Source organism: Rhagoletis pomonella, unplaced genomic scaffold (assembly GCF_013731165.1).
Source record: "Rhagoletis pomonella isolate Grant_MI unplaced genomic scaffold, Rhpom_1.0 Rhpom_scaffold_00005, whole genome shotgun sequence".
NCBI classification, from domain to species: domain Eukaryota; kingdom Metazoa; phylum Arthropoda; class Insecta; order Diptera; family Tephritidae; genus Rhagoletis; species Rhagoletis pomonella.
The window spans coordinates 29,649,953-29,715,084 of record NW_023458559.1 but is presented as its reverse complement, the minus strand read 5'-3'; the positions used below and the strand labels follow the sequence as shown (position 1 = coordinate 29,715,084).

Genomic DNA, 65,132 nt, shown 5'->3' with positions numbered 1-65,132 from the left:
CTCAGACATGTTTTCCTGTTTACTCATTTTTGTATTTCTTAATTTCTGGTTTTCCCGCTTCTATGCCGTCTCTAGTTTCTTGCTCGTTCAATGCTGCTTCCTTATACGCCTGCATTTGTCGGCTGCGCTGTTTTTTCTGCCAGATAAAACACATTATCATAAATTATAATTAAAATTTATGCGCCGGCATCATAGTTGGGCGGCTAGTAGGTGTTTAGCGAGTGGCGTTTGTGGGACATACACTCACACTTACATATATCTTCATTTGCTTCTACCTTTGGCGGCCTGTTTGTTTTTCGCTTAAAAGAAAAATCAGGTTTCTGCAAAGTGTAGTTGAGCCTCATATGTATGTGGCAGACATTTTGAAAAATTATTATTGTGATATTTTTAATTGCGGTAGAAATAAATAGCTACAATTGCACATTAAGGACCCCCGTTTTTGAGATGTCATTTGGGTGAACTCCATACGTGCACTATAATGTAATTGCTCTTAAGACATTACGACATTGATATAAATATATATGTACATTGGACCAGCCCTGGACAGCGTCCGCCCGGCGGCCGTACTCGCGTCGTATTCGCTCATACACGCTCTGCGGCAAAAATACATCGATGTTTTTCTTTGATTCGATGCATCGAAATGCATAACGATACTTTTCGATGCATCGAATGGCATACATCGACAATCAATTTGCATAGGATTTTTTCAGATAATCTTTCACAACAAAATGGCTGCATTTCTTTATTCATTCTGAACGTTTGGAATAAACTTTTTTGTTTACTTATTCTGTAGAACGTTCCTGATGATATGTTAACGTATATTTCAAACGCATTCTGTTTATTCCGGCTGTGAAATGGGATTATCCGGAATGTATAAAGACACGCAGCCAATATGTTATTAGCAAAATTGCACAAAGTTAGAAATATATTACTGCTACTGAGCTAATTACACTGGTCGACGGCCAAAATTTACCAGAGACGCCCCCTGATTCCGAAAATCAAGGTTATTTTTAATTTTATGGTACCGTTTTTGAGATATTTGCAATTTACCGCTTTTGCAAAAAAATCAAAAATTGGGTCCACTTAATCATATATATCTCAAGAACGAATTAAGCAATTCCAAAACGGTTAGAAGCTTTTAAAAGGTAATAAAATTCTATAAGCTGTGCATACAACACTTTTTGCTAGGCCCGGTAGATTCAAAGATAACGAACAATCATTACCGATTTTTTCCATTTTTTTTGTAAAAATATAAAAAAAATTGTACTTTGCGGGGAAGGATCTCGAAAACCTTTTATTTTTTTGCAGATTTTTTTTTTCTCCCTAAGCTCTGTTATATTACAAAAAAAATAAGGTATCATCGAAGAAAATCGATGCAAAACTACGTAAGTTATAAGCGATCAAATAAAAATACCCAGGTTGCGCAATTTCAACGTATACCTCAAAACGTATGTATGGTATAAAGAAGAGTGAAATGTCTAGCTATGCTCTGTTTCTATTGAGTTAAAAGTTCAATTTATGAATGAAATTACCCATATTTTTAACTTTTTTTTTTTAATTTATTTATGTTTATACTATATTCAGCAACGGTAAACTCGACTCTTTCCGGCCAATCCTTTCTGACGTAGTGGTCCTTACGAGCTCGGCTATCCCACTTGCAGAGGAAGCAGCAGTGCTTGTTGTAGCCACTTTGTAGACCGCATAGCATTGCAACGACTTTGAGATCAGAACATATTTTCCAATCATGCTCTTCATATTTGATAAATTTGAGTATTTTTTGCATTTCCTCGTAGGTTTCCTTTGTATTTACTGCATGTGCAATCGGGATAGAAGGCTTTTTGTTACCAATATGCAATAATACAGCCTTCAAACTCAGTTTATTGCCGTTTATGAACAATCGCCACTCTTTTGAATCATATGTTTGACCAAACTCTTTGAATAAACCAGGGATGTCGTTGCAGTAGCATATACTGTCTTTCTTGGTATAGTGTTTGGAAAATGGTTCGTGACGAGTTCTACTATATGTCACATTAACATCGGATGACAGAAATTTAAATTGTTGCATACGAGAAGTGTGGATCTCGGCCTTTTCCTTGGATAGTTCCAAATCTCTTATCCAATCATTAAGTTGTGCTTGTGACAGAACGTTTCTTTCGTTTTCCATGCGAAATTCAGTACAACTTGATCCCCCGCACTCAGATGTTACTGTTGACAATGGAACTGGATCTGCAACTGCCGTTGAATGTAGTACTGGTAATGTCACTGTAGGTACGCTAGCATAGGTTACTCCTCTTGATCTTCCAACGCCAAGTACTTTTGTTTGACAAATATAACACTCTATTGAATGGCAAGTAGGTTCTCTCCATATCATTGGTGTATCAAATTTTGTTTGTTGTCCTGATTCCCACTGAATCAATTCTACTCGACACGATGTACGCAAAGTGTTCGGTGTCCATGGTTTTTCAGCATTTTTAGGCTCAATTCCAAAATACTTGGAGTATAAAGTTTTGATATGATCTGAGAACACTCGTCGTCGCCTTATGATAGTATATTGGCCACACATGAAACAGAACATATCTGGATCCTTATTACACTCAAATTCTCGCGTCCTTTTACTCATTTTATTTTTTTTAATAAATCACGGTTTTGAAATTAGACTTATGAACTGAACTATCTCCGGCGAGCCTTGAAGATGTTATGAAGTTTCAAAGCGCATTAACTCATATTTATACTCGGAACAAGAATAAAATTGAAAAAATCAAATCTTACCTAGACAGAAAGGTTCCTTTTTATAACAAGCCGGGAAAAGAAAATACTACCTGTTTTAGATGTAGGCTTTAGAAATTTTCTGTGTCTTATAATTTTGAAAATCTACCTGCATACTTACCCATAACTGACGGAAATACATGTTTATAACTACATGCCTACAGCAGGTTTCGAACCCAACCACACTTCCTTTCGATGCAACCACTCTACCTACTATAATACAATTCGAGTATTAAAAGTACTATTTGATTTATTTAAAGAAAAAGTGTTATCATTGTAATGGTGTTATTCGTTTATCCGGATAATATCTCACTTGCACTTTATACCTTTAATATATGTATGTATGTATAGGTACATACATTGAAGTTGCGCAACCTGGGTATTTTTATTTGATCGCTTATAACTTACGTAGTTTTGCATCGATTTTCTTCGATGATAGCTTATTTTTTTTGTAATACAACAGAGCTTAGGGAGAAAAAAAAAATCTGCAAAAAAATAAAAGGTTTTCGAGATCCTTCCCCGCAAAGTACAATTTTTTTTATATTTTTACAAAAAAAATTTAAAAAATCGATAATGATTGTTCGTTATCTTTGAATCTACAGGGCCTAGTAAAAAGTGTTGTATGCACAGTTTATAGAAAATTTTATTACCTTTTAAAAGCTTTAAACCGTTTTGGAATTGCTTAATTCGTTCTTGAGATATATATGATAAAGTGGACCCAATTTTTTTTTTTTTTTGCAAAAAACGGTAAATTGCAAATATCTCAAAAACGGTACCATAGAATTAAAAATAACCTTGATTTTCGGAATCAGGGGGTGATTTTACATAAGAATTTCATAACGGCGTTTCTGGTAAAGAGAAAAAGTTGAAATTTGTGGTCCAGTGTTATATGTATTTCTGACGGAACTTTTTGGAGCCATTTCCATGGTGGAATTATACAAGGTGTTGTACGTAGTGACAGCTCATGTCGACGGCTCCCTTACAAAAGGTTGTAATATGGAAGCACGAGAGAAACGGGAAGAAAAGAAGCCCGCTCTGCGAAGTAGTACGAAATTTGGTACTCTTTTTCATATCAAATTTTGCATATAAATAGTTACAAACGGTATATTATGATAAGCTAAATCGCGAAAGTAGTATATATTACGTAGTAATTATGCAATAAATGGTAATTTAGTTTATTAAACACAATGTCCTATAATTATAGTCAAACTTCCAAAACTAAAAAATTAGTGGTGACCCCGAGTCGTTACAACATGACGGAATCGACAAAAGGGCGCCTCGACGGATAGGGAGAATATTTCATCGAACAAAATGCCAACTAAAGATGTGAAGCTTGTATCGCAATGCAAGCTGCGACCGTTCTGAACTGAGATGCCAGACAAATGGTTTCTACAAATTGAGGCCACCTTTCAGTCGTACAAGACCACATCTTATGTCGGGAAATATAATCAGGTCCTCTCAGCAATTAGCAGCGATGCTTTAAAGGAAGCTGTGGATGTTTTAAAAACCGTACCAGCTCAAGACCGATATATTAACCTCAAAAGTCAACTACTGTCACGTTTTACTGATTCAGCCGACCCACATAGGGTATTTGGCTGATTTAGGCGGCCAAAATTATTTTTATGAATATTTCAACTCGAAATGTTCAGAAAAGACGTGTTTTGACATTTAGAATTGTAAATTATTAAAATCAAGTAAAAGAAGGGGAGGACGTCCCATTATTCCACCAAAACAAAGAAAATAAAGTCATTTAACGTTTGACATCGATAGACTCCATGTTGCCGTGGTCCGATTGTAGGAGCACGCATACTTACGTGTTCGTATCTAGGTTGGAAGATTAACAGAGTTGCCACCTATTAAAAAATTTAGTTCTATTAAGTTAAATGCATTGCTGCAATATGGGCATCGGAAATGGTTTTGAAAACACTTTATTTTTAGCGACCTCCCAGGGTGGCCACCGGTTTAAAAAATCAGATTCCACTTTAATTTAGGGAATTAGATAATTCAAATATGTATCACAGTAAAAGTAAGAAAATGTAATAAAACTACATTTTTGTAATAATTACAGTAATATAACAGTCTTATTTATTGTTAAATGAATGTTATAAGTATTAACTTGGAGTAAATTAGGGTCCACAATTACTGAAACATTGGAGTTTTCGTATTTTAAACGTGTTGCTTTTCCATGCCAAGGTAATTAAGTGCACCGAGTTTGGTATAAATTGATACAAATTGGCAGCATCGCGACAATTGTGCACCCTACGTCGAATTTGTCCAAAAGCAAGTCAGACGCATTCTAAGCTAACCTGTTGAAGAATTACATAGAGATCACACTACGTGATGCTGCACCAAATGTCGATAGTGAAACAACCGTACACCACATTGTCACCAATGGTCACCCAGTCCACGAGCGCCCTCGCAAACTCACTGGTGAGAAGTTAAACGCCGCAAAAGAAGATTTTAATCTGTTGCTGCATCATGGTGTCATAACACCTTCGAGAAATCAATGGACAAGTCCCATCCACATGATGCCCAAAGAGTCGGGTGGCTGGCGCACTGCAGGAGACTTTCGCTTAAAAATCAACATCAAAAAATTCCATATCGGTGGAAGTGAAGTAGTCTACTTAGGCTATTCTGTGAGCCAGCATTGTTACCAGCCTCCTGAGGAAAAAGTTATCCAAAGCCTCAAACAGTTGTTGACTCGCGCCGCTTCCTCGGCATTGTAAATTATTATAGGCGTATTTTGCCTCACGCAGCAGAAATTCAAGCTCCCCTCAGTGAGTGCCTGAAAAGAGCGCCCATCTCGCTATAAATCCTTTGGAGAATACACAAAGCCAATGTTTTTTGTCGAATTAATTTTTAAAATTTTTAATTTAATTTTCCGTTGTCAACGAATAAGAATAAAGTAAATGTCAAATATTTGTTCAGTGATTGCAAATCAGTTTTGGAATAGGGAATGAGGTAGTTTAGCACTTTTTTAAAGGCGGTAAAATGTAGTTTTTTCAAGAGGGAAACATCGATTTTGCTAAGGGAGTCAAGATGGCGGATTAGAGCGAGAACGCTGTCAATATCCAACACCTTGTATTATTCCACCATGAGCCATTTTTATTTGTTGGTCAAAGTCAAGGCGAATTAATATAAGGTGATAGCAGGAGTACAAAAACAAAAATTTACATGTATTTTGTTTTTACTTTGGCGGCATAAACTGTCAAAATTTGTAAGAGTGTGTGTAGAAATTCAAACAAAATTTTTCAATTTGATATCAGAAGCCGTGCGGCGAAACACATACACAAAATCAGCTGAGCTAGTAACACCACCTTATATAAATTCGCCTTGGTCAAAGTCATGATTCAATAATAAAAAGTTTGCTCAAAAAGCAGTTTTCTCGCTCCCTCTTGATAAAATCGGCTCCCTTAGCAAAGCATTGTGTGTGGGTTCGTGTGTGTGTGCAAAGCTTTTGTAAGGGAGCTAAGGGAGTGTCAAAACTCTAATGTCAATAATGAGCAAACCTTTAATTACACAGGTTTACAAAAAAAAAGCTTATGCATATTAAACCAAACCTATATATCTATATGTTATTCGATACGCTGAATGCGAATCCGAAGTCCGTTAGTCTCCACCACGTCAGGTTCGTGGTTAGTTGAAGGTCAAGTAGGGAAAAATTCATTGAATAAACCTGAAAATTCATATACATAAGGTTTTGCATTCGCTGAACCCGAATCCGAGGTCCGTTAACCTCCATAAAGTCAGCTTCGAGGTCATTTGAAGGTCAAATAGGACATAAAATTTATTCAATAAAAATTAAAAAAATAAAATTTGTTTTTGTTGTCACTGAAACCGAGTATGGAGGTCCCTTGATTCCTCAAGGTCTTCTGGAGGTCATGCCCAGGTCATCCCAAGGTCAAATTCCGATGAATTTTATTGAATTTTCAGGTTTATTCAATTAATTTTTCCCTACTTGACCTTCAAATGACCACGAACCTGACGTGATGGAGGCTAACGGACCTCGGATTCGCATTCAGCATGTCGAATAACATAGGGATATATAGGTTTGGTTTAATATGCATACACGTTTTTTTTTGTAAACCTGTGTTATTGAATCATGGGTCAAAGTCACTTCTCTTTTTTGTACAACTAAAAAACTGGAATGACAGTTCAAAGTACTACAGATGTCAGTTTTGAAAAAACATCGATGCATCGATACATCGACTATTTACACCGAGTGGAAGAATTTCGCTGCATCGAAGCAAAACATCGATAATTTAGGTGCGCGAACTGCGTTGAATACTTTCATAGCCAGCGTTGCCGCTGGATTTTAATTCGCTGCCCTATGTCACACCCGTAATACCTTACAAGCATAATAACAAGGAAACTCTAGGGAATTTATCCAGGGAAATTTCGAAAACTTAACTTTGTTTTGGCCGAACCTAGCGGTCGTCGTTTTACATTTTTCGGTGACACCTAAAGTAAGCAAAACAAAATATATATATTTTTTTAATTCTGATCGACTGGAATAATCAAAAAAATCCTTACGATTTTCGGAGAGCTTTAATTTAAAGATATTAGGATGGTACAGTAGGGCGGTAGGAACTGAGATCTGGTGCGTAAGGACTAGAACGGGGTACTTGAACGGGGTCAGTGAACTTTGGAGAAAACATTTCTTGAAGATCGATTTATCATACTTTAATATCCGACAGTAAACGCCGAAGAAATTACGAAATATTTAACAAGGAGAACCCTTACGTTTTTTCTAGATTGCCTTGCAAAAATACCTTAGACTGAGGGGTGTACGGTGATTTATTCCTCTGGTACGGTCTAACGCAGTGATTCCCAAAGTGGTCCAGGTGGACCCCCAGGGGTCCACGGAAGACTCGACGGGGATCCACGGTGACATGAAAAAATATGGGGGTCCATGAGTTGTAAATGGGGGTCCACGAATATTTATCTGGTTTCGATGTAAAGAACCAAAATGGTTGTTTGATAGCCTCTTTATTTAACTTTATTTTATTTTTTTGAGTAGTGTATAGTGTTCTTGACGACCTGCTGCACTTACCGTCGCTTTGTGTTTTCATACGTGGGGAAGCCTTAAAGGCCACCTGCAGATTAAAAAGAACCGGATGCTGGTATGACAATGAGTGGGGCGCGGCGAAAATTGCTAGCGACAGAGATTTAAGCACTTGTGTATTTTCAATGCTACAGGATAGTACGCCACCATTACCTTCGTTGAAGAGATTCTATAATCTTGAGTTCCCTGAGACTGAATGCTGGTTTAACTCCATCACTGAGACCGGGCACACACATTGTCGAATCTTCACTGATGACTCCAAAACTGACTTTGGATCATGATCTGGGGTCTTTTTCGAAGTTAATGGGCATAAGCTTCACTTTTATGTTGGGGAATATGCTTCGGTCTTCCAGGATGAAGTAATTGCAATCCTCAAAGCCATGGACTACGTAGTGGAACCAAGCTGTACTTAATTGGGCAGCCCTCTAACTATTTCCAAACTAGTTCGGCAATGCAAGTCTCGACTAAGTTATAGTGGTAAACATAACGAGGTTGCTCTATTCTGGGTGCCAGGTCACCTAGGAGTACCTGATTATGAGACATCTGACCATTTGGCCAGCATTGGCTCAGACCAGGTATTCCTCGGTCCGCAACCAGTTTTAGCACACCCACTTTCGGCCATCGAAGCGACCATCAGAAAATGGGTGAATACTTCGCTCAGAAATGACTGGGAGGCATCGAGCGGATGCTTGTGGGCAAAAATCATGTTGCCTTCAATATCAGAAGGTCCATCTAGTTTTTTGCTCTCACTGAGCGGACGACACTGCAGACAACTTGTTGGACCGCTGACTGGTCACTTCACGTGGCACAAACACATGACTGTGATAGGCATAAATGAAAAATTCATTTGCCCATTCTGCCTTGAAGAGGATTAGACGGTGGAACACTTTTTGCGCTTCTTGCTGGCTTGGTTGTTTGTCATCGAATTTTATAGACTCGTTCTTTTCTCAATTGTAGGTTTCTGAATTAATGTTTGGCGTAAAAAGCTTATATGTTTTGTTTTAAGTTTTGTGTCAAGGCGTATTTAACAGGTGATAGCAGCACCCTTTTATTTTCCTTCGCCTCACGGCTTCATATGTCATATGGCTGCTGTTGATTGGTTGGAACAGTTTATTGTTTTTTGTTCTCTTTCACTCCATTCCTATGAAATTTTTGACAGTCCTCGCCGCAAAAGCAAAAAAAAAAAATTGTTGTTGGCGTACCGATACCACCTTATTAAATACGCCTTGTTTTGTGTTTTAAAAATGTGAGTGATAAATATTTTTCGCCTTACTTTAAAACCCGGAGCGATAAAACTAAAAATGATGCCGTCAACACAAATAAACTATTTTACAAATACGCCTCGTACACGAGTGAGCCGAACATTTGATGAGTTTATGGTGAAGATAATGTATATAAATAACACTAGAGCTCGAAGCGCTCTTAAAATATGTAACTCCTGAGAGCGAGAGAGTATTTTGATGGATTTTTTTAAAACCTGCAAGTGTGTAATCACAATATTTTAATAAATAGAAATAAAAAATAATAGAAAGAAAATATTTTAATTTTATTTTGGCGACTCCGAGTTTAGTTTTTGAATTCACGCGCGATGCAAATTTACATAGTTAGATCTAATCTTCATATTTTATTTTTTACGACCTTTGGGAATATGTATTTAGAAATGTATCAGCAGGGGGTCCGCTGAAACCAGTAAATTTTTGAAAGGGGTCTACGAGAAAAAAAAAGTTTGGGAACCTTTGGTCTAATGTATGCACTTAGAACAAAGTCAACTAAATATAAAAATTTGTTTTCCGAGATATCGTTCGGGGAACCTTCCAAAAAATTTTCCTCTTGCCAGAAGAGATGCTGGCACCCAAATTTACGTTCCTAAATATATATTTAGAGGATGCTCACGAAATGGTTATTTTTTACTCAAGCAGTATCCTGTAACCAAACAATTGGTTAAGCAACCTAAGACTATTTCAAATTTAAATTAGCTGAAAAAACATTAGCAGTTGCAGTTGCAATGGCAACACTATCATTTTATAAAAATCATACAAATTTTTGTCAGTTTCAAAGGGACTTAGTATTCAAGTTAATTGAGCACCCTGTATTGGTTAGAGCAGAAAATTTAAAGTTGGTATAGATTTTACAAATACCAAAAGAAGAAAACCCAAGGGGTGTCCCGTTTTCTACGATGACATTTTTTTCTCCCATACAAAATTTGGACCACTCTAGTGTACATACATACATACATATTCACATCTATAAAAGTACTAATGCCGATAAAAACATTTAAATACATCGGTAACGATATCGAAAAATGTTTCGATAAATACTTTAAAAGTTGACTCCTACGATGTACATGTACATATATTTTTAAATATGTCGATAATTTGTTTCGATATCGATAAATTTGCCGATAATTATATCGATAACAACAAATTAAAACAACATTTTTATAACGAAATGAATAAAAATATCGATAACTGTGTGAAAATGTATCGACACCACAGTCCACACATACAGTGGACAAGTTTTAACATATCATTTTTTTTGTTATTTGATTTTGGTTATTTTTCTAATAAAGATATGGTTCATTCTTTAACAAAACTCGTGTAATTTCAAATAAATTTGTGCAATATTTAAAAAAATTTAACGAACTGTCCCGTACTATATTAAAAGAAATATCGATAATAATATCAAGGAATGAAACCGAAACCCAAACCGCAACGGTAACCGTTTAAAATCGTTTCGTTTTTCAAAACCGAAACCGAAACCGTAACCGTTATCTTGACCTGAAAAGAAACGATACCGAAACCGTTTCAATCACAGGTTTCAATCGGTTTCCAGAAATTTATAAAAATAAAAAATAAAAATTTATTTGAAATAAATGATTTATTTAACCAAAATCAGTAATATTTTGCTAAAATTCTTGTTAAGTAGTAAATAAGTATTGCAAGGTAACTTTTCGCAAAAAGCTACTAAAATGGTGCCTAGTAAATTAAATCTCCGATCTGGCATCGGTTATTTGGAAAAAGTCACTTTGATTTTCATTTTCACATGTATAGTTGTAAAGGGCACATAAATGAAGGGAATTCATAATTATGTAGTAAATATTTGACGAAAATAACAATTATACTTTAGTTTTCATACATCTTCAATTTTACAGCAAAAAGGACACATTTAAGTGAATCTGGTGCTGTGTATCTGCTGATGACTTTGTTGTTGTGAATCGATAATCGATTGATTATATTTAAGTAGTTTCTTTCCCGTATGGAATGCGGGAGCCCGCGTGTGCCCAAAATAGCCCAGAAATCATTCCTGTACTCAACAAAATGGGTAATAGCGAGCAAAAATTGGAACGTATTGGATCGTAAGTGTGTTCTTCTTCCTGCCCGAAAAAACCCGACTTTTTCTCCGGGTAAAAATGGATAAAGTGTCAAAGTGTATATCAGCTGTATTGTCTTTACATGTTGTCTGCATTTACTTGGTGCCTTTGAGGAATAGTCAATGGCCTGTTGATGTACTTTCAATCTTTATACTTAAAATCAAACCAAAATTCAATTTTCAAGTGTTTCCATTTAATACCATGTTCTGACCGACAACGAAAACACTTTGAAAACGAGTTTTGGGATTGTGGGCTGAAGGCTGTTCACACCGGTTGTTAGTGTTTTCGTTGACATTTCTTACATCTTTTGAATGCAGTTTTGCTACACAAAAACAAAACCAAAACACTTTTCCTTCATTTTCCTTTCATTTACAACCTTTAACTTTCATTCTTATTTTACTTTGGCCAGGCAATTAACAATAAATCGAAAAAAAAAACTAGTCAAGACACCGATTGGAATGAGTGGAACGTAAGTTTTCAAGTAGTTTTCAGCGAAAGCTGGTTTTCGTTTGACAGATATTACACAAGTTTTAGGTCAAAAACCAGTTTTATCAACGAAAACATGTTTTCGATGTCGGTCAGAACATGGTATAAGTGACAAAAACAAGAACAACGTGAATCAGCTGTTTCTCGAATTGCGGGCATGAAATGTGTTTTTTTGCGTTCCCGTACTTCTGGACTTTGTTCCATTTTTGAAAGAAAATCATCCTCTTATTCTCTAATTACCGGATCCGATTCGGATTGTTAGGGAAATAATCTAGTGTTAATATTATCAGTGAACTGTAATTTTTGATTTTCTTTCTTCAACGTTTAAGACATTGTGATTTAAATAGTATCAACACAATTTCTGTGAAAATCACACTTACTTATATGTATGTACATCAAATACCTATCAGCAAGAACACTCATTATATAATAAATATAAAAATAAATAATATAAAAAAAACTTTTTAATATACAACGCTTTTATAAATGGACTAAAAAGTAGAAAATAATATTTCTCAGTCCCATAGAATTTGTTTTTATAACTTTTGATTTTGAAATTTTAGCAAAAGTCATTATAAACAATCTATGAAATTGAAAATGAAAAACGTGGAGCGCATGCAATACAAAGCATTCGATTAAATTGACAATAGTCAAACTACATAACGTAGACCTAAAATTTCTACAGCGAAAGTAGAACATTGAAATCGATTTTAAGCGGTCGTTATTCATATACCCACATACATACATACATATATTACTTTTCATATCAATTCAAGTGTATTACATGCGCCCCACGCTTTTCATTTTCAATTTCATAGATTGTTTATAATGACTTTTGCTAAAATTTCAAAATCAAAAGTTATCAAAACAAATTCTATGGGACTGAGAAATATTATTTTCTACTTTTTAGTCCATTTATAAAAGCGTTGTATATTAAAAAGTTTTTTTATATTATTTATTTTCTACTTTTTAGTCCTGTCTGAATAAAATTTTGCAATAGGTATTAAAATAATTCAACGATATTAATAGAAAGGTGCACGCACATGCATTTACATATGTATGTACATACAAACGAGCACCAATTAATTTTATTTAAAGAAATGGCGTGTCGTCTATTTCCGCTGTAGCAAACGTAGTACATAGGGCGACATCTAGATGTCATCTACCTCGCCCTATTCACTACAGATGTCGCCCTATGCACTATGCTTTTTTATATGAACTTTTCAAAGCAAAGCTTTTATGGTGTCGGACACATAACATTGAAAGTTTCTGGATCCACAACATTGAAAGTTTCTGGACACACAACATTGCAAGTTGATAAAAGCGTTGTAATAAACCAATTTCTGCATTTAGATCTAAGCAAATATGGTGGAAGTGTTTTCTTTATTTAAATTTAAATTACTCACAATGCTTAATTTCGCCCAAAGCAAACTTTGGAAGGTAACATATTTATTTAATAAATATTTTTTTTTGTCAAACTTGTTTTCATGTTTTTATCCCAAAACCGAAACCGGAACGAAAGCGAAACTTAAACTGAAATAAATTTTGAAGAACGAAACCAAAGCTGAAACTGAAACACTTGGCAAAACCGAAATCCAAACCGGAACGTTATTTTGAATCGGTTTCATTCCTTGAATAATATCGATACATAGAAAAAAAGCTAACAAATATGTACTTATCAACACGAATGTAAGAACTCTCTGTTCTGTTTGGATTTTCTGTAAGTGCTGCAGTATGTTTCATTCTACTTTAATTCTGCTTTAATTTTAATGAAATATTACATTAGGGATGACACAACACCAACAACAAGTCAACAAATTTGACTCGGAATGACGGAGACTCCAACCAAAGTACAACAGAAGTCTTTATGTTATGTATTATATTATGTTATGTTTTATTTTATATATTCCGGGTTCATTTTCTTAGCATCGTGAAGCCTTAGCAGACTTAAGTTTTTGTTAATTTTTTTTTTTAAATTACCCAGACCTCATGACAAGTTAAGACATGCCCACCCAAGCCGAAAGTTTGTAGGTATGTAAAGCCGCTGTAGCACGCCTTTGTGCAGATAATCTGAAGTGCTCAGTTCTTTCAGCATTTGGAGGAACGATGAAATTGGCTACAAGCAGTTTTGCCTTAAACGGTAAGTGGCTAGGAAACAGTAACTGGATAGAAGGTTCGATGGAGGCACGTTATGTCGGGAATTCTGCATCAATCTCTCAATTATTAGCTGCCAGATCACAGCGACATTTTCACCTGGAGATAGTTGCCCTAAAACTAGGAGTCGTTTGATGGTGTAATTAATCAGCATCTACGCTGATATCTAAGTAAACGGCAATCAAGGACGTGTCCCCAGGCATGTTATGCTTAAAAATAATATTTATTAGTTAGTGTTATATGGGTATTAGGTCACATCGATATTGCAAGTAAATTCATGGCTGACGGGTTAGCTGGGATGGTTAGGATGGCCTTCAGGCGATTTTACGAGATGAGTCATTGCCTCGTTAATCGGACTGCGAACGGTCTCCATTTATTATTTTAGCAGCACACCCGTAAATATACTAAAAAAAAAACAAAACAGCAGTAGGAACAAAAGTGCCAAAAGAGTATCAGTTAGTGAATATTTTAGCAAGAGATATAAAACGCGCCTTACAAATAAAAGTTAAGGCTGATGATGAAGTTAAATGAACCTGATGTAGATGAATCATACAGCACTTAAAATGCTCTTTAAATATGAATAAACACATACGGCAAGTTAGATTTGAAATTGGCAATGCAAGAGTTGCTTACAAAAAAAAAAAAAAAAAAAAAAGACATGGCGGATACGTAACATGGAAAGATATGGCTGTGTATGTACATATGTTCGTACATATGTAAGTGCTGTGTGTATGTCACATGGCTGTGTATGTGTGTGCACACAGCAGGCTGTTGCAATGGCTCTATTAAGTTATGCATGCATGTAAATACTTGCCACTGAATGACTATTTGCTTAAGTGCATCATTTTCGAAAAATCAGCCCATTTAGCTAAAGCTCTCAGCTGTGCAAGCAGTGGTAGTAGAAGCAGGTTGAGTGGTCATTTTGGAGAAAATTCTATATTTACAAATTGTACATGCAGAAAATTGAGGAAATAAAGTATTAGCTACACGTGTCTTGCTGTATGTTGTCTGTATACTATGTATGTATATGTGTGCGACTGTGTGTCTTTATACATATATCATGTAGCAGGCGCCTAATGGACTTAAAACTAGCATTTACCGGTTGGAAAATAGCCATTACAACCGTATGTAGTACTTATGTACGTACAATAAGGTGGTAAAAAAAAAAGACTAAAATGTTAAGCTCTCACCCTCTAGGATTTATCTAAATGGAAAAAATAATACCCATATTTTTCGCTTAAAAAAATTATATTTGCATGGTAAAAACATAGAAACGGTATAGAATTCTTGAAAATCAATATAATTATACCCAATTTTTTATTTTCTCATTTTTAACACTAACGATTTTTTATGGGTCCCCATTGATTTATTTTGGGATTATTGGGGACCTATAAAAAAAAGTTAGTATAAGAAAATGGTTAAATAAACAATTGGGTATTGCCATTAGAAGTCTTCTAAAAAGAAACTCAGTCTTTCGTTAAAAAAATATTGAATTCTATACCATTTCTATGAAAACGTGTTTTTCCCCAATGCAAAATTTATGGAAAACTTCGTGGGATTATGAGCATATCATTTGTTTTAAAAACAAAAATATGCGGGTATTCTTTTTTCCATTTATGCGAATTCTAGGAGGTGAGAGCTTAACATTTTACACCTTTTTTTGGACCACCCTAATGTACACACATATTTATATCTTTACCGAAAATTACTATTTTGCTTTTATGTTCCTTACTTGCTGCCTTGCTGGTTGGTAATTTTTGTGCAAAAAGTTGAAAATTTCCGGTTATTTCTTTTTTATATGTTAGATTTTATTTTATGTAGATATTAGTGTCCGACCGAAGCTGGAATTTTGACCGAAGCCGAAGCCTAATATTAGGTTCCATACAATATTCGGCCGAACACCGAAGTTGAAGCTGAAACATTAAAATTAAGTTTCACGTTTCAAAAATAAACTCAAAAAAGTGCAGTCTTAGCGTTGAAAATATTTTAAGAACTTTCATAAAATCAATACTCAAAATTAAAAAGCTGCTAAATGTCAACAGCTACCATTTGTTGAATTGGTTTAGCACAAACAAATGTAAAATGAGTGGAAATCAAAATATTAATGATGTACTGGACTGTGGAAGTGCTTGCGTGTAAAGCAAAGAGTTTAAAACTGATTTATAAATAGTAAAATGTTTACAGCAGAATATCAAAACGGTGCGACAACTATTCACTTGCAAGTTTGTACTAGTTCTGTGATTAACAACATTTCTGCTAGTTTTCTCTTCTTCTCAAATTTAATGCTCTATTTTACTTTTACGCTCTCGCTGCAATGTTTTAATGGAGAAGTTACTATACAAACGTATATTATTCGTCAGTTTTTGCTCTAAGAGCCTTTTCTAAATAGCAAAGAAACTATTTCATCTAGTTGGAAGATCTTGTATTAATTTATGTGTTGGTAAATGTAATAATTGCTAATAGGATTTCAAATATCTGCTGACTGATTCACTGTTATGTATTTACACTATTTTACGACATTTCTGTAGCAATTCTAGAGACACGAAACAACAACGTGAAATAATGTCACTTTACGACAAATACAACACCTTGTGAATTGCCGAAGATACAAAATCAGCTGAATAAGTCGAATACCGAAGCCAGGCTGAACCTTCGGTCGGACACTAATAAATATGCATCTGAGACATAAATAAGTAAATAAATAAAAAATGGACTTCCTCAAAATATGAATTTTGCTTGATTTCAGTAGTTAGTAAGTGATTATGGCAGGAAGTTGAAGGTAAAGGAACTCGTGCAGCAAATAGTAAGTAGTAGGCTAACGACAAGTTCGCAAAGAAAAAGCATGAATTTTTGAAAGCTACATGAAAAGGTAGAGAACGCTACTCTGATGGCCTGATAAATGCAAAGGAGTGCAGGATTTAAAAAAAAAAAACAAATGCAATGACGGTAGCGCCAAGCCCATCATATCCCATTTTAAATTTTATTGCTCTGATAAATGTAATCTTTTGAGTGAATTCAATTAAAATTTGAACTACTAATATTTTTAATTTATACTACTTTAATTATTATACTACTAAAAGTAATTGCGAATGTACTTAGTTTTTTTCTCAGCGAAATTAAAATCCTATATTTTTCGCGCTAGTTAAAATGTCACTGATTAATACTAAGAAGCACATTTTTGCTGAAAATCAAACTCAAAGTTTAGTCGCTGCCTGCTGCTAATTTATTTGTTCCCCACAATTTTCTCATATACCATAGTGAGTTAACTTAACGGCATTCATTTTATGCCGCCAATCTGCTACCCACTACACAACGTTAGCCACTAAAGCATTCTCAAGTACTAGACATAATTTTTCGTAGCTTAAGTGAAGCTTGCGGCATCCAGAGAGCCATCAAGGGTTTGAGCAATTTTCAACTATTTACTTGAGCGGCTGGCTTTGCTATGAAAATTTCTGCGCAGCAGGCGGTGCAATAAAAAGAACTCATAAAATGGTAATATCGAACAACGGTAATAACAACTATGATGTTGAAAGCGAAAAAGCAACAACAAATATAAGTGGAAAATTTTGTTTGTAATGAAACCGGAAAGAAGTAAGAACGTTCCTGACTTCGGTTGAGATGAAATGTGGAAAAGGAACACGTTTCGATTGTATGACACATTGTCCCGTATTTTTGGTAAAAAAAGTCGACTCTAAAGTTAAAAGCAGCTTTTTGACATAACTTTCCATGAGATATCTGTCAAAAAGAACCAACCTTAGAGTCCACTTTATTTTGACTGTAACTACTTGCCATTGTTTTTCAAAAAGTTGATGAAATTCTTTTAAATATAACCAGCTACTTATTTTTGGGGATTGTTGGTACTCTTCTGTTAGAAGCTAAACATTTTTATAGAGACTTGCGCAAGAACTGAGACCACTGCTGTACATTTATGGGAGCAGAAGAGGCATCGAAATTCGATAATCTACCTCTCCCTTTAGAAAAGATATTTATTTGTATATAGTGATGGCACGATTAATCGAATAACCGATTATAATAGGTAATTTTCATTCGGTTAACGATTTAATTGTGTCGAAATTTTCCTTTCGATTAATCCAGCGATTAACAGATTAATTTTTCAAAATAATCGAAAAGAAACCATCAAAAATTTACTAATTTACGCACGCAGAGCTAACATTACTTCTAAATTGCCTACACTTATCTTAGATATGCATTATATAGATATACTAAAAAAGTAAAAATAACCACTCGTGCTCATATACATACCTACCCGTAGTTGTGTATGTAACGTGTACGCCTCGTGGCACCTACACAGTGAACTAACGAGTTTACTCGCACGCCTTAACTTTAAAGCCATATTATTTAAAAGTAATTAAATATTGGCATGGAACATTTTTACAAAGTATTCCTTATGAACATTTATTACTTTCTATGTTTATAACAATTTTGGAATGAAATTCGAGTGTGCGAATAAAATTTGTAAAAATGGAATTTTAGTTTCTCAAATCAGTGTCAACTTTTACTCAATGTCTTTTTTTTATTTAATTTGGAACAAATTTCATTTTCTTTTAATTTTTTTTTATTTGGTGGCACACTAGTTTTGAAGCTAAACTTGTTTTAATACTTTAATTATTTTTTATTGTACTTGTTTCTGGAACATCATTGAATTAAATTTTTATATGGAAGACGAATGCTTTAGTGCTTTTTCTGGCGAGAACAAGAAACGACACTAAAACTAACAACTCGTTAGATTTGCTCATATGCACGACTTCATTATTGAATGTCATCGTTCTTACCTTATTGGTTTAGGATAAAAAAATACTATAATGGCATTTTTAATACCTATTCGTCCATGTAAACCAATTTTTTTGACGTAGAATACGTCTTACGTTTCGATATGGAGGCTATGCTGAAATGTTGTAGCTGTAATTTTTAGAGCTTCACGAGAACTAATGAAGCGATTTCAAAGAAAAGTGTGGAGTTTCAAAGATAAAATTGCAAACCTATCGACAGATTCATTTTTGTGAGTAACCAATTCGGTTTTTGTCCTAAACAGTAAACATTGGTTTATTTTGGGGTAAATTTTGAGCCTTTAAAGTGATCCAGCAGCTTATGATTTGAAATATTATCGTGTACGGATTTTACATAAATTCAACCAATATTGAGCATTTTAAGGCAAAAAAAAGTTGAAAAAATTTGCAATTTTTTTTTTATTACCAAAATACTCGAAAACCGCACGAATGATTTTTTTCTGTTTCCTTTAATCAAAAATTCAAGAGTTCTCCTGTCGTTTGGTATATAGGAAGCATTGGTTGATATCCTTTAAGTATGTTTATTTGATTCAAATATGTCGGCATAAATGATTTCCCATACAAAATCTCTTCGTCATCGTTTTGTAAACACCTGCATGCGTTGGAAGTGAGGGAAGGAGACAAAAAGTATGTTTGTGTGCGTAAGTACATATTTCAGCTTTTGATAAACAGATGGCGCAATATTTATGACCTACATATGTACATATGTAAATACATACTGTACGTGCATATGTTGATTGCAGTTAATGTAGATCTGTTTCTATTTTTTAGTAATCTATGTATGCCTATATATATTATATATGTACATACATATATGTATGCATAAAGCAAAGATAAAAATAAAAATAAAAACAAAGTTGCGTAAAGATAAGGGCAAAAACGAAGACCAAGGTAAATTTAAACACCTTATTTATATAAGGGAAAGGTTAAGGGGAATATGAGTATGAAGAATATGATAAACATAAAAATAAAAACAAAGATAAATATGAAGAAAAAGATGAGGATGAGGATACCGATAAAAGTATAGCGGAATATAGAGGAAGAAAGATTAAAATAAAGGTAGTTTTAGAGGAAAGGATATTGATAGAGGCACAGAGACTCAATCTGGGAACTATTTCGGGATTTTAGAGATTTTCGGGATTCTCGGGACTTATCGATGTAATAATCGATATTTTGTCGGTTTTCTATCGATTTTGTTATGAAAATTTGTATCGATATTGTTATTGATTTTGCTATCGATATTTTCGGAACTTATCGAAATAATGATCGATATTTGTATCGATTTTGTTACTGATATTTTTTGTCGATTTTGTTAACGATATTTTTATTGATTTTGTTATCGATTTTGTAATCGATTTTGTTATCGACTTTGTTGTCGATTTTATTATCGATTATTGATCGATTTTGTTATCGATATTTTTATCGATTTTGTTATCGATATTTTTATCGGTTTTTAAAGATGAACCCAAAGGCGATATCTCCGAGCCAATTGAAATGTATTTTGTCAATTAATTTAGCCTTCGGTGCTAGTATTGCACCCTCATCAGAATTATAAAAAATATGTATTAATATATGTATGCGTGTTTAACGCAAATTAAACTGCGGCACCATGGATTGTGCATCTTATCATACACACATATATGTATAAGTAAATAAGTAAAATTGGTGGTATATATACCCAGTTTATTATGGGAGTAGCACGTAATAATAACAAAACTTTCAGCATAATAAATTAAAAAAATTGAAATTGGAAACCGCAAAGATAGACAAATTCTATTATAACGAAAAGCGAGCGAAGTGACCGATCTTATTATCGACTTTGTGATCGATTTTTGATAGATTTTGTAATCGATTTTGTTATCGAAATTTCTGTCGACTTCGTTATCGATTTTGCTATCTATTTTGCTATCGATATTATTATCGATTTTGATATTGATATTCTCATTGATGTTTTTACCGATTTTGCTATTGATAATTTTATCGCTTTTTTTATCGATATTTTTTCTTAGTGTGTGCTTTCGTTTTTGATTTGGATATGCTCTCAACCATACCACGTATTCTACGCTTAAATTTAGCGGCTGTATCTGCGATACAGCCTGCAGACCAAGACGAAGGCGCTGGACTGTTTCTTTTTTAATTCTGCACAATTTTCCCTTTCATTTCGTTTACGTATTGATATTCTACATTGCGCTGAATTTTTAAATAAGTATTTGTATGAATTGTATCTTTGGAATTTCAAAGTCCTTTAAAAAATCCTCACGTCAGAGAAAAAAACGAAAACACAGTTTTATTATATTTGGCCCCTAGTTTGGCAAGTACTATATTGATTGTTTTGTGTGTTTTGATTTTTTTTGTTGAGTGTCGCATTCTACTACTCATCAAAAACCACATAGGTTTTGCGCCTGGTTCATGCAGCATTAAAAATGACAAATATGTATATATATTTTTTAAATCGGTCGATAATTTATTTAAACGGAATCGTAATATGCCAATAAAGGCTACTAGAATGCCAAATTGTTCATTGTTAATGTGCGCTCTGTGAATAAGTGTCAGCCAAGAGGAGGCGAATTCTACTGACCGTGGTTGCTTTCCAAAGTAAAAGGAATAATTCTGAAGGCATTAAACAGCTGCTGCGACATTTGCTATTCTAAATAAAATCCAGGAGTTTTAAGAGTTACACCTCTGATTTCCCTAACAGATTCAGGTTTTAATCCACCTCGATTGCAGGCCCGGACATCGAGCCTCACATTTAATATCTCCTGATTCATGGCGCCAGCTTTTCCAGTGAGAACCCGTTGGTATGCGCTTCCTTCGGAGTATGGTCATAGCAGTAGAGTGCCCTGTGATGAAGCCTGCAAGAACCGAAGGTAAGAGTTATTTATTTCTTATCATCTGCAATTGAAAGGCCTATGTCCCATTCTTTTCTAGTCGGTAACCACATAGGTATTCTTGTAATCACAATCCGTAATGTAGTCCGTTTTGGTTTCAGAATCTGTATTGGTTACAATACTTGGGAATTTTTTTCATCTCTTCCCGAAACTCCTACAACTACATTTAGAGAAAGAGAGAACGATCTACCTTTTGGAATGCTGCCATAAGTTTTGTAAAACCTTAACTAATAAACACCTTTATAATTGCTTTCTAAAGCTATTTTCGTGAAACAAAATCGTAGTTATTCTTATTGGCCTATATTTCTCGTTATTTTTTATCGTCAGCACTAACAATCTTGTTGCTGGAGAATTTATGAAACCTATGAGCTCTGAGAGCTTTTTCTCATACCATATTAACAATTTTACATTATTTGATCTGGATTTATATATATATAGTACATAAGTATTATACAGAAATAATAAATTTTTTCCACAGGGGGTATAAACGTTCAAATCAAAAATAGAAAAGCAACCGATGGAGGCAGCAATTGAAAAGCATTTTGTAGTAACAACAGTTCAAATCAAGCACAACATGACGACCATTTGTTGCAGGAAACAGTAACAAAATAAAAGCAGTTAAAACAACAATTCATGCTATCGAAGAAACAGCAGTTCAATTTCAGCTTATTACACAAAAGTGTATTGAATTTTGTAGTCGAAAAAAAATTCCCTAAACGCAGACGTTGCAGCGCTGTTGTACGAACAATTTATACAAGCAGGCAGCAAACACTCATACCTGTGTGCCTAATATTTCTACTACGTCTTTGAGTGTGTATCACAGTGCGCGCTTATTGGTATGTAACAGCTTCTACATATGCACTCGAGCGCAAAAGCGTACAACTACATGCGGACGCGCTGCATAGCGAATACGAATTGCGCGCAACAACTAAAGAAGCAGCACACACGCATACATACCTATGTATGTACATACATACAGGCAATAATTTCACTCAATACGCTCGTAAGCGGAATTGAAAAGGATATGTGAAGAGTAAGGGCTGTAAAAAAGGGCTTACAAAACAAGGAAATAAATGTATGAACGAGTAGAATGAGTCTTAACTCCCACTGCAATTTGCTGACGGGGCGTATGAGCAACTGAAGTAGGAAAGGTCAACTCACACGCCACCTATGCATAGCAATGTACAAATGCATGCATGTTTGCTTGTAGCTTAAATGTAGTTGATTTTGAGTTATAAAGAAGTCGGTATGAAATTGCAGGTGCTGCGATTAGAACAAAAAAAAAACAGCTAGTCAAGCAGTTGTATCTCCCTGAAGACACTATTCGCTACGTGCATCCAATACTAAACACATGCTGCATAAACTATGAAATAACAGGAGCTTGTATATGCGTCATTGCATACATAGAGTGCGAGGTGGTAACAGCTGCGAGAGCATAGAAATGCAAGTCCATACAAGCGAAAGATTATATCAATACGAATTTATATATACATACATATGTATTTTTTGTGCATAAATAATAGAACTAGGGTAACCCTTAATGGGAGGCATATTCAAAATACTAATTTACTTGGTCTTATTTACTATGCCAATATCTCAGCAGTTGACAATTTACATTTTAGTTTAACATAGGGTTGCCACGGACAATTTAATAAAAAAAATATGGCAAAAATTGGAAAAAATGTTTACTTGAAATCTGATAAGTTTGATATTTTATTAAATCTTATTCATATAAGATCATATAATCGCTGAGTTATAGCAAAGTAAACTTTTGTAGTAAACATTTTGAGTTTTGAAAAAAAGGTAAATTTCTTTAGCGAATCCTAAAATTTTTTTGTGTCGTAAATTTGTCGTAGATGTCTTAATTTTTTATGTAGAACAATATAAAGGGGTGCCACATGATGAGGATGTTTCTTCATTGGCAAGTCTACATATTTGAGATGCTTGGATTTTTTTTAGATGCGAGGCAATTCTAAATAACAAAAATATGATAACAAATACCATTTGATTGATTGAAATATTTTAAAATTTTATCTAAGGGCCATTCCATTGGGACTGGTGGGACATTTTACTCCAGAATGTAATCAATTGTGAATTATAACTATGTCGTCGGAACTTATACAACAGCGAAAGATATTTTTAAACATAGAACGATAACTAGTGTAAAAAATTGCCTTAACAAAAATACCAAACGCTTTCTTAGTTATATGTAACTGTCATTTGAATGAGTGTGACTGGTGGGACAGTGAAAACAACTCTAGTTTACCCTTGTGCACGCAAAGATGAATTTTAGCCAAAATACTTAATTTATATAATTTATATAATCTTCACAGAAATATTAAAAAATATTTAAAATTGTAACTGATACGATCTTTGTGCCTGGTGTAAAGTAATTATGCATCAAATCAGAGTTTCCATAGACAAAATTACAACTAATTTTTATTTTTTTAATATTTTTCAATAATATTTTAGTAATATTTAATTTAAGAAGAGGTTACTACTGAAATAGAGAAAATTAGGGCATATTTAAATTTAAGTCGTTTTCCTCTTTTACATGGAATGACCGCTAACCTTAACACAATAATTTTAAATTCTTACATATCTGGCAACTCTATTAAATATTATTTCTGAAAACGTTCTCAAGACTTCCATCGACAGTTTTAATATTTTGCTTAAATTATAAAAGTAATAGTATAACTACTTATTTATTTGCAATATATGAATTAAAAGTAAAAAATACGGCAACCATAATGTAAATTTTTTATTTTAGAAAATTCTCAAAACTCGATTTTTGATACAATATTGCAATATTTTTTACTTAATAAATAAACTAAATTTATTTTTAATCAGATGGCAACTCTAACAAAGTTTTTTTGGTGAAAGTATATTTAAAAAGTTTCTATGGAGGCCAGTAATGCAATATTTTTTTTAAGCAATATTAATTAATTAATTTTTAAAACATCTGATATTTGGCGCCCTTTTAAGAAATATTTAGTATTTTCTCCAAAACCTTGTTATTCTTGAAAAGCTTTCACTAGAGGCTCGAAATACAATAACTTGTTTGATGATCACATTTAACAAGTTTTTAAAATTTAAGATATTTGGCAACCCTATTCGAAAGTATTTAGCATTTACTTTGAATCCTTTCGGTTAATACAAAAAAATATTATACACAAATTTCAATGAATTTTAACCAATTTTACTTTTTCTACGATGTTGTCGACTCTATTCAAAATATTTCATGACGAAATTATTATTCCATTTAACAACAAATCTGCAACAACTTATATAACGTATGCGCATATCTAACTCATTTACATATGTTCGGTATGGGACAACCCTATTCAGAAATATAACAGTATTAAAATCCTTTTAAAATCTTTCTACCTTTCCTACTGTTTGAAAGATGGAACGATTTGGTGGTCTTTGGATTTGTTATGTGTTTATTTCTCTACGATTGCTTAAACTGAGGACACCCCTAACATACATGCAAGCGCCTTAACAATTACATTCGAGCATTTTTAAATTCCTATTCACCAAAGTATCGTCAACAAGGCCACCTTTGCATGGCTGTTGCATTCAATTGGTTTACCATTCCGTGCATTTGAGCTCAATGTGAGTATGCTTGAACGTTTCTTTGTAAGTACGTATGTATGTAGACATGCTTGGCAAACATAATTCGCCTTCTGACATCTAACTACTTTTGTTAAATTCCTTTGGATTATTTTTATTTTTATTTTTGGTCTGAATTCCGAGCGGATATCAAATATTTTGCTGCGTCAGAAGATTGGTGTCAACACTATTTCCGTGCTTTTACACACTCACATAAAAAATAATATTTAGTTATTTCTGAAGGTAAATATTGCTAGGATGCTACTTCCGTTCGATTAAAAATGTAACGTTCATCAGAACGCTTGGGACCTGAAATATCTAAGCAATCTGAGCAATTTTAAGTGAGAAGGTGCGACCGATCTGTCGTGTTTGGCTTAAAATTCATTATGTGCTGAGCTATGAGCATAATTATAATAATAATAGATTGGCGCTTACACATATTTTAGTGTTTGGCCGAGCTTCTCCTCCGATTTGTGGCGTGCGCCTTGATGTTGTCACACAAAGCGGAGGGACCTACAGTTTTACGCCGACTCCGAACGGCGATTGTATTTTTATGAGAAGCTATTTTTCATGGCAGAAATACACTCGGAGGTTTGCCATTGCCTGCCGAGGGACGACCGCTGTTAAGAAAAAACCTTTTTCTATATTTTTTGCGATGTTGTTTTGACCAGGGTTTGAACCCAGGTGCTGCGGAGTGGAAGCGCGCACTGCTTACCACTACACCACAGCGGCCGACGAGCTATGAGCATGTCTACTTAAAATTCATTCTAATGAAAGCATTTCTACCCAAACTTTAAAAATCTTTGAATGAGACTGTAGCATTGTATTTCGCAACCAACCCTTAGCTCCGATTCCAGCAACTCCTCATCGGATATCAATGATCAACATGATTTTATTTCCCGAATCTCCTTGTAGTACTGTGGTAGGAGGTGGATAGTTACTACAGCGCATGCGTCGCTGCTGAAGAGAAATACGTAGATTACAAATCCGCCCTGGGGGAAATAGTTACGTCAGCAATAATTAGGCGATATTTATTCAAGAAGAAGAAGAGAATACATCCTTGCATTGGGAAGAAAATGCGAAGAGCTTAAAATATTGGCGGACAGGAATGCGGTCCGGTTTTTAAAACCGTTCATGGTGCCTATTGAGATGAGAATGAAAGTCTTGTGACAGAGTATGCTTAGGATAATAAACGCTAATGAAAACCACACAGAAATGTATAACGATAAATTGTATAACCTTTTGTTTGATCAAGATGAGCTGAGTACAAAAATAGAGCGTCGAAAAAAACAAAATAGTCTCATACCAGCTGAGCTGATCAATGATTTGAAAGAGCGCATGCACCAGTTGTTGCAAGTAATTGGAGAATACCGTGAAAAAATGGCAGCTATCTTCCATTCAAAATAATTCTTGGTATTAAATAATATTAATTATGTTTTTTTACACATCGTTACCTTAAAAGAGTAAAGCCCTAATTTTCATTCAAAATTCAGCTCTGCACAGAAGTCGGTAGTTTACTCACTAAAGACTTAATCGAATTCAAAATCAACTACTATATAAACAAGGATTAGTCCGGCGCAGCCAGAGCCGCTAAACTTAAACTTAGAATACGTGATAATATTAAGAGCACATTCAGGTTAAAAACTGCACATTCCTTTTGATTTTATTGGATTGAATTTTTAACCCTGTTGCTCTTTAGCAACGTAAAAGGGTGTGTTTGAGTATATTTAATTGAATAAGTAAAGCAAAATTTAAGGTAATACAAATTATTCCGAGTTTATTCAAAAATGGGAAAATATAGTGGACTGTAGGTTAAATTGAATTTAATAAACTGGTCTAGTCGACGATTCGATTGCGAGTGCTCCGTTGCCGGTGTACGGGTGCCGAGAGCTCACATTCGGAAAAAGTACATATTTGAATTCTAGTACAGTTTTAAACATATATATATATATAAGGATAGTGAGTATGTTCAGTTTCGAATTAAGTAATTCTATTACATTTCAAATATGTATATAAAGTAAAGGGTGACTAATTCTTCATGTAAATTCATTATAAGTAATTCTATTACATTTCAAATATATTTATAAGATAAAGGTTAGCTAATTATTCATCATCATCCATGTCTTCGACATCACGCCCGGCCGGCCGCGTAGAAGCGGATACTAGCTCCTTCAGCTGGTTGATGATGTCTTGCGCTTTCTTGAGCAGCTCACGCATTTTACGACTCCGGGCAGCGGTGGGACTTTGCAGACCTCGAGTACGCCGGATTGTCCGACGGCTAGCATAGCGAGTCCTCTCCCTACGTCGGATCGTTGACGACTTCGCCAGCGTTCGATGTAGCAGCGTGTGGTGCGCCCTACCACACTGATGACAGCTGGCTGGAGAGTCACAGGCACCGGTGACATGGGAGGTAGCCAGGCAGTTTACACAATATTTATGTACTCGGGCTGACTCATGCCTTTCAGCCGGCGTCATGGCGAGAAAAGCTTTACAGTAGCGCAATGAATGGGGGCGGCAACAAAGGCGACATTTGCTGAGCTCCATGGATGCTTCACTTGTCCTATGAAGAAATTAAATTTGAAACCAAACATTAGTTTTTTTTGCGTAAATACGGAGGGAATGGGAGTGAAAATGTTCTGTGGTTAACCACAGAGTCTGTATATTGAGGTATAAAGAAAAGAGAATTTTGAATAAAGTTTGATGCGTTAAGCATCCATTGTGCTGGGTGGAGGTGGTAACAAGCATAATTTTGCGATGTTGCGTGTTATAATTCCCTTTTGGGTACGGATGTCAGCCACGCGAACGTTTTGGTCGGGACCGGGATAGAGCTTAACAATACGTCCGAGGCGCCAATCATTTGGTGGGAGGTTGTCTTCTTTGATGACGACGAGGTCTTCCACTGCGATATTGGGTTCTTTGCCTTTCCACTTATGCCGTTTGTGTAGCTCTTGCAAATATTCAGTTTTCCATCGGGTGCTGAATTGATGGTGAAGTACCTTGAGCTTCTGCCACTTGTTTGGAAGAGACAGGTTTTCTGCGTTAGGTTCTGGCAGAGAGGCAAGTGGTGCTCCTCTTAAGAAGTGACCGGGAGTAAGAGGCTGTAAATCGCTAGGATCTTGAGACAAAGGCGACAGCGGTCTGGAATTGAGTACCGCTTCGATTCGTATGAGCAGTGTGGTGAATTCTTCAAACGTGAATTTGTGATTCCCCGCGACTTTGTTGAAGTGCGTCTTAAAACTTTTAACCGCTGCTTCCCACAGGCCTCCCATATGAGGAGCGTATGGTGGTATAAATTGCCAGGAGAGGCCATGAACGATATATTTTTCAGCGATATCTGAGGCGGCTTCCTTAAGAAAAGTGGAAAGTTCTCGGTGGATTGACCTTTGAGCGCCTACGAAAGTTTTCCCGTTGTCCGACATGATTTTATGGGGGAGACCACGTCGACCAACGAATCTGGCAAAGCAGGCCTTGAAGGCTTCTATTGTCAGGTCTGAGCAGAGTTCTAGATGTATGGCTTTGGTGGAGAAGCAGACAAACACGCATACATATGCTTTTGTGTGTGAGGCGCGACGCAGTAAAGAAGTTTTCACCAGGAATGGGCCCGCGAAGTCTATTCCCGTGGTGTGAAATGGTAGCGAGTAGGTTGCTCGTGCTGGAGGCAAGGCCGCCATTATCTGCGATCGCATTTCTCGCTTGTGTATGGTGCACACCTTGCAGTGGAAAATGCATTTTTTAACTTTCTGCTTAAGTCTTGGGACGTAATACTCTTGTTGTACCATCCGGACCATGAGCTGTTTTCCCGCGTGGAGTAGAGTTGTGTGGAGAAAATCTATGAAGAGAGAAAAGAACTTGGAGTTTTCGGGTATTATGATGGGGTGTCGTTCATTGTAGGTGAGAACGGCGTGCTTAAGGCGGCCGTTTACACGCATTACGCCACTTTTATCTAGCATGGGGTTCAACGATAGCAGCGAGCTTTTTTTATTTACCGGTTTCGCGGCTTCCAGTTGTGCGACCGCCTCTGCGTAATGATTGTGTTGGGCGCATATGATGAGCCGGGTTTTGACGTAACTGATTTCGTCCTGGGTGAGTGTGTGCGTCGTGGGTATTGGTTCCTTTCGTGCGCTGCGGATGAACCGATACACGTAAGCGATTACCCTAAGGGCGCGAGGAAATGACGAGAATCGAGTGAGAGGGTCTTCGTTCTCTATTGTGTGATAAGATTCCACAGATTTTTGTTCAGGGGGAAAGAGCGTTTGAGGCGCATTCTTTGGCCAGCTCGCTGAGGGTTTGGTGAGCCACTGAGGGCCATTCCACCATAGGGAACATGACGCTAGATCTTGTGGCTTGCATCCTCGAGTGCCTAAATCTGCGGGATTGTCTAAGCTCGATACGTGTCTCCATGTGGCGTTATTGACATTCTGCAAGATGAGGGAAGTTCGGTTCGCCACATATGTCTTCCATGTCCATGGTGGTTTTTCTAGCCAGGCCAGCACGATAGAGGAGTCTGACCAGAGTATGAGCTCTTGGGTCGGCAGATTAAGTTGGGATCGAATATGCTTCACAAGTTTGGAGAGAAGGACCGCTCCACACAGTTCCAAGCGAGGCAGACTCACTGTTTGGAGGGGTGCGACTTTACTTTTTGCTACGAGCAAATGAGATGATGCCGAGTTTTCACAGTGTTCCACTCGGAGATAAACGCATGCGCAGAATGCTTTTTCGGATGCGTCTGAGAATCCATGGAGCTGAATGGTTTTATTAGGGGAAAACTGAACCCATCGCGGTATCCGTATTTCGCTGATGGCTATGAGGTTTTCTCGAAATGAAGTCCACTTGCGAAGCGCTCCGGGTTTGACGTTCTCGTCCCAATCGGTACCTTCCATCCAGAGTTGTTGGAGTAAGATTTTCGCCTGGATCATCATTGGCGATAGCCACCCTGCCGGGTCGAAAAGTTTCGCCACGGAGGACAAAATCTGTCTTTTAGTGGCTGCTGTGGAGTCTGGCAGGGGGTCAATAGAGTATGAGAATTCATCGTTGCGTGCATTCCATGTTACGCCGAGAGTTTTTGTTGAACTGGAATCATGGAATTCAAGAAAGTTTGTTTCTAAGAGGTCTGGTTTAGGTATATTTTTGAGTAGATATTTGTGGTTCGCAGTCATTTTTTTTAATGGAAAACCTGCTGATTTTAACGCATCAGTTACCTGGGTCATTGACGTAAGTGCTGAGTCGAGGTCGTGACCCCCAGAGAGTATATCGTCAACGTATATTTCATTTAACAGTATTTCTGTGGCTTTTGGGTATTTGATGCTTGAGTCTTTAGCTAGTTGGTGAAGCGTTCTTATCGCGAGGTATGGCGCGCAATTGACACCAAAGGTAACAGTTTTTAATTTAAAATCTTGTACCGAACTTTGAGGGGTTCTGCGGAAAAGTATCCTTTGGAATTCTTGATCCTCTGGGTGAATGTATATCTGGCGGTACATTTTCTCAATGTCGCCATTGAAAACGTATTTGTACAAACGCCATTTGAGTAGAACGAGCATAAGATCATTTTGGAGTATTGGACCTGTGTGGAGGATGTCATTAAGAGAGATACCTGAATGCGAAAGTTTCGACGCGTTGAAAACTACTCGCACCTTGGTAGTTTTACTATGTGGCTTTATTACTGCGTGGTGGGGTAGGTAGAATGAAAAATATTTGCCTTCACGTATTATTTCTCGGGACGATGTGGGTTCCATGTGACCTAATGTGAGGTATTCTTCAAGGACCTTCGAGTATGTTTGTTGCAGTTCCGGCTTCCTTTCATGCGATCGCTCGATACTGAGATATTGTTGTTGTGCTGCAGGCTTGGAGTGTCCGAGTGCAATCGTGTCCGGGAAAGTAGTTTTAAACGGAAGTTTTACCACGTAACGACCGTCATCTCTGCGAGTTGTGGACTTTTGATAGAGATCTTCACAAAATACATCATCGTCAGTGAGGGATGGGGTTGCTGGTACTTCCTCCTGATCCCAGAACTTCTTGAGCAGATCATTGAGAGAGTTTGTTGTGCTTTCAACTACCTGGGTTGAGAATGATGATACTTGTTCCGTCAGTGGGCCGCTCAAAATCCACCCAAATATTGAGCTTTGGGCTATCAAACTTCCACCGACATTGGTTTTTAGGCCTGGGAGTAACACTTGGGGAATGACATCGCTTCCTAATACCATGTCTATTCGAGCTGGAGTAAAACAGTGGGGGTCTGCTAGGGGGAGGGATGAGTATTCTTGCAGTTCAATATATGTAACTTTGAACGATGGCAAGAAATGAGTAAGTTGCGGGAGTATTATCGCGTTTGTCGTTATTTTCATAGTTGAATCAGCAGAACAAATGGTAATCGGGCAGATTCTGTTCGCATTTTGCAGTACGCGGCCACCCATTCCCATAATTTCATAACTAGTCGCTTTTGTCGGCAGGCCAAGCAGTTTTTGTATGCGAGACGCTATGAATGTTTTCTGAGATCCTTGATCTACAAGAGCTCGAATTTTGAAAATTTCTCCATTATGCAGGATTGAGATTTTTGCGGTAGGAAGTAGGGTTTTTTCTCTACTACTCGCAAAATGTGAGAGAGTTTGTTGAGCTGCCTTTGAGGTTGATGCTTCGTTTGGGTTGCTATTCCCTGGAGATGGGACTCGTGCCTGATTTGTTTTAGACCTGGTGCCTGTATTTGCTGTTGGTGATCTAGCGGGGTAATGGAGAAGAGAGTGATGCCGTTTTTGGCAATAAACGCAGGTAAACTTGCTGTGGCACTCAGTTTCTGAGTGGGAACAGGCCAAACAGTTTTTACAATAGTTGTTGTCTCTTATGAACTTATTGCGTTCTAGAACTGAGAGCTCCTTGAATTTGACACAGGTCATCAGAGAGTGATTTGAGTTGCATAATTTGCAAGATACCTGTTTTTTTAACTCAGTGTTAAATGAGTGAGTTCTGTTTTTATAGCCGAAGGAATGAGTATGATTAGGGGTTGATGAGCGTGGGGTATAATTTGGTGTTGAGGCCTTGGGTTTATTTGGCCTGTACGTACTAAGTCTCTCTACGATTTCATAACGGGTTGTCAGAAATTTATTCATTTCTGACCAGAGGGGTAACTCTTTTCTAGAGTCGAGTGACTGTTCCCATAACGCTAGGGTTTCATCTGGGAGTTTTGAGGAGCAGAGATGTATTAATATGGGGTCCCAGTTTTCTGTGGGTACGCCATTTGATTTCAAAGTCGAGAGGCAATTGTTTATTGTTGTCTGAATTGCCTGAATTTTTTCCCCATTTTCGCTTTGAATGGGCTGAATATTAAAGAGGGTTTTGAGTTGGTTGTCCACAAGGAGTCTGCGATTTTCATAACGGGATTTTAATGCATCCCATGCGAGCTCAAAGTTTTGGTCATTCATCTCATAGTTTTTTATTAAAAGTGCTGCTTTACCTCGGGTTTTTAGCTTTAAGTAGTACAGTTTTTGGGCTTGAGAGAGTTGGGGGTGTTGTTTGTACACTGCTGTGAACATGTCCCTGAAGGACGGCCAATCTTCGTAGCCGCCATAAATGAAATCAGTGTCACAAGCAGGTACTTTTAAGTAGTTTTGAGTTAGGGGTGGGGCTGGGGCTGCTGAAATGGTGGTTGCGCTTGCGCCTATCGCGTTTTGTTGAAGTCTGGGGAGCAGTTGGTTTATTCGGGTCCTAGTATTGTGGCACATATCGATGGCTGCGTCATATTTCGTTTCGTATGCTTTCCTATACTTTTCGTCACTGCAACACATGTGTACAAGCTCGTATGCCTGTTCAACCCATGCTAGGTGTTTGGTGAGTTCCTCCACATAAAGCTTGAGACCGGCTTCCGAGTGATCCGTTTCGTTTATCTTCCACCATTTCGCACAATATTTTTCCAGCTTTGAGATTTCGAAGAGGAATTTTTTTTGAGTTTGGGTCAATTCCTCATCGTCCGTTTGAGATTTTGACCGTGTCTTTACTCCCTGAGGAGGTGCCTGGAGGGATGTGAGTTTTTCCTGTTTTTCTTCCGCCATTATTTAATTTTTTGGGGAAGGAAGTTTATAGGAGAAATTGAGGTAGCTTTGCTGCTATAAATCGATTGAGTGAGATTGAGTTTTCGAGATTTTTTTTCCTCAAGTTTATATTTATTGTGGCTTTTCGTAAAATTTATTGGGAGATGGAGGTTATTTAAGAGGATTAACTCAAATTTTGTACTTGGGATATGCTTAATAAATTTTATTTTGATTTAAAACACTTTAACTTGATTTTATTTGCTAAGTTTTTGGGAATCGGAATTTTACTGCACCACACTGTATTTGCGTTGGTGCGAAAAATTTATAGGGTCACTGTATTGTCGGAGTACAATAGCAATTGTGGACTGTTTTGTTTTGCGCAAAAGCAATAAAATCTATGCGTAAAGATTTGAACAGTCGAAAACAAGCTATGTATTTGCAATGAGTTGTTATGTATTTTCATACATATGTCAGCCACTGTAGTTTGGCGCTTAGATATTAAGGGCTAGGTATGTATGTGCGAGTATGTATACTTAGCGCCTAAATGCTAGTACATACGTACATACGCAAGATAATTTGAGTGACCCACGAAATATTATTTGGAAATAGAATCTAGAATGCTAAAAACAAAGAGCAAGGGAATATGTGTTTGGGGTTTCTCTACTGATTATTATTAGGTATGTACATACATATGTTTGGATGCATCAACATAGATTCGCTCTATGAGAACCGTTGTAGTTTGGCGCGAGTGCATACGTATGTATTAATGTATGTATTTATGTATACAGCGCAGTATTAGTACATATGTATATAGGTAAATGCCCTGACTGACGAAATATTATTCAAAACTGAGTTGGCGTTGCGAAACGGGAATTTTTCCTTTGGTACATGTACCCAGGCGGAAATTTGGGACGTTCACTTGAACAATAGTTTCGTTCACTGAATTTAATAATCATGCATGTATTGTGAGTTGGGGGTAAATTATTTGAATATGTGATGGAGTATATATGTTGTATATTACTGTGCCTTAAGTTTAGCGGATTTTTTCTTCGAGTTGGAGAAAACGGGATATATGTATTTGAATATATGTCTACATATATATGTAGATATACAATATATTTATAATATACTGTGTTTAAAGAGTGCACGGTATTTGTCTACGGTAAATGAAAAAGGGGTAATTCATTTCACCGTATTTTTTACGAAAATCCGCTAAACCTTGCAAAAATATGCGTATATGTAAGTATGTATGTTTGAGTAACTCACTTTGGCATTCCTATGTACAAACTCTTTTTTTTCGTGTGGTGGTCTACTGTACCGGTGACTGGCCTGCTGCTATGCGGTACCTTCCGTCGCTACTGCGCCCAAGTTTCCGTCTGCCTGTTGTTGTTGTTGTTTCGGTTGCTGGTGGTGCTCCGCTACAGCTGTCTCAACAGGTGCTTCGGTGGCTGGCTGCTGCGCTGGACGATGGTAGCTGATGCGGTGGAAGATGGTTGCTGTTATTTTGCACCACTATAACAATTTTTTTCTTTTTGTTTGCGAATTTATGTTCTTCTTAGCACTTTGTTTTTGTTCGCCACTACTTGTTTCACTGTTTTCTCTGTTTATGTGTTTTTCAATGTTCAATTTTTGATTTTGCAATTAATGTTTATTAAATGTTTTCAGTTTTCGGTTTTTTTATTTCACCTTTCACTGTTTATTGTTGTGGAATGATTTATTTAATTTGATTTAATTTTTTTTAACGCACCGCGCGCCGCTCGCAATCGAATAAACTTTTTCGTTTTTTTCGGGTAGAAAAAAATGTATGGCGATACTCCAGCTTTGTTTAGAGTGCTTTGCGCGTTAAGTGCTGCCAATTCTTTTTGATGGCGCGTAAGGACCATATGTTGCTCTTTAGCAACGTAAAAGGGTGTGTTTGAGTATATTTAATTGAATAAGTAAAGCAAAATTTAAGGTAATACAAATTATTCCGAGTTTATTCAAAAATGGGAAAATATAGTGGACTGTAGGTTAAATTGAATTTAATAAACTGGTCTAGTCGACGATTCGATTGCGAGTGCTCCGTTGCCGGTGTACGGGTGCCGAGAGCTCACATTCGGAAAAAGTACATATTTGAATTCTAGTACAGTTTTAAACATATATATATATATATAAGGATAGTGAGTATGTTCAGTTTCGAATTAAGTAATTCTATTACATTTCAAATATGTATATAAAGTAAAGGGTGACTAATTCTTCATGTAAATTCATTATAAGTAATTCTATTACATTTCAAATATATTTATAAGATAAAGGTTAGCTAATTATTCATCATCATCCATGTCTTCGACAAACCCATTTCAAGTGCTACCCATATTTTAATGATTTCTGTAACTTATTAAATAACTTGAATTTAACTTTTTAAACAGGTGGCAGCCCTCCTAAATATTCTTACTGCTCAAGCTAAATATTTCCCAATTATCTTTCGTTTGGCGCCCCTATTTTCATATTTCATACAGTAACTTATGCATAATTAAAATAATTAGAATTTTTAAACAGATGGCAACACTGTAAAAATATTTCCAAATCAAAACCTGGTTAAAACTTTTTCGTGCGACACCCAAATAAACATATTAAAATTATCTAGTTCCCTTAATTCAAGTTGCACTTAAATTTTAAAACGGGTGGCAACCCTGCTCATATGTTTTGGGAATAAAGTTCCTTCAAAGCCATTTGGTTAATATCCATATTGAAGTGATTAATTTAACCTATTGCATACATCGAAGGTGGCAACCTTCTTAAAATTATTTTTAAACTAAAACTTCTGACACCCGTAGTGTGTTTCATATTTAAATAATCCGACTCCCTTAATTCAAGTTGAAATTAAATTTAAAAACGTTGACACCCTCCAACATAAAATTTCGAATCAAAATATCTTCAAAATAGTTTTGATTGATATCCATTTAGAAGTAGTTATTTAAACTATGGCATCTGTAAACCGGTAGCAAACTTCTTTAAAATATTTTTGAACAGAACCCTTGTCTTATTCGTCTGACATACGCATTGTAATACATATTTAAATTATCTAATTCCCTTAATTCAAGTTGCATTTAAATTTTACTTTGGGTGGCATTCCTGCTACATGTGTTTTGGGCATAAAGCTTCTTGATTAATATTTTTATAGAAGTAAGTTATTTAACCTATTGCATACATTGAATTCAATTTTGTAAACAGGTGTCAACCCTCTTCAAAATATTTCGAAACCACATCCCATTTCGTGTAGGAACCATATCGGGATCCATATTTAAATTTTCTAATTGTCTTTATTCAAGTTAAGCTTGATTTTTTAAGTGGGTGGCAACGTTCCTAGCTGCAGTTAGAAACTACGGTTTTTGAATGCCTTTTTGATTGACATCCACAATGCAGTAATTCATTTAACCTCTGATCATGGTAACCCTGTTCAAATTATTTTAAATTTAAAACCTTTTTAAACCTTTTTCGTTCGACACCCGATTGTGATACTTATTTAAATAATCTCACTCTCTTAATTCAAGCTGAATTTAATTTTTAAATGAGGTGGCAACTCCCCTACATGTAGTTTGGAAATAAGTTTTTTCAAATCCATTTTAATTGATTTCTATCCATATTTTAGTATTTTATTTAACCTATTTTATTTATCGAATTTAACTTTGTAAACTGGTGGCAACCATCCTACATATAACTAAGAAATAAAGCCTTTCAAAACCATTTCGATCGATACCCATATTGCTATAATTGATTTTACTTATAAATAATTTGAAACAAATTTTTTTGTCAGGTGGCAACTCTTTTTGAAAAAATAAGACGTTATTGCACATCTACAGGCCAACCCCTCTAAATTGATACCTCATTTGGTAAAATCGAACGACCTGTTTCGTGTGTTATGCATTCATATGTACTTACATAGGTACATGTGTACATGGATTACTGAAGGAGAAATAGATTTACATTAAGTGCAATCAACTTATGCACGGTTGCATGTGCATACATATGCCGCGATTAGGTTATAAATATTTCCCCGGAGCGGCGACATCTGTTACTCAAAAGCCGAAATATAAACACATAATTTTTGTCTCCTTCTCTCACTTCCAGCGCAGGCACGTGTTTTCAAAATGATGAGAAGGTGATTTTGTATGGAAAATCATTTATGCCCATATATTTGAAACAAATAAACGTACTTATAAGATATCAACCAATACTTCCCATATACCCAACGAGAGGAAAAACTTGGGGTTTTTACCAGAGAAAACAAAAACAAAATCATTCGAGCGGTTTTCGAGCATTTTGCTAATATTTTCGAAATTTTTAGCCCTAAATTGCCAGATTTTGGTCGCATTTATATAAATTTTGTACCCAATAATATTTGTTTTGCTCTAAAGAATTTATATTCCGCAAATGAAAGTAATATCTGCAAAAAAGTTGCTAGAGTACTTTAAAGGCTCAAAAATTGTTGTTTCTACGAAAGAAACCGCCCTTATGACTCACAAAAATAAATCCGGTTTGGAATTTTATATTTAAAACGCCACATTATGCTTTCAAATCGGTTCATTAGTACTCGTGCAATAAGCGTTTTCGTGAAGCTCTAAAAGCTACACCTACAAAATTTAAGCATGATGGATGCCATGCTCGAAACGTAAGACGTATTCTACATCAATAAAGGGCCATTCACATACAACTTTCCTCGCTTTGCTTGACAGTTCAAACTTTGACAACAAAGCGTGAAACGCAGAAGGTATGCTACAATAACGCTTTGACAGCTTTTGCGTTCTCCTTTTCCTCCATATATTTTCTCTGTAAAATAGATAACAATATAATAATATGCATTAAAAATAGCAATAAAAATTCCTATTTACTCTATTTTTGTCATTAAATGCAAATGCAAGCGCATGAGAAAAGATACATAGAGACAGCTGATTGCCAAAGCGGGCAAAAGTTGAGAGTTGCCCAAGATTTTGCTTCGCTTTGCTTTGCTTTGCTTCAAACGTTTTTTATATGAGCATACTCATGCATATGCCTACATCGATCTTATATGTCAAAGCAAAGAACTATCAAGTAAAGCGAAGAAAGTTGTATATGAATCAGCCTTAAGCGTCTGTGTTTATTAAAAACCAGTGTAATAGAAAAATCAGCACCATAAGAACTTTATATTTATTAGTATCTGTAAGGTTTTATAACTATTCTGTAAAGCAACAAAAATGTTAGGTAGCGATATCAATTAAATTCGCATTTTTCGTTGAGATTTTGCTTCCTCGCCTTTTGAAGTGAAAAAGTTCACGATTTTTCAGCAGTTAGTGAGTTCAAGGCTCTAAATTGCATAAATAATGAACCACTTTAGTGTTGATTAGCTTCCCTTGTGCGCTTAAAATAGCAAATACAAATGCATTTATAATTAAGCTTTACTACAAAAAAATATTTGTTTGATTTGGAGGTATTAAATCTACATAAAGCTGTGCCACTGGGAATTCGAGTTAACCAAAACCATACATACATGTGTACATAAATAAATTGTAAATTTTGTGGCTTATTTTAATTGCACGTTGTTTGCATGATAGTTTAGTTGATTTTGGCAATAAAAGCATTTAATTAATAATACAAATTTTCAGCAGCCAAAATTGAAAGTAAACACATAGATTTGCGTGTATCAGTTTACATAAATCATGAATGATTGATGTGAATTTGCGAGAATTTCGGGCAAAGTAGTAGTTAATTTTTTTGCAATTGACTCGATAACAAAAGCACCGATAACTAAAGCGCCAGCGGGCAACTAAACACTTGTATCGCATTGTTTTAGCAATAAATTTTGCAGTTATTTAAATGTCAGCGGATAACAAATGATTGCAAATGTAATGCGTTAATAAAAGCGATTAAGGGGTGAAGAACTTAATTGCGGGAGAATAATTAGGGAAGGGGTAATTTTGAAGAATTGTGCTGAGATTAGGCCAATGAATGAAATTTTTTGAAATTTCAGAAAAATGCCTTAGATTGTGGTTTGCTGAGTTGGAGGGTGGTCATGAAAGCGGTCACAAAATTAGTTAAGGAAGTGAATAGAAAAAGGTTTCAGTAGTTATTTTTTCATAATTTTGTATAAAACCTCTTTAAAACGTCACTTGCAGCCATTAGAGGAAGCCTTTAACGGCGATTTGGTGCATGGCGGAATGCAAGCACAAGCACTCAGCGTGTGAGCAAATTTTAATTAAAGTTAATATTAGTTGTGTATAAGTACTCGCGCATAGTAAGGCTTGTATTTATCCACTCAGTCACACTCATAAGCAGCTTTTCAGTGACGCTTACATGAAGTGTGCTGTGTGGATAAATGCATTGACGTTTGTAGAAATTTTTGATACTTTTGCAATTGCGACGGCTGACGACGACTGGTGTTACTTAGACAAACACAAATACAAAAATACATATTAGTGTGTTCCATTCGATTTCTAGACAGACTAGGAAATTTATATATTTTCTAAGAATTCATCCAATTAAGCATACGTAATTCGCCTCACAATAGGTCGTTCCTTAAAAAAACTTCGCAATCAACGTCCACTGATAGTAAAAGAGTTATTTTTATTAACTTACCCCTTATCTTAAGGAAAAAAACCGCATTTTTACCATAGCTTCTCAGATGTTGCTCAGGAACCCAATGTACTGTTGGACCGAGAAATATATGGAAAATTCCGAACAGATCCGAATAAAATTTGAAGAGTTAGGAAAAATCCTACAACAATTCAAAAACGCGCTCAAACAGTCCCTAAAAATTTATACAATTTTTTTTTATTAAAACGTACCTCGAAACTCTCATTAAATTCAGAAAATTTCCGAATAAATTGGAAGGTTATGAAGATTCCTGAACGCACCCGAAAAAATCCGATAATTCCAAAAATATGCCCAGAAAAAGAGGAATATTATCAAAAAAAGTTAAAAGGTCAAGGATCTCGTCCAGAGAAGCGTCCATTTTTGGCTGAATGTTGAATTTGATTAATACACCGCCCGAACAAAGTATTGGCACAGCAAATTTTTCATAATATATGCAACAATTTTTATTCTAATATTTTTTTGCCAATTTCGTATAAAAATATGGTTTATTCAACAACAAAAAACACAAAAATATAATTCCTAAGCTTTGTGCGATACTCGCGAAAATTCAGCAAATTTTCATCAAAATTTTCAACTTTTTAATCAGATTTTTGACAATTTTTTTGAGTATGCAGTTTTGCAGCCCATTAAGTTCTAGTAAGTTAGGAGTTAGTCAAAAATCGTGTTGATTTTTGAGAACTTTTTTTGTCGAAGGTGTTTTGCATTTTTTCCATATAAAGTATTTTCGAAAAAAATTTCTTGTATGGAAGAGACTGCGTGGAAAAAAAATACCAAAAATCAACAATAATTCCTAGCTACTTAAATCTTGCACATTATTATAATAAAATTGATTGGGCTACAAATCTGCATACTCATTTTCATGAAAATTTGCTGAATTCTCGCGAGTTTTGCAAATAGTTTAGGAATTATATTTTTATGTTTTTTGTTGTAGAATGAAATATATTTTTATATGAAATCAGTGCAAAAATATTAGAATGAAAATTGTTGCATATATTGTGAAAAATTTGCTGTGCCAATACTTTGTTCGGGTGGTGTATATTGGCGAGTCATCAATATCTAAATTTTTTTCAATTCTAATTTTATATTGTACATTATTTATTCTATGTGCACACCAGAGTCTTTTCTTTCAGCTCTACAATAAAATTCCATCAATTTTACAGGAGGTGGGTCTATAAAAGAAAGAATAGAAGCTGAACTCGCAGTTCCTTACAGCTGGAACTATTTGAGATATGACACGCATATTTAATGTTCACTTGTTCTAAGTATAACTTAGATCGTTTTCTTGGTTCTTTTTAAATATCCCTTTTTAAAGTAAACACTTAAAAAATTGTATACTCACAAAATTATGTAGAATTTCAAAGTAAACTATTTTATACATTTCAAAAGATTTATAAAAATTTAAAGCAATGCTTGATCACAGATATATTCAAAAAGCGCTCATCGATCAGATAGGCTTTTTTATATGTGCACAAGTGGAAAAATTAATTCAAATTAATTGCGACAAAATCAAAATTTTTCTTAAAATTATATTTATTCGCACTGCTCCTACTTTAAGCTCGTATCACGGATATTTGGCTATGTATCTGCGTAATTACTTTTTCAGAATTCGCTAACCCGTTTTTGAAACTTTGGGCCGCTGTAGTCCCATTGTGCGGCGTGAAAATTTCCAAAAAACCGTCGTTCAAAACATTTAAAAAAATCCCAAAATTTTCAAAGAAAGTAATTAAGGAAAAATTGAGAAAGTTGGAAGTCCCCACAAAAACTTCGAGTCATTTTAAAATCAAAAATAAGAACGAAAATTAATTTATGAATTCATGTTCTACAAATCGAAAGAAGGTAAGGCACTTTTTTATTGTTTGGTTTACAAAAGAAAATAACTTTTATTATACTTATCAGGATAGATATGCTACCATATATTTAGTTAATTAGTTAAAGTTAAAGTTAATTTTTTAACACGTCCCTATTATTCTGCAATTTCCAATTCAAATATCCTACTTTTGGACTCAAGTTTTTACTTGGGTGACAGCGAATATGTTTAATGCAAATAAAAGAAAAAAAAACGCAATTTTTACAGGTACTTGAATAAGGTCCACTCACGAATAACTCTGTTTATAGTCAAAATATTCTGGTGTAAGTTACAAATTTGTTTCTATTTTTGAATTTGTCTGGGGAAAACATACATTTTTATGCAGAGATGCGCCCTAATTTGCATACATACGTACATACAAGTACCCATATGTGCCGCCGAACGTTCCTTTATTATTGCAAGCGCGTCGAAAATTCAATTTTGCCACATGCAACGCGGCGCCACTCAGTCACTCAAATACACTCTAATTCGGATGCTCAGCTTTTCAGCTGCTAAGTTATTCCATTTGTTCGCCCATGCACTCATATACACATTTTTAGTACACAAACAAATGCATTCGACATTTGCACATTTCAAAAATATTGTAGAGAAAATACCTTTAAGCGCCCGTTAAGCCTCTTGTTGTTATTGTTGCTTGCGCGTTGACCTTTGCACTTCATTTTCTACTTTATTTGTTCGTTGTGGTGGTGGCTTTTTATATTTTTTGTTAACCATTTTGCAATGAAACTCTGTGGAAGCTGTGAATGACGGCAGCTGTTGCCAGCGCCAACTCGATGGCCACAAACAGCTGCTGTTAGAGAAAAGTCAATTCGAGTGCAAAGTGTTTGTTGCTGTTTTTGACATATTTATTTATTTGATAAATAAAGTTTATAGCACAAATATTTTTAAAAAAATTTTGGCGAACTATAGGCAAGCGAAAAAACGACTTCGAAAAACCAAAAAAAAAAGAAAAACTAAATATTTTCCGTGATTTTTTTGTGGCAGCAGCGAGCAAATTTAATTTAATGCAAACGCAAATAGTTTTGCAAGAAAAATTAATGCAAGTCAGCTCAGTGACTTTCTAGCATACTACATACATTTGTCCATATGCAAGTTCAACATGATGCGCGCGCCAAGCATACATATCTATAAAAAATCTGTCCTATGAAATTTTCATCACATTTGCCTAACCATTGCGGCTGCTGCATAAATATGCAATATTTGCTTTGGGAAAATTAATTTTGAAGTGCTAAACAAATGCAAACAAGCAGCGACATTGAGTTAATTTATGCAAAAGCGTGCATACATGCATACATGCACACAGCCATATGCATAGTTGAGCTGTGTTCGGTTGAAAGAAATACTAAAAGTGGTTTACTTTTATTTTTTGGCGCTTGAATGTCGGTACGAGTATGCGTAGTTTATATGTGAAAAATTATAAATTCATAATTCATTAGCTCAATTAAATTGATTGTTTTTAAGGAAATCAAAATGCGGTAACTAGTATCAAGAGTGACGTTAAAGTCAAACGGGGCGTATACGTAATTATTTAGCAGTTAGGTGCACTAATTCTGTCAAATGCATCGACTATTTCAAACAGGGGTGAGGAAATCTACATATGTTAAGCTACATATTTTTTCTTTAATTATTAAGTTGAAGGTTGCTTACAATTTACCAAATTGCTTGTCATACATGGCGTATGAGCAATATTATGAAATTTTAATTGGTGACTGATGCACATGGCCTTTGTGGAGAAAACAAGAGTATTAAAGTTAACTTAGGCATTTAATTATATTTAATAAATAGCATAGGAATATCAGTGTTTGCATGAAATAAAAGTCGTTTGAGTGATGCTTTAAAAAAAAAACAAGCAACTAATTAAATGGTATTTGTTGCTAAGCTAACCAAAAAGTAAGCGCTCAAAAATTGTTCTGATATATCTATATAGAAAGATAGAATGCATTCGGACTCTATAGTCGATTAAGTTTTTTGCCTAGATTGGCCAAACCAAATGTCAAATTAACCACTTCATAACTTTTCGCCATTGTCAATACACTGGATTTCTAATCTTGGAAATTGGAAAAATAATTTAAAAGTTTTTGTTTTATTTTAATCTCCAATCGTAACCATTTTTTAGGCTTGCACAAGATTATTTGTAGAATAGGAAAACTCCTTGTCAACGTGAAAAATTAAAACAATGCGTATGTAGATACTATGAAGGTATGAATGCATGCATGTATGTATGTCAAATCGAACTTTCTGATACTACTTTTTGGCTATCTCCGCGGTGCACGTATGTAGGAAATTTCACTTTCAGCTGTGTAGCCAGACATTTGTATGCGCATAAAAATATTAATGATTTGAAAAATATAATAAAAATTAAAAATTTAAATTAAAAAATTAAAAGTTTACTTCTCCAAGCGCCCTCGTTTGACCAAAAACCATTCTCTATAAGTCACTTATCACGACGGTGCTGGTATAGGGCGCAGAAGCATAGACAATGAAAACATCGGATGAGGCGACTCTTGGAGTTTTCGAAAGATTCGAGTAGCGCAGGCGATGGAACGATGAGCTTTACTCCGATACGTACATAGTGCAGCGTATTAAAATACATCGGCTCCGCTGGCTTGCCTATGTCGTTCGTTTGGACACCGACGCTCCAGCTCTGAAAGTATTCAACTCGGAACCCGCTGATGGTAGCAGAGTAAGATGGAGACCCCCACAGCGATGGTAAGACTAAGTGCTTTGTTGAACTCGGCGCCTAATAAGAGCAAGAAGTTACCAACCACGCGTCGTTTGCTCATGTACATATCATCTGGCAACGTTCGTACTGTGCGGTCACTTAAACTTTCGCTTGAAAGAATTTCCAAAGTTTAACTCGTTTACAAAGTGCTAAGCAGTTCTAATTTGTGTTATTCACACCGTAAAAAGTTTACTGAAGCCAAATTCCAATAAATTGACTTGATTTAGTCATAAAGTGCGTTGATTGAAAAGTTTTATTTAGTCGGCCTTCGTGCATATTTGCCTGTTTTGGTGCATTATTGTTGCTTTTGCGTGAGAGTGTAAGGAATATCGCATTTGTTTGTTCATTTTGCTTTCTTTCGCGCTTTACACACACCTTTGTTTATCATCGACAGTCGCTTTCTTGGTGACAGCTGATTTTGTTAACTCAGTGGCTTTAAAACTGTTAAGTTCAGCACGGTTTCTAACCATTGAACTTCACTAAATAAGACCACTAGCTATTAAACTGCCAATTACTGTGAGCTTGAAACGTTTTCGTACAATACATTCCTAATTTCGCTATTTTTATTCTTTTTTAATAAAATTCGCTAAAAATGTCCTGTCTGTTCGAAAAATGTAATGTAAAAGCCGGTTCGGACCGTTTTGTGGCGTGCTGGCTTTGCGATGAACTGTCTCATTTAAAGTGTGCTGGTATTAATGGGAGAGTTCTGGATATGATTATTGGAGACAATGGACTTCGCTGGTCATGTCCAAAGTGTAAAAAAACTGTTGTGGATCTCTGTAAACTATTTAGAACCGCTAGAAATGGATTTTCGGAGATAAGCAAAGAGCTAAAACTGCTCAACGAGAAGTTCAAGAAGTATGAGGATGAATTCAAAGAATTTAAATTATTAGATACTTCCTCCTCCTCTCCTTCTCCTGGAAAAGGTCTTAAGAGACGTAGGAGAGGCGTGGAAAATATTGTGTTGAATCCCATCACTGTGGACCTGGATCTTCCGCAGAACCGCCCACTTTTGACTCCAGCTATGAACAAAGAACTCATAAGCTTTAACACACCGATGCCTCGGCGGACTGAATCTCCCCAACTACGTCCTTCTTCTACTGGAGCCTCACTAAATTCCTGTTCAACAGCTTCATCTCAACCCTCCACCACATCTGAAGCCATCTCCGATTGCGTCAACACCGTTCCAATGCAAGTAGTCGTTGCTCCTTCCAAAAACTCCACAACTACATCTCAACCCCCTACCACATCCGAAGCCATCGTTGCTCCTTCCAAAAAGTTGACAGCTGTTCCGCAACCCCCTGTTCCGCAACCCCCTACCACATCTGAAACCGTTTCCGATTGCGTTAACCCCGTCCCGAGGGATTTAATCGTTGTCCCTTCCAAAAAATCGGTCTTTATATCTAGGTTTTCAAAAGATACCACTGTCGATGATGTGAAGGGGTATTTAACTTCCAGGCTGATAGCAAATGAGTTGCATGTACGCAAGTTCAGATTCTCGTATGAAAGAAGCATTTCTTCTTTTAAAATAGACATATCCGAAGACTGCTTTGATAGAGTAATGAGCCCATCTTTTTGGCCAAGCGGTGCCTTCATTCGCGAATTCGAATTTAGATCTAGACCGCAAGGGCAAAATTTGGCTCAACTTCCGCTTTCCACCTCGGCATCAAAAAACTAATAAGTAACCTCACCATTAGCATTTACTACCAAAATGTGAGAGGTTTGAACACAAAGCTATCAAGGTTACACTTGCAGTCCTATGATTTTGACTTCAAAGTACTGGTGTTTACTGAAACCTGGCTCAAGCCGAATGTGTTCAACTCGGAAATTTTGTGTCCTAAGTATGAAGTGTTTCGAAACGACCGTTTAAATAAAAAAGGTGGAGGCGTCTTAATCGCTGTCCAGACTGACCTTTCTTCTGAAGAAATTGAGTTCACTGACACCGATGAAGTTGAATTCCTCTGCGTTCGAATAAGATATCATTCTATTAGCGTTTATCTTGTTGCTGCTTATATATACCACCTAACTCGAGCCTTTCTGTTTATTTAAAACACTCCTCCTTACTGCTCTCTCTACATGCCATGGTGAAGCCCTCCGATACTGTTATTGTCCTGGGTGACTTCAATCTTGCGGGTGTTTCTTGGGATCTAATAGATGGTATTCTAGTACCAAATTCCTCTCGTGATCTCTTCAATCAATTTTTGAACGATCTGTCAGATCTTAGTCTTTACCAGATCAACTCTGTTAGTAATAACTTAGGTAAATGTCTGGATTTAGTTTTTGTGGACGATGTTTCCAACGTCACAATAGCCCCTAGCTATGCTTTGATTACCCCTGTTGATTCTCACCACCCACCACTAGAATTGTCCTTGATAAATTCACGCAACTCATGTTGCTTTATCAGTAAAAAATCAAGAGCGGAGCGTTACTCATTTAAAACAGCAGATTATAATAAACTTAGGTTAGAGATATCGAAGATAACTTGGCCCCAGTATGATGGGAATGCTGAAGATAGTGCCTTACATTTTAGCAATTCCTTACGCCACATTTTCAGTAAAATCATTCCTCTTGTTAAGGAAGCTAACGTAACGTCTAACGCTCAGTGGTTTACTGGCGAATTGAAACGCTTAAAAAATCAAAAATCCAAAGCATTTAAGCTTTTTAAAAAATCTGGCTTGTCTTCTCACTACTCCGCGTACTCCATTCTTAGGCATAAATACAATGTATTGAACAAAAAGTGTTACAATAATTATATTAACAGGGTTCGACTTAATATAGTTTCTAATCCCAAATCGTTTTACGCATTTGTGAACACTAAGCGTAAGACTAACGGTTATCCCTCAACATTGAAGTTAAATGACTTAGTTTCCAGTGACGAAAATATTATTGCCGATATGTTTGCTGGTTTCTTCGAGTCAAACTACTCTGCCAGTTCTACATCTTCCCAACTGATTTCGAATCTATCTAGCTACCCATTCGATCTGCCATCATTTGATTGTATCCGAATTCCATCGATATCTGCTGCGGACGTCCTCATTCATTTGAATTGTTTGAAAATTTCATATACAGCTGGCCCAGACGGTATACCCACAAGTGTTCTTAAAAGTTGTGCAGAGTATTTGTATAAGCCTCTGGCAAATATTTTTAATGCTTCCCTAAAACAGGGTGTCTTCCCATCTTCCTGGAAGGATTCGTTTATCTTGCCACTTTATAAAAATGGAAGTAGGACTAACATCGTAAACTATAGAGGAATTGCGAAGCTTTGTGCTATTGCTAAAGTTTTTGAGGCAATCGTTACGGAAGAACTATCTCACTCTATTACTTCTGCTATTGATCTATCGCAACACGGTTTTTGCAAAGGTAAATCAACTGTATCCAATCTTCTTGAATTCACTACTTATGTGTCTAATGGGTTTAAAAACAATCTTCGAACGGACGTGATTTACACTGATTTCAGCAAGGCATTTGACAAGGTATCTCATTCAACCCTTATATATAAACTTGATCGAATTGGCTTCCCTCCTATTCTTCTCAGCTGGCTTTCTTCTTACTTAGTGGATAGGAAACAAAGAGTAATTTTTAAAAATTGTACCTCCCGGCCAATACATGTCACATCCGGCGTACCTCAGGGCAGCCATATTGGTCCCGTCTTTTTTATTTTATTTATAAATGACCTTCCTAAGGTGTTGAATTACTCGAAATGCTTAATGTACGCTGATGATGTTAAGCTCTTTAAGTACATTAGTACTGCAGAAGATAGGGAGCATTTGCAAGCTGACCTAACCTGCATTTTCGAATGGTGTGAAGCAAATTCCATGTCACTAAATTTGAAAAAGTGTAAATTCATGACCTTCTCTAGAAAATCGTTCTATCCAAATTCGTATATGATATCTGACCACAATGTTGAGCAAGTGACCAATTTCATTGACCTAGGTGTAACTATGGATCCGAAACTAGAATTCAAGTCTCACATAAACTCCTGCGTGATTAGGGCTAGAGGATTGTTGGCTTTTCTTAAGCGCTGGGCCAAGGAGTTCAACGATCCTTACGTCACTAAAGTTCTCTTTACCTCTCTAGTTAGACCGATTTTGGAGTATGCATCTATAGTATGGAATCCTAGCTATCAAATTCATAGTGACAGGCTCGAATCAGTGCAGAAACAGTTCCTGTTATTTGCCCTCAAAAATTTATGTTGGGACTCGTCTAAAAATCTCCCACCCTACAAGGATCGCCTGAAGCTTATAGATTTGCCGACGCTTCAGAGTCGTAGAGAGATGCTTGGTGTTCTTTTTTTAATTAAATTAATGAACGGGATGGTCAGTAGTCCCTTTTTACTGAGTGAGATAAATTTTTGTATTCCTACAAGACCCACGAGACATTTTAAACCTATTGTGTTGAGTATTTGTAAATCAAACTTTGAAATGCATGATGCTTTTCGGTGCTTATGCCAAGATTTTAACAAGCATTATGATTGCATCGACATATCTGAATCGCTTTTTGTAATAAAGAAAACATTGCTCAACAAGTTAACTAAATAAACTAATATCTGCAACCGTGAACGAAAAAATTACACAATATCTATGACTGCTTAGTACAATTGTAACGGCTTCGTATATTTCCGCGACCGCGTAGGACAATAGGAGCAGGGATCGGAAACTCGGCCTTTCCGACCTCGCCCAACAGTTCGTCTATAGCGTGGAGCGGAAACTAGGACTTTCCGCCTGCCTCACTTACAAAGTAACGACTACGGGAACATGGATCGGAAGCTCGGCCTTTCCGACCATGATCAACGGCCTGTAAACAGGGCGGAGCGGAAACTAGGTCTTTCCGCCCGCCGCACACAAAAGTAGACTGGAGACAAGGCCTCGCCAGCTACCCAAATTGCTATTGAATATCATTGTTATCTTTACAAGTTAATATTTATAATTATTTCACTCTGTAATGTATCACACATACTTAAATATTCTAAATCTTTTTATCTCAACTGTCTGTAAGAAAACATTTTTCTGTAGACTAAATAAATAAATAAATAAATAAATAAATAAATAAATAAATAAATAAATAAATAAATAATAGGGATATTAATCCTAATTCTGTTGACTATATTTTAGCCATGTTTCAAAGATACTTATCAACGTTTCTTTTTTTTCATCTTAATGGAATAAAAGTCCAAAAAATTACTGTGAAAACCGACCTTCATTTAATTAAATTTTTGAGAGAACATGTGCCAAAAATCTCCCCTAAAGAGATTAACTTAGCAAAATAAAAATATATTAAAATTAGATAGCCGGGTACTTCGGAACTCGTAAAATTTTATAATAAAAAAGTGCATGTTTTGTGAAAAGGCAAACAACGGGAGGATCGAAAAGAAATTTGAAAGGTTACGTAATCGTGGCAGAAATCAATTTGCAATTGATTTAAATTTATATTCAGCATAAAGCCATATAAATATACATATTTATGTGCTGAAACTTTTGTGGTGCTGTTCAAATACAAATATTTCATAGCCAAAGCAGGCAATGTCAATGCGAAAGGCATTAAAATTACACAATTGCAATAAGGCGAGGCAGCGACAAGCTAACAGTGTGTAAATTGTTTTAAATTTGCCACAAAATACACATGAATATACAAGTGGGCGAAAAAAGCGACAAATTCACATATAAACACATCCGCATATATACACATTAACGTGCACATGAGCTTGCTCCTGACCAGTGTTACCAGTTTAGCCTTTTGAGGCTAGATCTAGCTTTTTGCTTTGTCGTTTAGCTTCGAAATTTAGGATTTAGGATTAAGTTTGCATATACTTAGTACTGTCAAATTGCATACACTTAAAATAGACGTCTTCTTTTACATCTCCTTCGCAGTTGTCGCATATGGGTTCCGCTTCGTGGTTGAATCGGTGAAGGTATGCTTTGAAGCACTCGTGTCGGGTTAAACAGTTTGTCAAATAGAAATCGACTTGGCCGTTTAGTCTGCTTCAATTGCGTGTATAAATGGTTTGCTCTTCACATGCGCGCTCCAGTTGAAACATTCGCGATTGTAATCGTATTGTTATGTATGAAGATATTTGGTGGTACAAATGTAGCACTATTTTCTCTATAAGTACTATGGGTTTTCAGACCCTAAAAATGTGTCCGCTTTATTATTCAAATGGTTTTATTAAACAAACTTCATTAAATTTCATGATCGTAAGTACATTGTTTGTCGAGATATTTACATTTTTATTGCTCGGTGGTACATTTGTACCACCTCTTTGTACATAAGAGGTAATGAAATGTTTAAAATGCTGGCCTTGTTTCAACCTTTTTTTGGCCATTTAGTTTTTTTTTAAGCTTTTTTTTCTTTGGCCGATCTAGCGTTTATATTTTTGAAGTCCTGGCAACACTGCTTCTGACCAATGCCAAAATCAACAGTCCGCTGCTGGTTTGCGTTTATCGCACATTAAGCGGGAATTTGCCAATTCACAAATACATGCATGCATATGTGTTATGTTAGTTTTGCGGCTACCGCTTTGTTGTTTTTTTTGCTTTTCGCTGTTTTTAGTTTACTTGCTTGCTTGCATAAATATACGAAGTTTTTGTACGTTTTATCTGGCGTACGGCGGTAGCGGGAAAGTGGCTGTGAGGTGTTTATCATGTTGCCACACATATCACTTCATGTTTGCTTGTTTCGTGTTGTTTTTTTTCGTGTTTTTCGTGGCTGCCTTGCAGCTAGAAAAATTATTATTACGCTTGTTGTGGCGTTAAAGTACCAGTTGACACTCAAACATGCATACGACCATGCAATACAGCATTTTGTTGCAAATATCTACATACATACATACTTTAGTATAGTTTAACACTCTTGCAACATTTGCGTGTCGTGTATGTAATCGCTTGCGGATGTTTTGTTAGCTCGTTGTCGCTTGCATTGTTATCATTGTTTTTGTAATAGTCTCTTAAGCAGTAATTAAAAGAAAAACATGTAATCAACTTTCGAAATTTGTGTTTTCTAAGCGATACACTGTGTTTCGACCGTAAGGAGGTAGGTGGGTGGAAAAAAGTCATGGTAACAGTTGTTAGATAAATACAAAATTGTACATAATTCATTCACCTCCACTCTCTACGAACGGTACATTTCTCCTAATTGGTTTAGTTGAGTTTAGCTGTGAATCGTTCACTAGCAACTGCTCAAATGTTTGTTCAAAATTTTCGAGTTTTTGAACAATTTCATAAACAAAAGAAAATTTGTAAATTGTATTTGTCAGCAGCTGCTTTCTAATTCATGTTAAATAAATTATATTATTAAATACCAATGTAACAATCTTTGCATTATATATCAATAATTTGAAAAATTTAAAAAGTTGCTACCAAAAATGTCAATATAATAAAAAAAACATTGCTCAAATTACTCGAAAAAACTCGAATTGATCGAGCTCATGCTCAAAAATTTTCGAGTAATGAGCATTGAACAAGTGTGCGAGTACTCGCTGCTCATATACCCGGGCTGTTTGAAAATGTGCGAACAAAATCGAGAGCTCTAAAATCAAAAAATTGGTTTGGAAATATACATGCCTTAGATTACACCGTGCGACAGTCAATTTTACACACGAAAAAATCAACATATTAACAAAACTGGGGGCCAAATATAGTATAACTGCGTTTTTAGTTTTTCCCTGACGTCAGGATTTTTTTTAAAGAACTTTGAAATTTCCAGTATATGATTGTATAAAAAAATGATTCAACACATTCGGTGCATTGTATAATAACAATATGGGTATCAATTAAAAGGAAAAATTCTGTAGAATAGGAAAAAAAATTAGTTTTGGGTGCACCAGGATGAACAAGTATTGAAAATGTCCTTTTAAAGTTATATCCTTGAACATCCTTGCAAATTTCCAATATCTATTTTTGAAAAAATATATGTCAAGGACTAATATGGTAACTACCACATCCTCGAATTTCGTCCTTCTTACTTTATTAGTTTTAGATAAAAACAATTTCACACTCTCTTTATAAGATATTCATAGTTACAAAAAAAAAGACAACAAAAACTAATTTTTTTTGTGTATATAAATATATAGAAGTTCTTGGATTTAAGAAAGTATAAGTTTTCTGGTATCCTTTACAACGATACCAATTTTTAAAATATCGGATCGTAATTTTTTTGTTTAAAATATTTTTTTTATAACAAAAAAGTGTGGTATGGCGATATTTTTATGGCTCACAGTCTTAATTTGGAAAACATACCGCTATTATTATTATATTAAATTGCATTTTTTTTGTACTCAAACTAATTTTTGTGAGACTCTCCTAAGCATTGGAAATTTATTATTTTGATTGAACAGATACGCGTAACTAAATATTTTTCTTTGTTTCAAAGTAAAAACCTAAAGAAATTTCCTACTCATTGCAATTAAATTTTTCCCCGAATTCTACAAGGGAATATATTCTTACAGTCCGCTCTTCTTTAGTACACCACTGTTGCCTGCTGCTGGCGTCATAATTTCTAGTTTACATATGTTTTGCTCAGTTGATTTCACTGAGTTTTTATAGCTTTATCGTTTACTGTTGCATAGTCATTTTACTGTTGTTAAATTTGCACTCGAAATAGCTGGTGCACATGCCTTGGCCCTTAGTTTTTTGTTATTACTTTTGTTACGTTCCACTTTTTTCGTTTTTGCCTTAGGCTTTGTCTTACTTTTGGATGAAAAATTTGGCACAGAAATCGTAAATGCTTTTTACAATAACTACGTACATACATACATGTAGAATAATATACGGCACTGCAAAAATGTGTTGAAAGGTATTAAAAAGCATTTTAGCAAAATTTAACAAACATTAAATCTTTTTGTTTGGCTGCGAGATATTTAGTTTCAGGAATGGTGTAACGCTGCGTATGAGTAACAGTGTGGTTTACGGATGGTTAAGACTGGTATTTACCGTGTTTTTTTTTTTTAATATATGTACATATAAGTTTCCATTTTTACCCATTTGCCGACCTAAAATCTATTAGAAACTGCTAGCCTTATATCGGAGCAAATTTTCATGTCGGACTGTGTTAAGTATATAAACTTCAAAGAACTTTCTCTAATCCGAAAAGTCTGAAAATACTGGGCCGATTTTAATGATTTGTATTTTATGTGAATATACAGCGACCCAAATATGAACTGGGATGCGACATTTTAGCTTATTATTTTTTTATGAAAGTATAGCCGATTACTTAAAAACCTCATTTAAATACAAATTTCATATTTTATGCAAAAAAATTAAAATTCTGCATTTTTATTAATTTGAAATTTTAGTTGATTTTTTTTGACGGTGTTCCGCATATAAAAAAAAATTTAGAACTTACTTTGTATGGAAAAAAATTGTAACACCGTTACAAAAAATTTACAAAAATCAACGGCAAGTCTTAGCTGCTTAAAATTTTCACCATAATATACTAAATTTCAATGCACTACAAAACTGCGTACATACCATTTTGTAAATATGCTGTTTCAAAAGTTAAAAGTTGGTTAAAGTTTTGCACAAGGTCTGAAATTGATACTTAGATGGTGTTTGTTGAGTAATCAACTATATTTTCACAAAAAATAATAAACATAAAAAAAAACTAAATAAAAACGGCGAACACTTGCTAAAATCTCGCGTGCCACTATATATTTGGATCACTGAGTTTTTTCCAAAGAACGATGTAGCGGGGATATTCTTTATACAATTTTTGTTATGAATGGCTTAAATTTAAGTACGAAGTTTTATTCGCAACACTTAGAAACTAACGAATGAGAATAAAAGAGCACGAATATCAATGTGAAGCAAAACTGTATGGGAAGACGATAACTGTAAATAATTGTTTCATGGTGCTAACATATTTTATTGTTGCTTATCATTGCTTTGAGATAGCATGTGAGATAGTGAGTAGGACATTAAAAACAGGGGTTTGGAATATATAGACATCAAAATACAATTCTACTATTTCAATTGTTAAAAACTTAAAAAGCGACCGGCTTGTTCCGATATAAATTAATGACGTTTTCATTTTTCGAAATAATGTTGGCCTGTTTTCTTCAGCCCTTTCACAGCTTCATTTCTCAAAACATTGCCCTCCGACTAAGCAAAATACTTTATACTAATATAGCCATTTTTAAGGACGAAAAGCAACATAGTTCAAATATTACAATGTAAGGAAAAATTTTTAAATGAAAAAGGAAACGCCATAAGAGTGTAATTGATCTCATTTTTATATTTAAGTAATACGAACATGACTTCTGATGTACGTATAACGACAGTTTCTTTTGTTAAACAAAAATAATTTGTAATCATTTACCAGTCTCTGTTTATATTTATTTAACGAGTGGTGAAAAGCTTTGCTACGTATAATCTTTATTAACTAAACAAATAATGATTTTACTAGTCTTCCTACTTACGGTTTCTTTGAAAAAAACATGTGAACTTTAGTTGAAACATTTTAGCCGTTTTTAGCCACTTTTATTGCCAATATAGACGGTCGGCCCAAAAAGTTCCGGCAACACTGCCTGTAATTTTAACTCTCAGGGTAATTTACTGCTAACTTTAGCCTCTACCTAAAATCTTAAAAAAAAGTGTCAGAAAACTTAAGATCTTTATCTGGAGAACCTAAATGATAATGTCTATGGCGATATTAAATTCAAGAATCGTACGCTACAGTAGAGATACGGTTAAAGAAGATGGTAACAGAGAACATTTTGCGGGTTCATTTTATAATAATAAAGCAAAGCTAAGATTTTAATATATCTATGAAACTAAAGGTCTTCCAAAAATCCCAAGAAGTTCTAAAAATCCTTCAAAGCTCCTAAATAGTTTCGAAAACTCTAAAAAAACTCCAAAAAATCAAGAACAATTTAGTTCTTCGGCATTGCATTAAAAATGTATTATGAAAAATTCCGAAAATTATTGTAAGATTCCGAAAATTACCAAAACGCATCAAAATTTTGAAAATAATCAGAAATAAAGAAAAAAATCCCGAAGAAATCCACAAATATTAATTTATTTATGCTCCGATATCATCCATAATTAAAACGTGCTTGAAAAGGAATAACTCCACAAACATTTTGTCTGATAGGTGGCGCAGTAGTCGGGATACTAGGAAAAATCGTGTTTATGGTCCGATATGTTTTAAATTTAGAACGTATATTACTTAAATGGAAAGAAATAACTCCAAAAAAAGTTTACCGTTAGGTGGTGCGGAGGTCGTTCTTTTTCCTACCCACTAATAAAGCTTGTTTTCAGAATTTTTTTTTAATCACTTTTTATATAAAAAATATAGTAGTTTGATTGACAAAAACGGTAGAATTTTTTCAAAACATTAAAAAATTTTAAATCAAGGGAAACCATATTTTACTATGCAAATTAATGGAGTATTTGAAGAATTTTAGCGTACAATTTTTTGTGTTTAAGCTGAAAAAGTACTAAAATTACTAATTCATTAACTGTTACTCGAAACAATTTTTATGTTTTTTTTTAAAAATAACTTTTGGAAGTTTTCAAATAGAATGTTCATATTAGACACAATGAAATTTGCCATCAAAACCGCATATCTACGAAGTTTCAAGGGGGTGCCACCGAATTGAAAAAAATGGCAGCGTGCAGAGTATCTGTCGCAGGTATTTTATAATATGTGAAATTTAACGATTTTTTCCTCTAAAAAGTTTAAGATACTTCAAAATGTCAACACCAAATGGTGAGAATTTTCTTCTTGATAAAACGAGCCAATCTAGATTATAAGGAAACAGCAAGTCCGAGATAACAAAGGCGACAAGAGTTTTATGGAGGTATTTCTGCGAAAACCTTGAAGGGTGTCGTGAATCCTCTAGATTTAGGCATATTCTCGCTAGGAATCCCGCTCTGCTAGGTTACTTGAGGAATGAGGCAGGGCACTGGAATATGAGTAGCGAGGAGTCACCCAGCTTGCTCCTGGACTCTCACTTACCTTTCAATCCTTCCCCGGTGGAAATTTCTTCAAGAAAAGTGGGTGGAGATGGCGTTGCTTTTTCTGATCTTCTGGATGACCGCCGCCTGACGTGGACGATAAATTCGTTCAAACCCAATAAATCCCCAGGACTTGACGGCATCATACCTGGGCAAGCTGCAAAAAGCTGCGGAGGTGTCGTGCCGTTGGCTGGCCCCAATTTACGCGAACTGATTTAGGTACGGGTATATTCCTAAAGTTTGGAGGGTCGCGAAGGTGGTGTTCACCCCGAAGACCGGAAGGGGTTGATGTCAGTCTCATTCGGCTCATCCAGAACTTGCTGCGTGGCAGAATTGTCATGGCCATATGGAGCAGCGCATGCTTGCATATAACGGTGAATAGGGGCACCCCGCAGGGAGGTGTTCGCTCACCTTTGCTCTAGGTCTTCGTGGTGAATGATCCACTTGAGAAGCTGTTGAAATACGTCTTTCGGGTAATTGCCTATGCAGATGATGTTGCACTTATAGTTAAAGGTAAATACCTGAACACACTGTATGAACTGACCCAACGGTATCTTAACATAGTTACTAACTGGGCGGCCAAAAATTACCTCCCTGTCCATACCAGAAGGACAGAATTGGTTTTCAATAGAAAGTACAAAATCAGCGCCGCTGTTCTTCCCTCAGTTGGAGGTCTGCGCTTACAGCTATCTGACAGGTTTAAGCACCTGGGCTTGATCCTAGACAGGAAGTTGTTGTGGTGGCCTAATCTCGAGGAAAGGGCAAGAAAGGCATCAGTTGCCTTATGTTACAGTAGGGGAGCTATTGGTAAGAGATGGGGTATTTCGCAAAAAGTTGTCTGTCGGCTCTACGAGACCGTAGTCAAGCCAATTATGTTTTAACAGTTATGAGACTCAGGGAAACCGATTGATGGATGGATTGAAGGACTGAACATTCTGGAGTTCTAGGGGCTTAGATTTCATCCCTGATTGGACAGATTACAGCGCCACCGAAATGGCTCCTAGGAGCTTCTTCTCTGCCCACACCCGACGACAGGGTTGGGGGTGGGGTCTTCTGTCGAGAGCTAACCGTCCGAACTAAGTTCAGACTTCCGGACTTCTACAGTGTATTCCAGGCGGACGTAACTGCTTGATGGTGGATTCACTGCTCTGGGGTGCTATAACAGTCAGGGAAGTGAGCATATATTCTGGTAGCCAGGCGGCTATCAGGGCCTTGAGTACGTTGTAGGTGCGCTTTAGCGTGGTTAAGGAATGCATGCCTTCTCTTTCGGACGCGTCGGAATAATCCTTTGTTGGGCTTATTTGGGGGAACTGTGTGGCTGACGAATCGGCCAGCGAGGAACTTCTGGCCGAGTGTGGACCGGAGGCGGTCGAGGGCACTCCTCACACTCACAAAGCCCCCGATCTCACTTTTGGTGGGGTATTCAGGCAGTTAGGCTGAATATACTACCGTGTATGTCGCAGTTGGCCTAGAAGATGACGAGGTGGAATCACCTCAACACTAGCTTCTTAAGTGCCCAGCGTTTGCGAAGCCAAGGTTGAAGAATTTTGGCTCTCACATCCAAAATTGCTCCGAGGAGCTCTGGGGTATTGAGATTACCCGAATTCGTATATATATAATCGGCTCGGGGCGTTTTATCGATAAAGAATAAGGTGCCGTTCAATCTCAAATTGTCTAAGTGAGCACCGGTTACACGGGGCTGCCACCTAACCTAACCTAACCTAATCTAGCTCCATATAAACTTTCCTACGTTGTTGGCAGTCAATATTCCATCAAAGCCTTAGGATTGGTAAAAACTAACTCGATATGCTTTCAGGAATGCCGAAGATCCAAAAAGCTCTACGCCAATGCATTACCTAGATAAATTGTAATTCTGAAAACTTTATTTTCCCAAATTGCCTCCCACGATTAAAATATTTTGAAGGTAGCTTGTGTGTGTACTACAATAATAGTTTACATCAATTTCAAACGAGTTACAAATGAGCTCTTGTAGTCAAAAAATTCAATTTGCTGCACGAAGCTCCATTTTGTGCCCTTCACACTTATGTGTTAAACCGATATTTTCCCATTGCCTATGCCTGTGCATGTGTATGTATGTATATTTACCATGCCGTCCTGCATGCAACATTACTTAATTTCGCGTTGGCCTGCAAATTGTGGTGGCAGGCTCTAAGTGTTGGCAACACTATGGCGCCTAATTAAATATAATTACGGCTCATTAAAAAGGGGGAAAGGCGAAAGAGTGAGAGAGAGAGAGTTGGGAAGAGAAAGCTGTGCCATAAAAGGCCGCACAAAGGCGCAAAAGCACAACAAACAATTTAGTAAAAGTACGCTGGCGCTGGCTTTGAAGCTGGCCGTTGAACACATTGTTGTGAATAAATTGAGGAAGGCTGCAATACAAAGAGAAGTAGTGTAGCAAGGCATACATTTTGCCATTTTTTGGCTGCCAACGCTATTGTGACTGTCACTGTGCGCATATGTGCTCACTGGCGCGCCGTTGAATTGTCAGCAAAACGCTTCATTAAATGATAAACTCATAGCAAACAAAAGGACAAAGCAAACAACGGACGATGAAGAGATATGGCAGTGCGCAGCTGATAGAGGATGCTGATATACACATGAAGTTGAAACTGCATAAACACTTTGCACAAATTTGCAGCGACTTTTTTATGACACTGCCAAAGGCAGTAAGCAGCAGCCAGCAGCCAGCAGGCAGATAATGGCCAAAAGCTCGCTTGTGCTGTTTGCCAAATATGCGCGCTGCCGCCACTACTTACTTAAGTGCCCAAATTGTTTGAAGGCTGCTCGTGCTGATGCTGGTGCAAGTGTCGCTGCTTTTGCTAACAACCACACGTACCCAAACACACATGCATATGTGTTTGCATTGCTCTAACCTATCAGATTTGCGAGGATGAGTGCAGCGGCTGCCGGCACTTGTTGTTGATGCTGTTTGGCTGCCGGCTGCTTTCGTGCCAACACTTGCTAGCACACATTTCTACATTTGTATTGTCTCTGCATGCGCGCTGCACATAAATAACCACAACAAGCAGAGGCACACGCGATTGTGGCCAAATGTGATATGCCACTGCAGCCGGATGTTGTTTTCTTGTCGCTGGCACGATTGCTACCATCGCCACCGCTGCTCCTGCTGCTGTTCTTTTATGTTACTGCTGTTGTTGCCGCTGCTATTTAACAATTCAACGCGCTATTTGAAACAAATACAAAGCACAATAGGCAAACAAAAGGCCTGGCAGCTGATAGCTAGTTCTTTGGCGCGCTGACTGGCGTACTGGCTCACTGGCTTGCTTTGGTGGCTGGCTTTTGTCCAACGCTAAGTGGATAAGCAACAATTTTCGTCGATCAAGCGCCAAGCAAGCGATTATCGCTATCAAGCTGGCACGGTTATTAAGCTCTACTTCTCGCTCCCTTCTGTGCAATCACTATATGAAAGGAATGATCTGTGGATGGTCTGTTGTTGTTGTAACGATTGGCACGTGCCAGAAGTCTATTAAATTGCCGCATGCATGCGTTCAAATGGCAGCTACTACCACGAAACGAGTGACGCGTACAAGTGCAATGGATATTATGTGAAAAAATTGGAAAAAGGATAAACGATGTAAAAGTTTATATGAATTGTATTTTATGATTATTCCAGAGCCGCCAGACTAATATTACTTTCGAAGTATCAAAAATTAGAGAATAAGTGGTGTTGTATGTGTTTAAGAATGCCTGAGTGACTGCTTGCTTGGTTATGCGGCCAAGCCTACCAAGGTACATAAAAACGTTACTTTCCTATAAATATTAGTTTCGAATTGCTGATTTTTTATATAAGTTTTAGAGAACATTGTAAAAATCACTATTCAATACTGTCTAACACTTTCCGTCGGCGGTAGCTTCCGTCAGACGCTTTAATGCTGGCAAAATAATTAATGGAAACTGCCTTATATTCTAGGTACCAAATTTTATATAATTATAATACTTAGGGGACTATTTTAATACCTTTTTTCAAACAGCCAGACACAAACGAATTTTATTTATTTTTGTATGAAATTTGAGCATTGCATTATGTTACTCATACGCCACGTATCCGCTCGTTCCATCAAACTGGAAAAGAAAACATTGATTCCGCCGAACTTTTAGTCATTCAGGTTTTCAAATGTGGCATAAGTTTAGCCGCCCGCCTGCCATTTACGTGCATGTGTGTGTGTATGAGTGATTTTTACTCCTTCCGCTGGCAGAGAGAAAAACAAGGACAAGAACTAGAGAAAGACCAGAAACAGTGGGGGAGAAAGAGATATACAAACTGATAGTGAAAGGGAAATAAATAGAGATAAAGGAATAGACAAAGGCGCAACTACAGAGACTGATACACAGAAAAAAAAACCGTAAGCAGGTGTAGAAACAGAGACTAATACCACAAATGGTTAAGTGTTGCCACCTGAGATTCCTTATGCATAAGTTAAGGAATCATAGGTATTGAACGTATTTTTTTATTATTCCGAATTACATTCGGAAAGGGTTCGGCCATATGTTTTGCTCAATTTTGGTCGCGACCAAAATTAGTTTGGAAAACTGCTTTTTCTTAGGTTCACGCGATTACCACCAAATTTGTGGAACAGTGTTATATATAGACTTTTTTGGAAAAAAATGCATAACAGTAACGGTCGCTGCTAGAAACATAATATCTTCCACTAGGCCAGTGGCCTCTTTTATAACAAACACCTCTGTATAAAAAACGTTAGAAGGGTCATACGAATATTTATTCCATAGTTTCCGCGAATAAAGACAAGTTTCGGGAATACATAATAGTTTTTTAAGAATCTTGCTATCAACGTTTCGAGACAGCTGCATTGAGTCGAATTTTGTTTCTCATAAACACTATGTAGTATGCCGGACGTGTCAGGCCTTATTTGGATCTATTGCTGGAAATCGAGAAAAATTCAATCCATGCATAGTATTTTAATTCAAAAATACATAACTTTTTGTGATAAATCTTTTTTTTTTTTGTTAACGTCCGAAAACTATCCTATAACATTAGTATCCCTTGAATACTTGAAGATTTATTCATTCACAGTACATAAATATACACAAAGAAGTCCCCTCTACGTTAGATATAAAACATCAAATTAAGCTTCATTATCGCAACTCGCACAATAACAAATGCGCCTACATTTAATAGATAGGCATTAAGTATTTACTTGCGTTAAGTGCTGATGACAGAACAACTAAGCGATGTAAAAATCTACTAATCGTCGCGGACGTTTTTAAATGTATGATATGATGTAGATACATACATAAATACAGTTGGCTGGCTTTGCCATAATCAGTAGCGACCGTTCGCTTTTCTCTTTTGCTGTCTCCTCCTTCACTGACCGAAAAAACTTTTCTTCCTTGTCTTCTCTGCTTTTCTTAATTTTATGGTATTAATTTGTGGTGACTATGTTTGCTGTTCGCGCGATCACTACCAGAACTCCATTCAGATTCAACTACCTGTTTGGGAAGTTTTAAACTTTTGTGCCTAAGCGTATGTGTTTGCTTATTGTCCTCTTTTCACTGGTTTAGCTCTCAAATGACCTTTTCTTTGCCTTGAAAATTTGTTGACTTTGGCAAGCAAATAACAAAGTTTTGCTATTCATTGCCAACACAAAAGAAAAGTGGTTCTTAGAGGTGCAAAATGCGGCTATGTAGGAGAGATGTTTTATAAAAAAACTTTGAATATTAAGTTTACTAGCGACAAATTAAATACTCGAGACGGTGTGATTTGTGGTGGGAACTTTTTCAATCGTTGGTACCTCTTTGCAATACTTAAACATTTTTTTAGTCCTCAGCTTGTCCATATATAAAAGAAAGACTAACTGCGAAAAAAGTAAAAGAAAAGGCATTTAGATTGGAAAGTCTATATTAGAAAAAGACGATATTATAAAAGCGATCTGAATTATATCCACATACTGATTAAAGTTGATATGGAGCCTAAACAACGAAAACATATCGAAGGAAATAAATTATTACTGGCATTGCCTCTCTTGAAGCATATTTTGTTTCAAAATGACTTGCAAGATCTTAAAAAAAAAATGTTAAAAAAGTGTAAAAGGCAACAAACAGATTCTGCATGGAGAAGCTACTTATGCGAGCAAATTGAAACCTGTACTATATCTATGTATATTAGGATGCATCACTCTCCATATAAAAAAAAAAACGAATTGTTTAATAGGGAACTTTTCCCCTTAGGGAAAAGTCGAATAAAAAGTGATTAGAATCTGATACAAATATGTACATTAGGGTGCCTCACCAAAAAAAATTGCGGTTTTTCCATCGCAATTAGGTATTAAACTGATTATATTTTTTGGGGATTCACAAGACGTATTGACCGTCATAAAATCTTAAGCGTCCCATTTTTGTATGTAAAATAATTATTAAAATATTTTTACCGGATTTCTAACTTCACTGAAATATTTTAAATCTGATAAAAATATATAATCGTCTTGTGAATCCCTTATTGTATATTAAGACTTCCGCCAAAATATTTCGAAGAAATTGTAAGATTTCAAAGAGCTGGACTGATTTAAATACCTGCAAAAATCGAGGTAAACTAATTTAATTTATAATTTTTTCAAATCGGTAAGCTCTAGAGTGGTTTTTAAAAATTTTGCGGGCGGGCCGGGATCAAAATTTTTTCCCGATACTCACGATAAAACGCGCAAGTTCAGAAAATCTTCCTTAAAAACGTTATCTATACTTATAATAAAATTGTAACAGGTCGATGTCTGTACATTATAGATATTAAAGAAAAATTAATGTGGGGGGTCTTTACTAGAGCACCAGAAGCCAAATCAACAATTTTTAGAATTTTTGTCTGTCTGTCTGTATGTTTGTTCGCGCATAACTCGAAAACGAATACATGGATTTGAATGCAGTTTCCACCGATGTATTGGAGAGTTGCCACCTGTTTGAAAATTGGAGTTTAAGTAAATTGATAAGAAAAAATAAATATTGCAATATGGGCGTCAAAAGAAAGAGGCTGAAGAAGGCTTACAGCCAAAAATATTTTTTAGAGTTGCCACCTGTTTGAAAATTTAAATTTAATTTAATTTATAAGATAAATTGAATATTGCAATATGGGTATCAAACTGAAGAAGTTTAGGAAATTTTATTGCCGAAAATATTTTTAGGGAAAAATTTTATTGTATTAAATTGATTAAATAAATGAAATCTATATCTACATCTATACATATAATAAAATTGTAACAGTCGATGTCTGTACCTTACAGATATTAAACAAAAATTAATATGGTGGGTTTTTATTAAAGCTACAGAAGCCAAATAAAGAATTTTTAGAATTTTTGAATCTCCGTCTGTCTGTATATTTGTACGCGCATCAGTCGAAAACATGGAATTGAATGCAGTTTTCACCGATGTATCGCTAGAGATCTAGCTTCCAATATAGAAGAAAAAATGAGAGAGTTGCCACCTGTGTTTAAAATTTCAGTTTAGGTCAATTGATACGGTAAAGAGAATACTGCAATATGGCTGTTATAAGAAAGAAATTTACAGAGGCTTACAGCTAAAAATATTTTTGTGGAAGGTTTCCACCTATTGAAAACTTTAATTTAATTTAATTGATAGCATAAATTAAATATTGCAATATTGGCATCAAACTAAAGAGGCTAGGAAAGTTTAATGCTGAAAATATTTTTAGAGGATTTGCCAACTGATTGAAAAATTGTATTCATTAAAATTTGTAAAATAAATGAAATATTGCAATACGAACATTAAACTAAAGAGGATTAGGAAGCCTACTTTTGAAAATATTCTTGAAGTGGGTTGCCACTTATTTGAAAATTTTAATTCAGTTAAATTTATAATATAAACTAAGTGTTGCCATATGGGTATCAAACGAGAGTATTTGAGAATAATAAAATTGCAACAGTCCGATATCTGTAAATAATAGATGTTAAAGAAAAATTAATAGGGGGTTTATTAGATCAGCCAAATCTAAAATTTTGGTATGTTTATCTGTATGTTTGTAAGCGCATCACGAAAAAGCTAATGTATGGAATTAAATGCAGTTTTCACCGATGTACATATTGCTAGAGCTCTAATTGAAAATGTAGAATCCATTTTTATATCTTTCATGAGCATGAAATGGTATTATAGCTTTGGTCCGATGTTTGTAAGTACCAGAATGAGAAGAGATAGACCCATTAAAATGTATACTTAAATGATCAGAACGGCGAGATGAGTCGATTTAGCCATGTCCGTCTGTCTGTCTGTCTGTCTGTCCGTCTGTCTGTCTGTTTGTATGCAATCTAGTCTCTCAGTTTTCGAGATATCCGTATCAAATTTGGTATGTGGGTGTATTTTTATAATGTATTAATCATTTGTCGGAACCGGAAGAATCGGACCACTATAACATATAGCTCCCATACAACTGATTGTTCAGATATGAGATTTTTCGTTATAACTTCTCCATTTATGCAGCTGGGAGCATGGCATTCCGCAATATTTCAATCCATTATCAAAAACATGCTTACAGTGAAAATGGCGAAGATCGGGTCGCTATAACCTATAGCCTCCATACAACCGATTGTTCAGATTCGAGATTCTTTGTTATAACTTCTCCATTTATGCAGATAGGAACATGAAATTTTGTATTACTTCTACCCATTATCAACAGAAAACTTAGAGTAAAAATTACAAAGATCGGGTCGCTATAACCTATAGCTCTCATACAACTGATTGTTCAGATATAAGATTTTTCGTTATAACTCCTCCATTTATGTAGCAGGACTCATGAAATTTTGCACTGTTGTCACTTATTA

At 35.8% G+C, this 65,132-nt stretch overlaps 2 protein-coding genes across 2 annotated transcripts; both read right to left on the bottom strand.

The window, feature by feature from the left end:
* Nucleotides 1–27,100: 27,100 nt before the first annotated feature.
* Nucleotides 27,101–32,478, bottom strand: LOC118738811. Its single transcript, XM_036469800.1, has 2 exons — nucleotides 29,136–32,478; nucleotides 27,101–28,978 (listed from the first exon to the last, which is right to left on the bottom strand). Exons 1-2 carry the CDS (start codon nucleotides 32,247–32,249, stop codon nucleotides 28,820–28,822), a joined length of 3,273 nt encoding a protein of 1,090 aa, XP_036325693.1. The 5' UTR covers nucleotides 32,250–32,478; the 3' UTR covers nucleotides 27,101–28,819.
* Nucleotides 27,101–35,492, bottom strand: LOC118738812. The gene is made up of 2 exons (XM_036469802.1): nucleotides 34,434–35,492; nucleotides 27,101–27,709 (listed from the first exon to the last, which is right to left on the bottom strand). Exons 1-2 carry the CDS (start codon nucleotides 34,439–34,441, stop codon nucleotides 27,253–27,255), a joined length of 465 nt encoding a protein of 154 aa, XP_036325695.1. The 5' UTR covers nucleotides 34,442–35,492; the 3' UTR covers nucleotides 27,101–27,252.
* Nucleotides 35,493–65,132: the final 29,640 nt, after the last annotated feature.

Coding starts and splice junctions, on each gene's coding strand:
- LOC118738811 (XM_036469800.1), bottom strand. CDS start 32,249: ATGAATAAATTTCTGACAACCCGTTATGAAATCGTAGAGAGACTTAGT. Junction 28,979..29,135: donor AACTGGAAGCCGCGAAACCG/GTAAATAAAAAA, acceptor CTCTCTTCATAG/ATTTTCTCCACACAACTCTA.